This window comes from Euphorbia lathyris, chromosome 2, assembly GCF_963576675.1.
Source record: "Euphorbia lathyris chromosome 2, ddEupLath1.1, whole genome shotgun sequence".
Lineage (NCBI taxonomy): Eukaryota > Viridiplantae > Streptophyta > Magnoliopsida > Malpighiales > Euphorbiaceae > Euphorbia > Euphorbia lathyris.
The window spans coordinates 135,974,388-136,046,476 of NC_088911.1; the positions used below are offsets into that span (position 1 = coordinate 135,974,388).

Here is a 72,089-nt window from a genome sequence, read left to right on the forward strand (position 1 = left end):
AACAAGGATGATTAATTAAGAAATAAGTTAATTATAAGCATCTGGATTAGCCAAGAGATAAGCTTCAACAGCCTTGAATAATCCCATTGATTTGTCTTTTCCAGCCTTAATTTCCTCTTGTTTAATCTCATAATCACCAATTGTATAGTATTTACTGAGAGACTTGATGATGGATCCTCCATTTGGGGATGGTTCAAACTTAATCTCATTTGTAATTTTTTCAAGTATTCCCATTAACACATCTCCTTCAAACATTGTGTATGAATATGTTAACTTCTCTTTGTCTACAACATCTGTCCTTTCCTTCACATACTTCAATTGGCTACCTGAAAAATGAAGACCAATTTTGAATTTTAGAAAAACAATGGGTGAATAAACGAGTCTGCCCCATTTACCAATCTATTTACCGATCCGTCCGTAACCTGATCTGTTAGGGTTAGGTTTTTAGGTTTAGCCTATAAATACATAGCTATAGAGGCTAAACCTAACCCACTGAACACACTAGACATAACACAAGATACAGAAAATACTGCAAAAGACAATTCTCTCTCCCTACATCCATAGCTATCGGTGTACATTCTTAGTTTGTGGAACAACGGTGAGTGCTCATATGGTGTAGTAGTCTCCTAGATCGGTGATATGCAGCCAAGGTTAATTGCTTATGTTGTTATTCAATGGATCTGCGCTACAAGAGATAAGGCTAAATTTGTTGTTTGTTTATTGATTGTTCCGGGTTCATTACCGGTTCCTTTGAGGTTAGAGATAATATGTATTGGTTGTATTAGAGCCTTCAATATACTTCAAGCCGGGTCAAACCAAACCCGTATTCAATATGTCGGATTTGGATAAAAGAAAATAGCATGGGATAAGATGCAAAAATACTCTTAACGTTAAGAGTCCTGAGCAATTTTATCCATAGCGTCTAAAATTATGCAATTTCAGCCCTAATGTTGGTAGGAAAGAGCAAATTTACCTCTAACGTTGACAAGTTGGGTCAATTTAAGAAATAATTCATCAAACTGTTTTTTCAATCATAAATCGTGTCATCTATACTTCACATGTGCGTCATTTTATCACTCGTTAGTAATAGATTACAATCATATGAGTAGACATGATTTTTTTTAATTGAAAAATTATATTGTATTTTGTACGAGTTGGATAAAAAAATCTAAATATTTCATTGAATTTAAAAATATTAATATTCAATTCTATTATTAAATAAAAAAATGTGACTCTATTTAATTGTACTATTTTAAACGTTAGGGAATAAAATTATTCTAAAATATTAAATTTAGAGAAGCGTGTACTTATAGAATAAAAGACGACGACTTTTAATTATAAAAAAAAAATAAAATAAATAATAAAGATCACAAATTTCATTGACTAAAATTGGATCTAGAGTTCTGAATTATTCCTTTTTATCTTGAATTTGATATCCGGATGAATTGAGTCATTGATGGAGACTATCTACTGTACGGATGTGCATCGGTGCGGTTTAAACCGTATACCGAACCAAACCGATTGAATTCGGTTTTTTGGTTCGATTTTTACATTTCGGTTCGACGTTGGTTTTATATTTTGATGTATTATGGTATTTGGTTCGGTTTGGTTTGATAAAAAATATAAAAAAATCGAACCGCACCGAATTACACATAGTTGATATTATTTTATATATATACACACATATATTTGAATTTATAAATTTAATTTTATTGAGATAATAAGCTAATATGAATTTGTTCAACTAAATGTTATTATTGGGGATTGCCGGTCTCCACTAAAAAACATAGGAAATTGTATTATCAATTTTGTTCGTCGATCAGCAAATCGTCTTGCCCATGTGTTTGCTCGGACAGTGGCTTTTGTGTCTGATCGTGGGGCTTGGGATAACATCCTTCCCGCCTTTTCTTGTAACGAATTCGCCTCAGGCTATTAATCAATTTCATTCTTCCTTGTCAAAAAAAAAAAAAAGCTAATATGAATATATTTTGGAAATATTTTAAATTTTTGATTGTTGAGGTAAATTTAATGATGAAAAATTGTGATTTTTATTTATTGTCTTTATTTTTTAATTAAATTCGGTTTGTTCGGTTTAAAACCGAACCACACCGAATATTTCGATTCGGTTATATTTCGGTTTTATATGTTATTCGGTTCGTTATCGGTGTGAATTATTTTAATAATTTCGGTATTTGATTTTTTCGGTTCGGTTCTGAACCGATGCACACCCCTAATCTACAGCATACACTGAAAGGAATACATTCGATCAATTAAAAGAAAGAGATATATCAGACGATTGATAAATATTAAGAATTAAATGTGAATATGTATTGATGACTTATGCATAAGTTAAATATTTAGTTACTAACTTTATATATAAAATATATTTAGTTACAAAATGATAACGTGAAACTGATCAATAATACACATAGATCAATTAATATTCCATTCTCAGTATTAACCGTCTGAGTCACGTAAACTAATACTACGCCGATAACTGCTTCAGACAACAGTTCAAAATCGTCGTTCCGAAAAAATTGAAATTGTCATAGGACTCGCTGCTGTTTGATGATATTTCAGAAGACAGCCGCGTTCCATCATCTCTAATAGCTTCACATGACACACATGTATTTATGTTCTGTCATTTTCCTTATGTTACGATGACGGAATTATTAATAGCAACCGTCACATATTTTAATGATAGTTCTTTTATTTAATCCGTCACTGAATGAGTGAAACATTGGCTTTTACATATATGATATGACATATGTTATGTTTGAATCTGTCATTCCTATATAGACGTGACAACAATTTATTTATTTATTTCTGCCAACTGTGAACATTGAGATGATAATATATTTATTTATATGTCAAATTATATTTTTATTAAATAAGTTGTCAAGACAATTAGTTCTATGTGACTACTTAGATTATCAGATGACAGTCGTTATTTTCTTTTCTGTCATTGTAACATATTCATATGACAATATTACATAAATTTGTTGTCGTGTTACACATTTTAAAATGACATTCTTTTTATATTGACACTCATTTGATATCATATTAGACGACTTATTTTTGATTTTATTGTATCACATATAACCTGTACATATAACCTCTTTCATGAATTTGTACATACAACCAGTACCAATTAATATGCATAAAAAGATAGCCATTATTCACAAAATAGACCCCCATAATAATATTCATTGTACGAAAAAGTAATTACATACACTCTCCATTGTCACTTGAATCGCTTGAATATCAATACTTGCTCTGCGCATTCTTTACGGACATCATCAATATCAGTCTCTGTGTAACTTAATCCACATTTGTTTTGCCACTACAAAATATAAATGTTTTAGTATTATGATACATGTAATGTAGATTATATATACGTACAATCTGACTTGGTCTAAAAGATGGTAAATTCTAGACAAACTTTAAGTTCTTATCCATGATGTATCGCATGTACCACATGATCCAAAATCCACATGTTCTTCCATCCCTTTGCTCAGGGATGCCCTATGCACAAAATATACTAGTTAAACCAATAAAGAATTGCAATATCCACAACAACTATGTACTTCATGCTAACTTACAATGAATAAAACTTCTATATCAATTCACATACAAAAGTATAAAAATTGTAAAACTCACTAGAAGCGATATTGTTATCTTGCATTTTCATATAGTTTTTAATATATTTTAATTATAATAATTATACATTTTAAGATAGTTTTTAATATTTTATAATTGTTTTATGTTTAGTTTTGTGTTTTAAGAAATAATGCTTCTTCCATATGTTTTTAGGTATTATTTGAGGCAAAAATGCAATTATGGAATCATTATTGAAGTAAATAAAGTTGTCCGGTCAGAACTCCCTCTAGTCGGTGACATCGTAACAGTTCAAGAATGAAGAATCCATGGCTCTTTAAATAAATCTTTATTGTCATAAATCCTTCAATAACCATCAAGTTTTTGGCGCCGTTGCCGGGGATTGTTTGCTTTATAATTTTGATTTAGTTGAAGTTCTATTAATTTAAGCGTTTTTTTTATATATTTTGTTCCTTTTTACTTTTTTTCTTTTATGTTTATTTTTCTAGGTGATGGACCAAAATAGTTATCCATAGTGGTTGAATGCTCCAACATTCAACAACCACTTAGAGATGCAAACTCAAGCCAATGAGGATAAATTTTTGATGTTTATGAAGGATAACTTTCCAGATGTATCTCTTCGCGATGCGGCATGTATACATTGCGGGGGTTTACATTTTGAACTGGATTGTCAATATCAAAATTCAAATCTTTATACTAATTCTTGCTATATGGATGATCAATATGAGCTGCCTATAGAAGAAATTTCAAGCACGTTTTCCCCATATTGGGAGAATGGTTATGGGTGTAATCAAGATTCTCAAGCCTTATCACCAAATTTTGAGTATGAGGAGGATCCACAATGGAAAGAAATAATCGATATTATTGAGCAGATAAATAATAAATTCTCTTCATTGGAGACTTTTTTCAAAAATATCGATGCTTCTCAGAGAAATATAATGAAAACTTTAGAAGATATGATTGCAATTACGTCAACTGATGAACCATATTCAGAATTTTCGAGTGAAGCATACAACTTGATTGAACCTCAACCTGCAGAAGTCCTTGAGGAATGTTCAGATATATGTTTGGTGATAAGTTGTGAAGATAAATCAATAGAGAAAAAAGAGTTTGAAATTTCAAATGAAGTTGAAAGTACCATCACCCGAATAGATGAGACCACCACACCTGAACTTGTGGTGCAAAAGTCCATGACTGAAGAGTTTGAAACAACCCTAACTGAAGAATTTTATGTGTTATATGACTTACCAAAAGAGTCAAAAAAGGAGACATCTAAACTCTTACATAACTTTTACAAATTTATGTCATGGATTTTGTTTATTTATTTTGAATCTCGTAATCCAATTTGCATTCATAGAATATTTATTAAAGAATTTGGATTCCTTATAATGCTTCATTCATTTACATAAAATGGAGGTTTGTAGTCAAGCTAAACGACTATAATCTTAGCGCTTCCGGGAGGCAACCCGAGTTTTTATTTCTCTTAGTTTATCTTTTATTTACAATATTTCTTTAAGTAAGTTTTATTTTTTTTATTTATTTTTTGTTTATTTATTTTGCAGGTAAACCAAAAAAAAAAACAAAAAAAAAAAAAAAGAAAAACAAACAAATTGGTCCAACAGTTGAATTGAAATATCCCATCTCCTCTACCACATTCGATTTAAGGGAGTTTTTCTTTAACCCTTTTTATTGTTCCACTTTACCTTTTATCGCATTTTTGGGAGTAAATGCATGCTCTAAAGTGCGAGGAAGGGTAAAAAGGGTTTTATCTATCTTAGTTTAAGTTTTTATTATTTATTGTTTATGTTTGTGTTTATTGTTTTTTTAGGATAATTTCATTTAGTTGCATGCTTCCTTACATGTTAAAATCATTGTCTTCGCTTTTTCAAAAATTTGAGATGGACTTAGGAAGAAAACTCGTAAACAATTGACCCTTAATAGGATGAAACTTCACCATGGCAGTCATAAATTTTGAAATTACATTTTTTTTAGAATTACGAAACTGGGGAACTTTGGATTAAAATGGGAGTTCCGGAGACTACATTTTGTGGACTGAAAATAAGCATTAAACTTGTCATTTGGTTGTACTTTTTGGTACAAATATTAACCCGAACATATGTGAGATTTTGAGACCAACAATTTGAACATTTTATTACACATTGCTCGGTTTATTTTTTGCTTGAGTGTGCTCATACTTGCTATTGTCTATAGAATTTGCATCAAATGCTAGTCGACACCTCGTGCATCTAGTTGGAACTTGGCGTGATCAAGGCAATTAAGTGTAGCCATTTGTTAATGTTAAAACTTATTTTTCCTTGTTTAAACCTAAAACCCTTTTACATCGTGTTTAGTTAAGCCCCGTTGAAGCCTACGTATACCATTTTCTTTGTTTCACCGCATTACAAATCCCTAACGTCTTAAATACCCTTTTCTCACTCGTGAATTTATAATTATTGTGCACAAATAAGAGTATTCTAGGGAGCTCAAAATTTGTGGAAAATAGAAAGCCAGTAATTATTTTGCTACTTTATGTGCTTTTGAAAAGAAAAAAATAAAAAAAATAAAAAAAATAAAAAAATAAAAAAAATAAAAAAATAAAAAAAGCTCAAAAGAAAAAAAGAAGAAAAAAATAAAAAAAAAGTAAAAAGAAAAAAAAAGAAAAGAAGAAAAAAAAGAGAAAGTATTAGTTGAGTCATTTAGTTCGAGGTGGAGATTCATGCACAATCGATCTAAAAAAACATTCATTTGAAGGAAGGAACTGTAATCATAAGTTAAGAATAAGGATAAACAGATGAATACTCAACATTGTGAGACTTGTTGCAGTCTTGGAGATAGAAGTTAGTAAGAAAAGAAAAAAAAATTGTTTTCTCATCAGTAGCACATTTTATGTTTCTCGGTTAATCTTTGAAGAGCTCTAAGTCCTATTATATCTATTTTGCACAACTAGTTGTTTATTCACTTTCCACATATTTTCCTTATCCAAACCTGTCCCTAAACCAACATTACAACCCGTAAAAGACCTTGGGATCATGTTTCTGACTAGATAAGCACAATGGTAACGACTGGATGACAATGCAAATTCACCGTAGCCAAAGCTAGTATAAGGCTTGAGAGACAAAGTTTACACCTAAACACATGAGTGAAATGAGTGACCACTAGTGAGGTACCAAAATAGTTTGCCTTTTGATTTAGTAACATGATTGAAGATACGTCTGCTTGTGTTGGTTTGCGGAGAAACGATTAGAATCTTTTAGCATCCAAGCCTTTTGTTTTTCATGCAAACTTGTGAAATTGAGATCTATGAATGCCAAGTGAAGTAAATCGTGTTATTGTGTGAATTATTTATAGTGAGTATTCTAGAGTTTGTTTTGAGTCCAAGGCTTGCTTGAGGTCAAGCAAGGTTCAAAGTGTGAGGAAGTTGTTATCTTGCATTTTCATATAGTTTTTAATATATTTTAATTATAATAATCATACATTTTAAGATAGTTTTTAATATTTTATAATTGTTTTATGTTTAGTTTTGTGTTTTAAGAAATAATACTTCTTCCATATGTTTTTAGGTATTATTTGAGGCAAAAATGCAATTATGGAATCATTATTGAAGTAAATAAAGTTGTCCGGTCAGAACTCCCTCTAATCGATGACATCGTAACAGTTCAAGAATGAAGAATCCATGACTCTTTAAATAAATCTTTATTGTCATAAATCCTTCAATAACCATCAGATATCATTTTAATTTTGGGTTTTGTCACTTTCTCTAGGTCTTTCTGAGCATAGTAGAACCTGATCCCACTGAAAACATGTATACACGTGAGAATAATTTGAAACTTACTTGCTTACAACATATGTCCATTCAGTCGAATTTGGCAATCGTCTTTTCAATGGATCTAACTAATAGGCCCTTTTTGTTCTCTATATCAACCACTGTCAAAATCCAATATGATCTATAAGTAATAATAATAATAATAATTTTAGTTGTATCTAAATTAGAGAATTAATCGTAAATAAACACATAGCATAAATTATTCATACGTACCCTGAATTGTAAGACAGAAGAAAGACAAATTTATCACTACCCATTTTGAATCGATCCATCAAGTTCGTGGACCGGTCAGTTGGTGTTTTCTTAGTTCCAAGTGCATTAGTGATACCTAGATCAACAAAATAGACCTTTTCGTGCATTTGTTCCATTTTTAATACCTGATAGAGGTGACTGGACAAGTGCCCGTATAAACAACTATGAAATAGATATCCAACTAATACTATACATGCTATTCAATCAATATTCATTTACCTAATATAAAATACAATCGTGCTTCTAGTCAGCTCATGCATGTGTGCCATTGCATAGATGTCTGTAGGCATTATTGCTGCAATAGTTGGATGGACGAATAGCTCAGGTCCAAAAGTATTGACGACACATTTTCCATCGGTTAAGTTGTTTTTATCCCAACTGCACAACCTCATCAATGGGCATGGTAGATTGGCCGACAGATTTATCAAATCAACATCTTCATCAGATTGAGCTCATTTCTTCTTTCCCTTTTCAAAATTTGCCGCTGTCGTGTTCTTTTCCTGTATGCATTTGTAAATAATTAGATACAATTTGACATAAATCGAATGCTAGTATTCAATCAATTACATGATTCATTTTACCTCAACAGATTGCAGACTACACAGTACTTTTGGCCATTGTACAACTGACCCCAATGCATCCTTAACAAAATCAAATTCACCTTTAACCGGGCATGGCAAATGTGCGTCAACATCAATATATGGCATAACTTCAACTCCATGGTTTCCTTTGCCCAATGGTCGGCCGTGGATTGTCTGCTTCTCCAGATCAAGGTATGATTGCATTAATCTTCCATACACCATAATTTTTTCAATTGAAGAAGCGGTCTTGAATTGACTGAAAATTTTTCAATCGAACGTGAATGTTGTTGTTCCCAACCAATTCGAGAGGACCACCTCACAAGTTTTTGGGTTTAATTTCTCCACAATCTTGAAAGGGCCATTTTGTTGATGTCGAAGATTGCTACTCGGTGTGCTTGAAAACCTCTCGTGCTTGAGTATAAAATAACTTCATCCCCAACCTTAAATTGTAAGCTTCTTTAGTGCACATCTTCCTTGGCATTCATCTTGGAATCCTTTTTCCACTCATTCCCAACATCAAATATAATGTCTCACCAATATTTGTCAATCCACTCCATAGCTACCCCATGAACACTCTTCATAACCCCCACATTTCTTTGAGTAGACCGACAAGAGACTTCCCTATCCCTCTTTTCACTGTCCCAAACATCATTCCAGCATCCGTGAATTTTCTTCACATTCTCTTCATCCACCTGAGAAATATTCTCACTTAAAACATATTTCGAAAACACAAAACCTCTTCAAGGTCTTTTTCTCCTTCTTAACCTAATATTTCTTACCAAGATCTACCTCTTTAACCACATCATTACCCTCCATTGACATTAATCCATCCGTCATATAACCTTCGAAAGACTAAACTCTTATGTGATTCTCTTCATTGACCCAAATTGATTTCTACTTTCCAATTTTTCCAGTCCAATTAACTTGCAACACCCTAACACATTTTATCTACCAACATCTCTCCCATCACCATATCTTTTAACCTCCAGATATAAATAGATTTTTTCCTTCTCCTAATAGAAAATATCAAGCCCATGTCACTCTTTTTTTCTTGAAGATCAAAATGCTCATTTTTTAAGCATACGAGTGAAATCATCTCCAATGGGAATTTTCTCAAACACACAGGGGCATCCTTTTCAACATAAGCTTCCCTGATCTTACCATACATAAAATCAATCTCTCTAATGTCCTCACATCCTAAAACTCATTCCTCATTCATACGAAGATGCAAATTCTAATTTACAATTTCATTACCTATAAAATCGAAATGAGAATTTAAATATCATCAATAACACAAAAATTCAACTCCTCATAATCAATTTCCATACCGATAGCTTTAACATAAGAAATTAAAAAATTAGGGTTTGACTCTTGAGCTTTAGGATATGTTTGAAGACCTTTAGAGGAGTGAACATATCATCATAGCATGATGAGATGGTCAAATATTTTTTTATCCATTTCTATGCTTCACGGATTGTTGGAGCATTTGTTGAAAGTCTCTCCTCATCTCTTGTGTAAAACTTTGAAGATCATTTCTCATCTCTTCCGTTCTTCTCTTCATCTTCAATTTTTCTTCCAAAGAACTGCATTGATGTGCTTCAAAAATTTGATGGAATCAAGTGCTGAAAGAATTCTCGTCTTAGGAGAATATCAAAGCTTTGATGCCAAATTATGTAGAGGGATTGAGAGGAAGAATTGGTGTTGGTTTTGACCCTAATCTAACAAAAAAGATTCAAAAGCTAAAACTTGTAGGGATTAAAGTTAGATATGAACCATAATTTCTATCCAAAGAGGAATTTCAAAATTTAATTGATAAAGGTTTTTTATTAAAATAAAAAAGGGATGAACTTATACCCTCTAAATAAAGGTAAAATAAGCTCAAAGTCAAAATGCATAAAACCCAATATAATACAAAGACAAGTGTTAAAAGTAAAATTTTAAAACTAACTAAACCTATTGGAAAATTTATAATTAAATAAAAGAAAAAAAAAAGACCAATTAAGATTGACTTAATTGGTTAATGGCCTCAAGTCGCGCTTAAGCTAGATATCGAGTTTGAGTTTTAGCGTACGCAGAAAGCTTTAATTGGAAGAGGATCCACCTAAGGAATGTCTGACGAGCCATTCAATTTTAACCAACAATCCTTGGTAGTTGTCGAACCATGTCTGGGTCGGCTGTCTAGGGCCCAAAAGCTCACTTTGACCTTTTTTTTTTATTTTTAATCTTTCGATACCTTCCATTGCGATCCGCGCTTCATGATTTCCTCTCATGGCTTCGAGTTATCCTTTTGAACACTATCTCATGGATTAATATCATCTTTATAGTCTTTGATGTTGCTTCATTTTGAGCATTTGTTAGACTCGATTTCTTCCAATCATCCATTTTTATCATTTTTTTTATCATTGTCTGTCAGCTATTAATATATAGTGGACATTTAACTATCAGTTTGAGCTTTTAGTTCAAACGGTTCCATGACATGGTACCAGAGCCAGGGTGATCAAGTGGTCCAGGGTTCGATTCCTGGCAGCCCCATTTGTTGAGTTATTTGCAGGACATGGTAATATGGACCTGTGTTGTCACACTTCAAGCTCAAGTGTGCTTTCACGTGTGGGGTATGTCCACTATTAATATGGAGTGGACGGTTCCATGTCATTGTCAACTGTAATTATGTGCTCACATAAAGTCAAGTTTTATGAAATCTGAAATATTATTTTTATGTTAACTTATATAGACTTTCTTTAATACTTTAAAGATATATTTGTACCTCATCATCAATTAAATATAACCTTAAATATGAAATCCTAATAGTTGGGCAAGAACATGTTGAGTTAAGTAGATGCGACTTTTGAACCTTGTTTAATTTAAGAAGCAACCTTCTTTGATAAATAATTAGATTAAAAAATTAAAATTGGTGATGAATTCTTTATTATAATGTAATTAATTAAGCTCCATCTATATCTATAAATGGCACCTCTTGTTTTCAAATAATTTCTCCATATTAATTCCCAATTGCAAAATCCAATTTTATTGATTGATTGAAAATGGGGATTTTGAATTTTGAAACAGAGATTGTGTGCAAACATCCACCATCTACAATGTTCAAAACTCTAATCTTCAATTTTACTGAACTTGTTACCAAAGCTATTCCTCAGGTTTACAAGAGCCTTGAAGTCCTTGGAGACGGAGGAGTTGGAACTATCCGGAAAGTCCACTTTGGAGAAGGTTTTTTTTTTCTTATCAAACTCATATTTACCTATTAACTTGCTTAAAGTGAATAATTGATTCGCACCTATTATCTCCTGGACTTTCTTAAAGTAATCTATTGACATACTTAAATTGCTTAAAATGTACACATTTCAACTTTTTCAGAACATCTTCTTACTCCGCCATAAGACCACTTTAAACAAGTTAAAAAGATAAATTGAAGATTTTAAAAGTATAGAAGAAAAATTGATTTATAGGATGCATATGCATTAAGCCAATTGTTTTTATTTACTAACTATTTTAATGAAATATCTCTCTTCGCAAATGGAGAAAATTTTAAATTTGTGTTTGTAAGTTTTTAAATCACATCATATTTAATAAAAACACAAGATTTATATATAAAAAAAAGCACTTGAAAAATTGAAGTTAAACGATAGTTTTAATGTGTTAAAGGGATAGTCTCTTTAAATCATGTTGTCATATCAGAATTTGCCAGGCCTAGTTGTTAAGATTTGAATTATTGATCATTTGTTTAGGGGTCTATTTGTTTTGGGGTTATAAGATGTTAATTAAAGGGAGGTTATTTTTCTAACCTTATTTGGAAATGAGTTTAAATGGAGGTGAGAGTTAAATGAAGGTTAAAAAACCTTGAAATAACCTAAATTTCAGTCCAACCAAATTGGTGAGATGTGGAGGTTCACTAAATAACCTCCCATCCCAATCCCTTAATAAACCTTGTGAAACCTTCATCCAAACAGATCCTAAGAGGTTACCTCTGATTCTACATCGAGAAGTCAATTGATATGAAAGCTTAATGTGATAGGTAAAATCCAAGTGTTAAGAAACGATAGTTAAAGCCTAATACTAATATTTATTATAATTCTGACACACACCCACACCTACACGCTCATATTGTCTCGACATCCATATCATCATGTGTTAAAATTTTACTTATAAATAGAATTGTCTGGATTCAAACCTCGATCAATTAATATATAAGAGGATGTACTACTATTTGAACCAAAAACTTAAATTAAATTAAATTAAATTAAATTAAATGGTAGTTCAAATCTAATAATAACTCTTATTATAAACTTGATACCAATAATATTTTTACGGTATACAATTATACCAATAATATTTCTACATCATGTGTTTTTGTTATGTATTAATTAACAATTAATTTTAAATAATTATATAATAATAATAATAATAAAAGTCAAACAAACATAGAAATGTTTTTTTTGAACCTACAAAAATAGAAATGTTAAAATTTGAATGTGTTGTATATGTTACTGTCCAAATTTGATTAAGTTGAATATTTATACTATAAATAGAAATTAGTTTTGCAGAGGAAACTGAGAGAGGAAATATGAATAAAGAAATAGAGAGAAATTCTCTTAATAAAAAAAGATCGTTATATATTGAGAGAAAAATAGAGAAATAATGTAGAGCGTTTTGGAAAACTATTTTGTTGTAGAATTTTTTTAAGAAATTTTTTTTTTTTGGGTTCGAGGTTCTATAATTTCTTTTGTAATTGTTTTTTTGTTGTTCCAATAATAAAATTTCTCTTCGTGCATAAATTGGTTTAACTATGTAAATATTAGTCTATAATTTCATTTCCGCATATCATGCTTATCTAATCAATATCCGATCCAATCCTAATTTCTAACAGTTTTTACATTATATACTAGTTAGTTCTTGTATTTTTAGAAATAATTATATAGTCTCTCAATTTTTGTTTGCGTCAACTTTTTAGTATTTTTTTTGAGCCAATGGTTAAATTTCACTAAATAAATTTAAAATACCAAAATTATCTTTTACTCTATGTTTTAATAATAAAATCTTTCTTTTAATTTTTTTTCTCTTTTTTTTTCTTCCTTTTCACTTAATCTTAATGTCTTCAATATTAACTAATCGATTTATCAATTTTTATATAATTATAAAACTTTAATTTAGTAGTGTAGAACTTATTCATTAAAAAATAAATAAAAAATATTTTAAATTTTTTCAAAATAGGAGTAGAACAATATAAAATTGTAAACGTGAGTTTTTTTTATTACCTATTCTATTCTTTTATGAAAATGAATAAAATATATGCTCTTTTGAAAAGAATATTAAAATTCGTAATAATATTTAATGTTTCTTTAAAGGTTTTATATTAAAGAATAAAGTGAAATCATTATATAATAAATATAATGATAAAATTTTATTAAGACTATTTTGATTAAATTTGAAAATTAATGATAATTTTTTCTTATTTATATAAGGGTAAATTTCAAATAAAATCCATATGGTTTCACTAATTTTCAGATAAAGGACTGTGATTTACTTTTTTTCAAAGTAAGGACTGAGGTTTTCAACTTTAGCAAAATAAGGACTTTTTCGATTGATACTATTAAAATCACCATTGACGACTTCAAAAATGACATATTTTAAGAACTACTAATATTCTAAGCAACTTTAATTCTTCAACTTTTTTATTTTGAGATTATTTAGATGATGTTTGGTAGAGAGAGAAAGTTAATGTTTAGAGAGAGAAAGTTCTAAAACAGATGATTTTCGAAAATCGAAAATGTAGTTCCATAGCAAATATGACATTAAACAACTTTAATTGTCACGTCCGTGTCCAAAATTTTCAAATTTTGATCAGTTGATATTAGATTATATAAAATCTCGAATTCATATTTTGAAATTTATACCCGAGATAACATCTTTGGTTATATATGATGCATTTTTGTAGTCGGAATAATAAATAAAGGTTCAATTTGGATACCGATTAGTAGTGACGTTTAGATAAAGGAACAGAAAATGATACACAATATAAATAATGAAAATTTAAGTATCGAAATTGTTAACGGTGCATGTAAATATCGTAATTAATTTACAATATGAGTTAAATTAATAATTGGAGGTATTTAGACTTATAAATAATGGAGACTTAGTATACATCAATATCAATATGAAATGAATTAATACTTCCTAAATAATGTTGGTATGAACCAATTCTAAAGTTTCATGGAAGTAAATAAAAAAAAATATAAAAACAAAACTAAGTGCATTTAGTTATGACCATCTGATACGAGGTGTGCCACGTGGAAAGTCAAGACTCTCTCCCTCGCTGGCCGTCTGACTTTAATTCAATCTGTGAATTCCGCTGCTCCCAACCACATCATGCAGGCTTGTCAGCTTCCGAATCTTGTGCTTAATGATCTTGATAAGATTAACCGAAGGTTCCTGTGGGGGGAAGCTGCGGAGGGAAGAAAGATCCACCTGGTGCCTTGGAGTGAGGTTTGTCAGCCCAAAGATTCAGGGGGTTTGGGCATTAGGAGAGCTAAGGATAATAATAAAGTTTTATTAATGAAACTCCTTTGGCGTATGTGGCAATGCCCCTCCTCTCTCTGGGTTCGCCTTCTTTGTGGTAAGTATCGAAAAGATAAGATCTTTGGGGGGCCGAAAGAGAGAGTTATCAATTGTTCCTTCCTCTAGAAAGGGCTTAGCGCCGTTTTTGCTGAGTTTTGCTCGGGGGTTGATCTGGATGTGGGTAATGGTAAGTCCATAAGCTTCTGGTTTGATACCTGGATTGGGGATAAACCTTTAGTGGATGTGTGCACTTCCCTCCCGCCTAGTGATATCCAAAACTGGAGGTTAACCGATGTGGTGGACTCTGAAGGGGATTGGGTTTGGCCTAAATTTGATTCTTTCTTTAGCCTTGAGACTCTCCTTAGAATTAGAGGAGTGAAGGTGAGTAATCAAGAGGAAGACATGGATAAGCATTGCTGGGCGCTGACTAACAATGGAGTCTATTCTTGCAAATCTGCCTTTGAAGCTTTTTCCCTTAACAGGACTGATAATCCCTCGGATATTTGGAAGACCATTTGGTCCCTTAAAATCCCCTACCGCATGAGGAGCTTCCTGTGGCTGGGCGTTAAAGACAGATTACTTACTAACTCAGATAGATACAAAAGGCATTTGGCGACCTTTGGAGCTTGCGGTAGATGTAGAGGCCATGTTGAATCGTTGTGCCACGCTCTTAGGGATTGCCCTAAGAGTGAAGAGGTTTGGAAGAAAATTCTCCCTCATCATACTTTCTCTTCCTTCATGTCCCATTCTGTGAATGACTGGTTCTCAGATGGTATTAGGGGAAAGTTATTGTCTTATATGGAGCATGGGGACATTTTCTTTGCCATTATCTGTCATCAAGTGTGGAAATGGAGGAACGAGGAGATTTTTGATAATAAAGCTGTGCTTTTGCCTAACTTAGCTGAGTTCTTCTTGAAGAAACTCTCCTCTATTATTGATAGTTTCAAAGGTGAGTCCCTTGCCAGATCTTCCCCGAGTAGTGATGTCCACCTCGTGAGCTGGAGCAGGCCGAGAGAGGGGGTTGTGAAGCTGAATACTGATGGTTCCTGCCTCAGTAATGGTAAGATTGCTGCCGGAGGTGTTCTTAGGGATGCGGGAGGCGCCTGGCTTTCTGGGTTTACCCAGAATTTGGGTTTGGGTTCTTCCTTCTCTGTGGAGCTCTGGGGCATTCTCTCTGGGATCCAGCTGGCGATTAGGCTGGGTGTTAAGAGGCTTTCTGTGGAGTCAGATAACTTGGAGGCCATCAATATGATTTTGGGTAGTCATGCCATGGGTCTTCATAGCCGCAACCTTATTAAAGCTATTAAGAGGCTTAGCCCCTCATTTGATATCCTTGAGTTCAGCCACATTTTCCGGGAGCAGAACCATGTTGCAGATCACTTGGCGGCGGCAGCCCATGAGGGGGTGTTAGGTGTTTCTACCCTTACCGTTCCCCTATCGCTCTTTCTCCTTTTCTTTTAGAGGATAGGATTGGAGTTAGCTTTCCTAGGCTAATCTCGGTGTAGTTAAAAAATGTTATGACCATCTGATGAGTTTGGGTAAACAAAAACCCTTGATTAAAGCTGATCACTCAAAACCTTATCATCTTGAGCATATACCTAAGTTTTAATTAACCAGCTTGGGCTTTTATTCATTTTCTTTTTGGCGGTGAAACAAATCCTATTAGCCGTCTCTCTCTTTCTCTCTCTCTCTTCCATATAATCCTTCCTTTTCTCTCTTTCTCGGTTCGAAAATAGAAAAGCTCCCATGGGTTTACTTATTTCGTTCTTATCCTCGATCACCGGAGAGACGAGCTCCCTATCTTTGTTTTCGGATAGTGGTTCGTATTCTATCTCTTCCAGTAAATCGCATTGTCGGTACGTTTCTGTGCATTGATTTCTGCTTTTACGAATTTTTGCTTATAGTTCCGTATGGATGTTGTTATTTTCTGGAATTTTTACCTGAGAGTGCAGGTCAGTGACTGTTCCGTTTGGGGTTCGGATCAAAATAGGAAGGAGGAAGATGACCTCCTATACGGGTTTGCTGAGTGTGGTTTTAACGATAGTATTTTCTCTAATTGGTTATGTTTGGTAGGAGGAGTCAACGGGTTCTGAATCTGATTTGTTCAGTAGAAAGAATCGTTTCAGAAGTAGACTTTGAGCGAGTTTTTAATTTGACTTTTCGGTAGCGATAGTCGTTTCAGATGTTTAAATCGGTTTGTTTGGTAAAAGACTCGTGTTAGACTTTGGGTTCATTTGTTGGTAAAAATGACTCGAGTAATCAAAATCGTCGGGTTTTGACTTATAGTTTGACTCGTTTGCCATTCGTTTTTAAGACTTACGAAAATCATCGGGTTTGTTCGGTAAAACGAGCAGTTTAGACTTAAATTTCTCTTTGTGTTAAAGAGATGTTTGGACTTGAATTGAATGGAATTAAGTTATGGAGATTCAAGTATATATGAAAAATAGGTTACTCTAAACTTGTTAGAACTACGTGGCTTTGATTCCCGATTTAAAGATTGCAAGATGACTCGGGATACGTAGGAAGCTTGATAGAATTATCGAGTCCAAGCCAAATAATTAAATAAACTTTGGATAGTACAAATAATTTTTATTCTCTTACTGGTAGACGTTCGTTATCCTCTTTACCGTTCATATCCGATGCCGTTTAGGGTTGGGTGTGACATTAATTCTTGAAAATTTTCATTTTCAGGTCGTTAAAGATGGTTTTAATAGCATTAATCCAAAAAGTCCTTGTTTTATTAAAAGTGCGAAACCTCAATCCTCGTTTTGACGAAAAGTAAATCACAGTTCTTTATCTGAAAATTAGTGAAACCATAGGGGTTTTATTTGAAATTTACCCTTTATATAATTAGGGTTAATTTAGTACTTTCATATACAAAATTTTATAATAACATGATGAGCTTACTAGTGTTAAAATCACAAGAATTTTCATAATTCTTTATCTTTTTATAAATATCTCTACGAATCTCCATCCGAACTATTAAATAGCTTCAAACTCAACAATTATCAAATTTGTCATATCGGTTGTCCATTTCGTGTTTATGCCTTGTTTTTGTTTGAAGGCTATTTTATGAATGTTATCATTTAGAAATAATGTTCCCCTGTGTCGGTTTTCGTATCTGTGTCATAATAACTAACAATTGTAAGCACTTATTATTTAGGTATACTATTGAAGTATATGGAGGAGAGGGTAGATTCCATAGACGAAGAGAATCTAACTTATTCCTCAACAATATTAGAAGGAGATGAGAAGGGAATTGAAAAAATAGTAAATGATTTTAAGTTTGAGGAATCCCCAGATGGAGGAACCATCATAAAAAAACAGAACCGTTACTATACTGTTGGTGATTATAAGCTTGATGAAGAAGAAATTAACAAAGTTAAACAAACATCTCTGGGATTATTCATAATACTTGAAGACTACATGTTGGCTAATCCAGATATTTGCCTCAATTAATTAATTGTTGATTTTCCATTTTAATGTTCTAATACGTTTGGTATGTTGTAATGTAATGTAATCAATGTTGTAATGTAATTAAATGTGTAATGTAATAGAATGGAATAATGATTGCATTATCATGTTTGGTTGGCAAATTTTATAAAATTGATAAAATGAAATTATCAGTACAATACGTATGTTTATATTAGTTAAATACAATTTCATGTTTTTTTTTTTCATTTTTCTCGTTTTTCGTATTTTCATGTTTTTTTCCATTTTCCGTTGTTTCCTCATTTTTGTTTTTTCCGTTTATTTCATTTTCGTATTTTTTCGTGTTTTTTCTCGTTTTATCATTTTCGTATTTTTCATATTTTTTTTCGTTTTCATGTTTTTTCGCCTTTTTCCTTTTTTTGCACTTTTTTCTCGTTTTCGGTTTTTTCACCTTTTGTATTTTTTCGGTTTTTATGTTTTCATGTTTTTTCCGTGTTTCACTATTAGTAAATAAAAATACAAGGACTAATAATGGGGATTCATACCTATTTTGTTCGTAATGTCCATTACATAAATTTGTGAAGAAAAATTGAATGATGTAATGATGATTCCATTACGACGAAAATGATATAATTAACCAAACATGGTAATAAGCCTCAATTGTAATGTGCATTTCATTACAACCCATTACAGCGTATCAAATAGGACCTAATTGTGTGATAAATAAGCCAAATTATGAGGAATCTGGCACAATAAAAGAGTTGATTTTATGGATTATGAAAGTTTGAAAGGTACTTGTATGTATTCATTGAATATGTTAATTATATATAGGATGGTTTAATTTACAAATAATTAGTTTTGAAATATTCTTTTGTTTTGTTTTGTTTTTTTTAAGGTTATGGGTTGTAAGAAAATGTTATTTATCTTTAACACATCCGAAATCATGTTTCAACAAGGCAGCCTTGATTTTTATCACCTTTATTCCTTTAATCTTCTTATGCTCGGCAAACATGTGTGGAAATTTATTATGAACCCTAATACCTTATCTAATAGATTTCTCAAACGCAAATATTTCCCTAGAGGGTAGCTTTTAACAACGTCTTTGGGTTCGAACAAGCCAAACTTGGAGAGGCATTTGGAATGGTATTCAGTCTTTAAAAGCCAAGTATTGTTGGTTTATTAGTTGAGATGACTCTATCATGGTTTGTGGTGACCATTGGCTCCATAGTCATATTTGACTAATTTTCTACCTCTAAGAGAATGCCTTTATCTTAAAAGTTTGGACATTGTCATTGTTGTACTGCTTGTGGTGTATTTAGTGAATATGCAACTCACCTCTTCATGGACTATCCGTTTGCTCTTAATTGTTGGAGCTTTGCCAACTTTCCAACGTTTAAAATGGTACAAAAATATTTCTAATATTGACAGTTAATGGTGAAAAAGTAGAGTTACCAACACGAGCAATAGAAAGTTTAGACCCATTACCAGTTTAAACTTCATTAGGACCAGAATATTGTAAGTGTAGATTGTGGTTTCCCAAGTCAGAGGTGAGATGATGAGTCGCACCGGAGACAGTGACCCAAGGTTGATTAACCGCAGAGCTAGTGGAAACATTGGATTGGGGTTGGAAATTATTATATTCGTTGAATCGAGGAGAAGAGCTGCTATAATTTACATAACCCAGACCTCTGCAATTATGGCAGGTGTTCCCGAGTATTGGATTGTCCAAACTGATTAGATTGGGTGAAGCTCGGATTGTAGGAATTGGACTGTGTAGCATTGTTTCCACAATTAGTATTGTATCGGCCTCCACAAGAGTACCTGCCTCGTTCTCTACCTCACTCGACTGACTGTCCATAATTGTTGCGGTTTTTATATAGAGTAGTGGGCGAAATAGGATATTTGGTCGTTGAGTAGGTAAAGGGATTCACAAAGACAAAACCAGTGTTTGAGGAAGCAGCCAAATTAGCTTTCAAAGCAGGAGCAATGGTAAGACTGGTAAGCTCCATCAATATGGTGGCTGAGGCAGTAGAGGTGGCGGCTGTGGAAACGGTGGACATGGTGGTTGGCAGCTGGAAAAATCTAGGGATTATAGGTTAGCTCTGATACCATAAAGATAGTAGGGCAACTTAAGTATTTCATTAATAAAGTAGTGTATATATGATAAGCATATTTGACTTAGTATTTAATTATTTGTTATTATCAGATTGTCCATATCTGATTTGATTCACTTCAGAATATTTTCAAATGTAATCAGTTGTAACCATATCTCTGTACAACTATAAGTATAGGTTTTCACAATCAATATACAATAAGTTGAGCAAATCGTTTTATGGTATCAGAGCCCTAGTGGTTTCAAAACTCTACAATTCTTTCTCTCTTTTTTTTTTCACGATTTGCTCATGGCCACCGCTGCAAACACCAGTGAAGCCTCATTCTCTTCTGTTTCAACAACTGTTCCTGGGGTTTCTTCCTCCATGAGCCATCCTTTCTCCTTAAAATTAACACCAACCAACTTTGTTCTATGGCAAACACAACTTCTACCCATGCTAAAAGGCCATGATTTGGCCGATCATATTGATCCTGAAGCAGTTATCCCTGCCAAGAAATTAATCAATGGAACTGATAACCCAGCGTTCAAACCCTGGGAACAGAAAGACCAACAAGTGCTTAGCACGATCATCTCGTCTCTTTCAATTGGTGTATTACCATAAGTCGTCGGAGCAAAAACGGCTTGTGCGGCATACCAAAAATTGGTAAATGCCTATTATGCTGGTTCTCGGTCCTAAATTAGGGATCTGAAATTTCGGTTACACAACCTCAAGCGAGAGAATGACAGTATCTCGGACTATCTTCAATCCGCTAAGCTAATTAATTAGCGATCAATTAGCAGCACTTCAACAACCAATTTCAGATGATGACCTTGTTGAAGCAGTGCTTGATGGACTCGGACCAATTTATCATCCTTTTGTTCGTGCCCTTGAAGCCCGATTGGCTTCTGTTTCTTATGATGATCTTGTTGGCTTGTTGCTCAGTGAAGAGCGCCAACTGTCAAAGGAAAATGTTACTGTCAATTTTTCCCCTTCTGTGAATTTTGCAAGTCACAATCTCAATCGAGGGAGAGGACGTGGCCGAGGTGGATTTTCCGGCCAATCTTCTGCCCGTCCTGCATACACACAATCAGCCCCATTAGATGTCAGTTCCTTGACGTGTCACAATTGCAAAGGCTACGAACATATATCTCGACAGTGTCCTTCACCAAAACTAAACCGCAACACTAGAAACAACATTAGACCTTCTTCTAATTTTGCTGCCGCATCCAATCCACCTGCACATGACTGGCTTGTTGATTCGGGTGCGACTCATCACTTAACTGCGGATTTAGGGAACCTCCATGTTTACTCAGAGTATGACGGCCCAGAACAAGTTGTTGTAGGAAATGGTAAATCTATTCCCATCTCTCACATTGGAACTTCTAAATTTCCTATTGCTAATACTTCATTGAAATTTACTGATGTTCTTCGTGTCCCTCAATCTGTTCACAATCTTTTGTCTATATCATCTCTGATAAACTCCAATCCTATTTCCATTGAATTTTTTGCTAACTATTTTGTTTTGAAGGATTTGGAGACGAAAAAGGAGATCCTTCGGGGCAAGCACAATAATGGACTCTACAGCTTGTCTCTTCCACCTCAAGTTCCTCACAAAGCTTAAGCATTTCATGTTTCTTTACCGTTATGGCATGCCAGACTAGGGCATGCAAATTTTTCGATTGTTAAACGCACTTTATCATTGAATAATCTTTCGTTCAATAATAATAATAAAGTCTCAGCTTTGTGTGAATATTGTTGTTTAAGTAAATCTCATCGTTTACCGTTTCCACAATCAAACTTTGTTGCTAATGGTGCATTAGATTTGGTATGTTCTGATGTTTGGGGCCCTGCCCCTGTTGCTTCTCTTGATAATTTTTGCTATTATGTATTGTTCTATGATCATTATAGCAAATTTTCATGGTTATACTTTGTCCGTTTCAAATCAGAAATTTACAGTGTCTTCGTTAAATTTAGAACTTTGGTTGAGAAATTCTTTAATCGTCCCATTAAAGCCTTTCAAAGTGATTGGGGGGTGAATATCAAGCCCTGACAGAATATTTAAGTTCCAATGGTATTGTCCAACGTGTCTCTTGTCCACATACACCTGAGCAAAATGGGTGTGCTGAGCGGAAACACATACATGTAGTAGAAACAGGATTATCTCTTTTACAACATTCTAAGTTACCACAAAAAATTTGTGTTGAAACACCTTTCCACATGATTTTGATTTGACAAAATTATTTATGTAGATGATAAAAATATTCTAACACATTAAGTTTAAATGTTTTGATTTATTCACACTAATGTGTTTGTTCAATGTTGAGTTAATTGATTTATAAGACATTAAGATAAAAAGCCTAAAGGCCCATAAGAGGAAGTCAAGCCCAAGTCAACAGATCAAGACCTCACGGCCCAGGAAGACAAAACGCAGTCGTATCAAGTAAAACTCCAGCCCAGCATGAAGAAGGATCGAGAAGCCTTCGACCAAATAGCTTCAAGATGAAGCTGCTGAGTTGAGCGACAAGGTAGTCAGGTCAGTGGCAGAACAGAACCAACTTAGAGACAAAGTATTTCTACTTTGAGTAAAGCTCAGAAGACGCAGTAAGCTGTCTGGAAGACTTTACTATAAATGTCGAAACATTCTGTTCATCTGACGAAAAGCTGTTGAGCACTGCCGTAGACAAAAGATACAAGAATCTCATTGGCCAACGACACTGAGCACATCCTGAGTGAAAGCGACAGGAAGCCGTTAGCCTCCAACGGTTATTTCGAAACTCGAAATCACAGGTGCTTGAAGTGTCACTATAAATAGGCCTTTCAAACGCTTCATTCGATGCAGATCTTCAATCAAGTCGAAACGCTGACCAAATTCATACTTGAAGTTCTGTGAGAAAAGCAAAGCAAATCTTACACCAATTCCAATCATTGTGTAAAAGTCTAGAGTGATTTCATTCATCTAAGGTGTCTTAGCAATTGTTGTTTAGGACAAACACTTATCATTTCTAGAAGAATAGAAAGGAGAAGCTGAGTACTCGGTTATAGTACTCAGCGGTAGTTATAGGAGTGGGTAGAGGAATAAAGGAAGGTACTTTTGTATACTCAGCTTCTGTTGTAAAAGGTTTCGTGCTCTACCTTTAAAGAGCTCAGTAGAGGATTCAAAAAGCTCGGAACGAGTTCCGGGGACTGGACGTAGGCGGAGAGGCCGAACCAGGATATGTCTGCTGAGTAACATATTTCTAACCTTTAAACTCCTTTATATATTGCTTGCTATAAAACTGACTAAGTAACGAACTCACGCTGAGTTGAGTGCACTAAGAAGCTGAGTTCAGGAATAGACTTAAGTGCTATCTCCTGACTCAAGGAAAGAAACAAACTTAGTCACCAGTTGACTAAGCTTGTGTCTTAAAACTACTTAGCGCCGCTGTGTAAACCTTTTCTTAAAGAAAGAAGTCAGCCTTAATGGACAAAATTTTAAATAGTTCCTATCCCCCCCTTTGGAACTAACCTTGTCACGTTATACGGGACCAACAAGTGGTATCAGAGCCTAAAAGCTCACTGAGCAAGATATAACTATCTTGAGCTGATCCCCACAATGGCTGAGAACAACACTCATTTCCTCCTAGGAAATCAGACAACTCAGATTCTTCCTGAGGGACTGTCCATTACTCGGCCTCCTCTGTTCTTCGGGTCTAACTACACCTTTTGGAAGAACAGAATGAAAAATTTCATTCAGGCAACAAATATGAGTGCATGGCTTTTGATAGCTCCCATTTATATAGTGTTTTTAGGATTAATTTAGATTATTTTAATTTGCTTTTAGTTAAGTTTATGTATTAATTTGATAGTTTTTAGTTAAATTACGTATTTTCCATTATTTATGGCGTTTTCTGTATTTTCAGGTGTTTTTAGGACTATTTGAGCATTCCCGAACCAGACCCGAGCCTTTTGGAGCAATTCCGGATAATTTAGGGACCGTCAGAGCACTTTTGGGACTCGCTAGGGACCATTAGAGCATATTTCGGAAGCCCATGGACCAAAACGGATAAAAACCAAAGTTCTGCCCCATTTTGGCACTTGTCTCGACGAGACACAAAAGTGTCTCGGCGAGACAAGGCCTGTCTCGACGAGACACATAAGTGTCTCGACGAGACAGGTCCTCGTCTCGGCGAGACACTGCCTGTCTCGGCGAGACGAGGCGGGGAAAGGCGCAAAAACGCCTTTCCCTTGCTGGAATCTCGAAATTAAGCCCTGGAAGCCTCTTTTTAATGTACGAAATGTCCATTGTACCCCCGGGGAGACACTAGGGTTTCGCCCTATCTCTATAAATAGGGAGCTACTCTTAGTTCTTCGGGGACGGATTCAATAGGGAGCCGTCATAATGTAGAATTTTAGCTTTTTATTTCCTTGCTTTCTAGATTAGGTTTATTTTCAGTATTTATTTCTTTTAAGAACAATTGATGGGAGAAGCGCTAGATCTTCTATTGTGTAATTGAATCAGACAAACGGGTTCTAGATTTCTTCTCTCTTACCCTTTTATCTTTTACTTTTATAATCTATTGAAGCTCTTTTTCCATTGTTCCTATTGTCCTTTCTCTATGATTGGTTTGTCTATGAACTGATCCCCATCCAATCTGGGATGGGGATGAGATTGATTGTATGATTATGCATGATTAGGGATCCAGGGTTTATATGATTGCTATTGATTGATTGATTTATGCATGCTTAATGCCTTGAGACCGACAGGAGATAGGATTATAGATAGATATGAGACCGACAGGAGATTATCTAGTCTGAATTTGTATGAATTGACCTCGCTAGGACACTAGGAGTGCGGCTTCGTTCATGGGCTACGGCTTTAGTCTTAATCACCATAGAACCTAATGCTTTGCATGACCTAGGTTATATTGCCTAACCAAGCTATTAACCAAATGCATGTAAATAGGTTATATGGATCTTGATCACGTTCATATTTCTTGTTAGGGTGATTACCGTCAAATAGATACTAAAAATATAAACCTGAACCCCCTAAAATCATACATAGGATTTAATCAAATGATTCCTCATCCTAGATTGTACCTTCCATTAATTCACACTCTACCCTGTCAATTGTTCACCTTATTTTGTTATCTTTATTGCTTTCAATTAGTTAGTTAATTATCAAAAACCCAAACATTTATCCAACCCTTTAAACAATTAGATCATTCTAGGTAGATTTGCTAGTTATAACAAATAGTCTTTGTGGTTCGATCTCGTGCTTAGCACAATATTACTTGTTGCGATAGGATACACTTGTCCTATTAAATGCTATATATTTTACGAGCATCAAGTTTTTGGCGCCGTTGCCGGGGACTATTTCGTTTATAATTAGATTAAATTTGCCGGGAACTATTTCGTTTATAAGTAGATTAAATCTATAAATACCTGACAACACCACCGTCAAGTTTTTGTTAGGTGGCTGTTGCCGGGTACTATTTCGATTTTAATCTGTGTAAATTGAATAGGTTGAAATAATTGTTTAGATTTGTATATATATAAATATAAAAAAAAAAAATCTTTTTCTCTTGTTATTTTCTTTTTATGCTTATTTCTTTTTTTTCTAATGGCAGGACCCTATAAGCAAAACACTCGCCAACGCTAAATTGATTTTCAAGACATTCATTTGGATTTCAAAGCTTAGCATCGGACATTTGGGGTTGGAGTGACAGCCACCCCTGATGGAGTTTTTCTATTATATTTCTTTTCTGCACTTTATGTTTTGCTTTTATGGATTTTATGAAGTAAATGCATGTGTAAGTGTGGGGAAGAGATAATAGGAAAGAATGGCTTTTGATTCTTGCCATTAATTTCTTATGTTTTTGTTTTAATTTTAGGATTTCGTTCTTTATGTTTTTTATTTGTTTTTTATTTTTCTAGGAATAAAAAGAATTCTAGGCAGTTGAATTTGATACATTTAGCTATCCCAACAATACAGTTGACAATGCGCTTAAAAATTTGCACATTCTAAATGAAATTGATGCATGCGAAAAATTATGAACAACGTTTGAGTCTCCAAAGAGTATTATTTGCCTAAAATTGACATGGAACGGAACGTTAGTTGAGGCTAGGATTGATACAAATAACCCTTAAATTGTGAGCTAGAGCCATAAAGATCATATTTTTAGACTCATATTTAGGAACAATTGATCTCTTAGGTGTGGATTACATTTATTGTCTTTGTGCTCATAGGAATTGCATCCAATACTGGTTGAATTTTGTGTTTTTATTAAACTTGAAGTGATTAGGCAACCTAGGTATAGCCCTTTGTGAATTTAGCCTATTCTTTGTTTAACCAAAATCCCTTAACAAATCCACTAGATAAGCCCCTTTGAGCCTATATTTACCCATTTCTTTCATCAACCCTGTTACAAACCTTAGCCTTCTTAAATACCCTTTCTCACCCAAGTTAATTGACTCAATTTAGTTTTGATAAATCCTTAGACACACCTATCAAATTCCCGCTAACAATCATTTAAAGGTTGTAATTTTAATAGAAGAAGCAACCTTTACCCATTTGATTTTCACTCTTTTCCCCCTCTATTAAAAAAAAAAAAATTGGTTAACAACCAAGTAAAAAAAAAACAATAAAATAGAGGAAATGATAAAAGACGTGTTTATATTTTTAGTTGCTTCCCGAATACAACCTTGAGCTTCAACCTTCTTATACATAGCGGATTACGTGTCCCTTTTGGATTCTGACTTGCTTGAGGACAAGCAAGATTTAAGTGTGGGGAGGTGGTTGATATCTCCCTAATGCGAAAAATGTGTCCTTTTTGCAAAAAAAAAAATATTAACTATTTGAGTCATTTAACTTTTTGCCTATAAATTCCCTTTTTCCTACCCTAACCTTTAGCCCACGTTACAACCCTTAAAGACCTATGATTTTGTTTAATTTTAATGTATTAATTTTGACCGGATGGATGATGCAATCCCAACGTGACCACTTTGTACAATTAAATGTAGAGAGCTTACAAATAAAAAAATTTTACCCAAACACTTGAGCGTTAGAGTGACCACTTATGAGCTATCAATTTTAGTTCTCTTTTTTCGTTTTCATGAAGTGTTGAGTGATAAAACCAATTAATCAGTTTTGGAGACTCGTCTGAGGTTCATTATGTTTTTAATTGCAAAATGAGTAGTCTGAACTGTTGTGAATAATAAAGTGTAGTAGATTCTTGTTTTTGTAAGGAAGCTATTTGTTAATTTTTCTCTACTTTGGATTCTGTCTTGCTTGAGGACAAGCAAGATTCAAGTGTGGGGAGGTTGATAGCTCCCATTTATATAGTGTTTTTAGGATTAATTTAGATTATTTTAATTTGCTTTTAGTTAAGTTTATGTATTAATTTGATAGTTTTTAGTTAAATTACGTATTTTCCATTATTTATGGCGTTTTCTGTATTTTCAGGTGTTTTTAGGACTATTTGAGCATTCCCGAACCAGACCCGAGCCTTTTGGAGCAATTCCAGACAATTTAGGGACCGTCAGAGCACTTTTGGGACTCGCCAAGGACCATTAGAGCATATTTCGAAAGCCCAGGGACCAAAACGGATAAAAACTAGAGTTCTGCCCCATTTTGGCACTTGTCTCGACGAGACACAAAAGTGTCTCGGCGAGACAAGGCCTGTCTCGATGAGACACATAAGTGTCTCGACGAGACAGGTCCTCGTCTCGGCGAGACACTGCCTGTCTCGGCGAGACGAGGCGGGGAAAGGCGCAAAAACGCCTTTCCCTTGCTGGAATCTCGAAATTAAGCCCTGGAAGCCTCTTTTTAATGTACGAAATGTCCATTGTACCCCCGGGGAGACACTAGGGTTTCACCCTATCTCTATAAATAGGGAGCTACTCTTAGTTCTTCGGGGACGGATTCAATAGGGAGCCGTCATAATGTAGAATTTTAGCTTTTTATTTCCTTGCTTTCTAGATTAGGTTTATTTTCAGTATTTATTTCTTTTAAGAACAATTGATGGGAGAAGCGCTAGATCTTCTATTGTGTAATTGAATCAGACAAACGGGTTCTAGATTTCTTCTCTTTTACCCTTTTATCTTTTACTTTTATAATCTATTGAAGCTCTTTTTCCATTGTTCCTATTGTCCTTTCTCTATGATTGGTTTGTCTATGAACTGATCCCCATCCAATCTGGGATGGGGATGAGATTGATTGTATGATTATGCATGATTAGGGATCCAGGGTTTATATGATTGCTATTGATTGATTGATTTATGCATGCTTAATGCCTTGAGACCGACAGGAGATAGGATTATAGATAGATATGAGACCGACAGGAGATTATCTAGTCTGAATTTGTATGTATTGACCTCGCTAGGACACTAGGAGTGCGGCTTCGTTCATGGGCTACGGCTTTAGTCTTAATCACCATAGAACCTAATGCTTTGCATGACCTAGGTTATATTGCCTAACCAAGCTATTAACCAAATGCATGTAAATAGGTTATATGGATCTTGATCACGTTCATATTTCTTGTTAGGGTGATTACCGTCAAATAGATACTAAAAATATAAACCTGAACCCCCTAAAATCATACATAGGATTTAATCAAATGATTCCTCATCCTAGATTGTACCTTCCATTAATTCACACTCTACCCTGTCAATTGTTCACCTTATTTTGTTATCTTTATTGCTTTCAATTAGTTAGTTAATTATCAAAAACCCAAACATTTATCCAACCCTTTAAACAATTAGATCATTCTAGGTAGATTTGCTAGTTATAACAAATAGTCTTTGTGGTTCGATCCCGTGCTTAGCACAATATTACTTGTTGCGATAGGATACACTTGTCCTATTAAATGCTATATATTTTACGAGCATCAAGTTTTTGGCGCCGTTGCCGGGGACTATTTCGTTTATAATTAGATTAAATTTGCCGGGAACTATTTCGTTTATAAGTAGATTAAATCTATAAATACCTGACAACACCACCGTCAAGTTTTTGTTAGGTGGCTGTTGCCGGGTACTATTTCGATTTTAATCTGTGTAAATTGAATAGGTTGAAATAATTGTTTAGATTTGTATATATATAAATATAAAAAAAAAAAATCTTTTTCTCTTGTTATTTTCTTTTTATGCTTATTTCTTTTTTTTCTAATGGCAGGACCCTATAAGCAAAACACTCGCCAACGCTAAATTGATTTTCAAGACATTCATTTGGATTTCAAAGCTTAGCATCGGACATTTGGGGTTGGAGTGACAGCCACCCCTGATGGAGTTTTTCTATTATATTTCTTTTCTGCACTTTATGTTTTGCTTTTATGGATTTTATGAAGTAAATGCATGTGTAAGTGTGGGGAAGAGATAATAGGAAAGAATGGCTTTTGATTCTTGCCATTAATTTCTTATGTTTTTGTTTTAATTTTAGGATTTCGTTCTTTATGTTTTTTATTTGTTTTTTATTTTTCTAGGAATAAAAAGAATTCTAGGCAGTTGAATTTGATACATTTAGCTATCCCAACAATACAGTTGACAATGCGCTTAAAAATTTGCACATTCTAAATGAAATTGATGCATGCGAAAAATTATGAACAACGTTTGAGTCTCCAAAGAGTATTATTTGCCTAAAATTGACATGGAACGGAACGTTAGTTGAGGCTAGGATTGATACAAATAACCCTTAAATTGTGAGCTAGAGCCATAAAGATCATATTTTTAGACTCATATTTAGGAACAATTGATCTCTTAGGTGTGGGATTACATTTATTGTCTTTGTGCTCATAGGAATTGCATCCAATACTGGTTGAATTTTGTGTTTTTATTAAACTTGAAGTGATTAGGCAACCTAGGTATAGCCCTTTGTGAATTTAGCCTATTCTTTGTTTAACCAAAATCCCTTAACAAATCCACTAGATAAGCCCCTTTGAGCCTATATTTACCCATTTCTTTCATCAACCCTGTTACAAACCTTAGCCTTCTTAAATACCCTTTCTCACCCAAGTTAATTGACTCAATTTAGTTTTGATAAATCCTTAGACACACCTATCAAATTCCCGCTAACAATCATTTAAAGGTTGTAATTTTAATAGAAGAAGCAACCTTTACCCATTTGATTTTCACTCTTTTCCCCCTCTATTAAAAAAAAAAATTGGTTAACAACCAAGTAAAAAAAAAACAATAAAATAGAGGAAATGATAAAAGACGTGTTTATATTTTTAGTTGCTTCCCGAATACAACCTTGAGCTTCAACCTTCTTATACATAGCGGATTACGTGTCCCTTTTGGATTCTGACTTGCTTGAGGACAAGCAAGATTTAAGTGTGGGGAGGTGGTTGATATCTCCCTAATGCGAAAAATGTGTCCTTTTTGCAAAAAAAAAATATTAACTATTTGAGTCATTTAACTTTTTGCCTATAAATTCCATTTTTCCTACCCTAACCTTTAGCCCACGTTACAACCCTTAAAGACCTATGATTTTGTTTAATTTTAATGTATTAATTTTGACCGGATGGATGATGCAATCCCAACGTGACCACTTTGTATAATTAAATGTAGAGAGCTTACAAATAAAAAAATTTTACCCAAACACTTGAGCGTTAGAGTGACCACTTATGAGCTATCAATTTTAGTTCTCTTTTTTCGTTTTCATGAAGTGTTGAGTGATAAAACCAATTAATCAGTTTTGGAGACTCGTCTGAGGTTCATTATGTTTTTAATTGCAAAATGAGTAGTCTGAACTGTTGTGAATAATAAAGTGTAGTAGATTCTTGTTTTTGTAAGGGAGCTATTTGTTAATTTTTCTCTACTTTGGATTCTGTCTTGCTTGAGGACAAGCAAGATTCAAGTGTGGGGAGGTTGATAGCTCCCATTTATATAGTGTTTTTAGGATTAATTTAGATTATTTTAATTTGCTTTTAGTTAAGTTTATGTATTAATTTGATAGTTTTTAGTTAAATTACGTATTTTCCATTATTTATGGCGTTTTCTGTATTTTCAGGTGTTTTTAGGACTATTTGAGCATTCCCGAACCAGACCCGAGCCTTTTGGAGCAATTCCAGACAATTTAGGGACCGTCAGAGCACTTTTGGGACTCGCCAAGGACCATTAGAGCATATTTCGGAAGCCCAGGGACCAAAACGGATAAAAACTAGAGTTCTGCCCCATTTTGGCACTTGTCTCGACGAGACACAAAAGTGTCTCGGCGAGACAAGGCCTGTCTCGATGAGACACATAAGTGTCTCGACGAGACAGGTCCTCGTCTCGGCGAGACACTGCCTGTCTCGGCGAGACGAGGCGGGGAAAGGCGCAAAAACGCCTTTCCCTTGCTGGAATCTCGAAATTAAGCCCTGGAAGCCTCTTTTTAATGTACGAAATGTCCATTGTACCCCCGGGGAGACACTAGGGTTTCGCCCTATCTCTATAAATAGGGAGCTACTCTTAGTTCTTCGGGGACGGATTCAATAGGGAGCCGTCATAATGTAGAATTTTAGCTTTTTATTTCCTTGCTTTCTAGATTAGGTTTATTTTCAGTATTTATTTCTTTTAAGAACAATTGATGGGAGAAGCGCTAGATCTTCTATTGTGTAATTGAATCAGACAAACGGGTTCTAGATTTCTTCTCTCTTAACCTTTTATCTTTTACTTTTATAATCTATTGAAGCTCTTTTTCCATTGTTCCTATTGTCCTTTCTCTATGATTGGTTTGTCTATGAACTGATCCCCATCCAATCTGGGATGGGGATGAGATTGATTGTATGATTATGCATGATTAGGGATCCAGGGTTTATATGATTGCTATTGATTGATTGATTTATGCATGCTTAATGCCTTGAGACCGACAGGAGATAGGATTATAGATAGATATGAGACCGACAGGAGATTATCTAGTCTGAATTTGTATGAATTGACCTCGCTAGGACACTAGGAGTGCGGCTTCGTGCATGGGCTACGACTTTAGTCTTAATCACCATAGAACCTAATGCTTTGCATGACCTAGGTTATATTGCCTAACCAAGCTATTAACCAAATGCATGTAAATAGGTTATATGGATCTTGATCACGTTCATATTTCTTGTTAGGGTGATTACCGTCAAATAGATACCAAAAATATAAACCTGAACCCCCTAAAATCATACATAGGATTTAATCAAATGATTCCTCATCCTAGATTGTACCTTCCATTAATTCACACTCTACCCTGTCAATTGTTCACCTTATTTTGTTATCTTTATTGCTTTCAATTAGTTAGTTAATTATCAAAAACCCAAACATTTATCCAACCCTTTAAACAATTAGATCATTCTAGGTAGATTTGCTAGTTATAACAAATAGTCTTTGTGGTTCGATCTCGTGCTTAGCACAATATTACTTGTTGCGATAGGATACACTTGTCCTATTAAATGCTATATATTTTACGAGCATCAGCTTTCTATAGTTCAAGGCCCATTTGTTCCTATTGAAACTGTTGACGGCCAAACGGTTGTCAAAGCTGAGGCTAAGTGGATAGAAGATGACCTCAAGAAGCTACAAAGTCATGCTTCGGCTATAAACATGCTTCACTGTGCGTTAGATGCTGCAGAGTACAACAAAATTTCAGGTTGTGAGTCAGCGTAGGAAATCTGGAAGAAACTGGAGGTCGCCTATGAAGGAACCAACAAAGTTAAGGAGTCCAAGGTGAACCAGCACATGAGGTTGTACGAGCTGTTTGAAATGAATGATGATGAAGGAATCTCTGAAATGAACTCAAGATTCACAAACATAATCAACGAGCTCAAAAGACTTGGCAAGATCTTTACTGAGGAAGAGCAAGTCAAGAAGATACTGAGGAGCCTTCCCAAAAGCTGGCAAGCCAAGAAAACTGTTGTTGAGGAAGATCAAGACTTGACCACCTACAAGTATGATGAACTCATTGGATCTCTGCTGACCCATGAGATCTCAATGAGTCCCTTCCGAATAAAAAACGAGCTCTTACGTTACGCGTTGTGTTGTTCTAAGGAGAAATTGACGTGTCCATAAAAGTGACTAAGAAAATAAAAGAAAATAAAAACGACCAAAATCATTCCGTATCTACGATATATGTTAGTCCCGAGGGTAGTTAAAGAAAATGAACCAATGTCGTTGAATACGTGCCTCAAACCGGTATATACGCCGCTTAAAATCATAAAGTCGAATTAAGCTAAACCGCGTAATTGCACCATATGGACGAGACTGTGGCTCTTGATTAATGGCTCGATCATTTCGACCGTTACCAAAACTACAAGAAATATGGCCCGATTTGCGTGTTTGTTTGAGGAGAAGTCTGAGGACAAGAAGCAAAAGTCTCTTGTCATGAAAGCTGACTCCACTGATGGGAGCTCAACAGACGATGAAGAGATGGCCATGTTCACTAGAAAAATGAAAAGGCTGTTCAGAAAGAATGATAAATATTCCAAGAAGCCTTACAAGAAGTTTGACAAGTACAAAGCTGAGTCTAGTGACAGCAAGTACAAGAAGGACAGCTCAAAGCCCATCACATGCTTTGAATTTCATCAAACTGGCTATATCAAATCAAGCTGTCCTACCTTGAGGAAGGAAAAGAAGAACAGCAAGAAGGCAATGGTGGCAACCTGGAGTGATAGTGATGAGTCATCATCATCAGGAGCTGATGCCACTGAGTCAGCAAAGATATGCTTCATGGCAGATGAGCTTGCTGAGCCTTGTGTTTCTGAGCATGCTGACCCCTCCATTGCATCTGACGATGAGGCACACTCAACTGAGGTAATATCACTACCCCTGCTCAGAAATGAAATGATAAATGCCCTGAGTGACCTCTACACACTTATCAAAAAGTGTAACAAGAAGGTTAGAGCACTCAGCAGGCGATGTGACGAGATTGAAGAGGTCAAACTGAGTGACCTTCGATATCTTCTCCAAGACAAATCAACTTTGCATAGCAACGTAGAAACTATGCACAAGTTTGTCTCAGAGGTCCAATCAGATTCTAAGAAACTGAGAAAGGACATCACATCTATTCAGAATCAACTCAAGATTCCGAATAAAAGAAATATTCCTATGAACACTCAGTGCCGAAGTACTGGTCAGCAGAGATGGAATCCTCAGCGGAATGTCCAGTGTGACTTCTGTGGGAAGAAAGGACACACCACAAAGGTGTGCTGGCATGCTCAGTACTGGGGTGCTGACCAGTTAGTGAGATATCCCAAACGGAAGGTCAGCTGTGACTTCTGTGGGAAAAATGGACACACTGTCCAAGTGTGTCGTCATAAGATTAAATATGATGCTTTACCTGCTGAGCCTAACAAACAAGGACCCAAAAAGACTTGGGTACCTAAAGATAACTAGCTATATTGCAGGTAAGCCTGAGGTGTGCTGAGAAGTAAAAAATGTGGTACATTGACAGCGCATGCTCGAGGCATATGATTGGTGTTAGACAAGGTGCCGAACGGCCTCGCCCGGACGGACCGGGGGGTGGACACCTCATGGCGACGTGAGCGGTGATTGGCGCCGAAAGCAACCAATCGTGGAATCAAGCTGCTCGGTAGGACCGGAGCTCGGAGTATGGAAGAGTCGCCACCCACGAATGAGAAAATGAACACCGATCCCTTGCGGGAGACCGGTGAGGGTTCGGGAAACTTAGGTACGAGCCGAGAAGGCTAGCTCCTTTCCGGAGAAAGGCTACTAGGCACCCCGACATCGCCCGGTTATGAACCACCGGCCTCCTACTCAGCGTGTTAGGCGATAACGGACTAATCGCATATTTCTTTAAGTTTAAAATTCGTTTGAAACCTTTTCTTTCTCGATTTGAAAACCGTTTTGAGCATGTCATTAAAATCCACTTTAATAAAGCATCACCCATTTACATGAATTAAAAATACATAGGAGAGAGAAGGGGGAGAAGAAAGAATTGATTTGTTTACAACGTGATCTATGCTTTATATTATACACTAACTCTAAGCTAATCTCATTCCCCAAAACGAGTTTATTTACATGGTTCGTACCTTAATCGTCGTTGGAACGATTTAGGTACGTTTTAAAACCCCGTTAATTTACATGACATCGACTCGAATCGCCGTTGGAACAACTCGAGTGTTTGAAAATGTGGAATAAAAACTTTAACTCCAAAAACGTGATTAGGCATACAAGTCCATTTATTTTGTACAAACCATTTAGTTAGGAAAACGATTCAAAACTCTATTATTTACAATGAAAACGATTTTAATTACAAGGTTCGCCTAATCCGTCGTTGGAACGGATTAAGGTTTCAACACGTGATATTTTGGAAATGGTTTAAAAAACGTCAAGAAAACGTTATTTACACTTTAGGAGTATCTAGAAAAAACTTTAATTTAAACAAACAAATTAAATTCTCTTTTTGTCTTTTATTTTCCCCTTTTTCACTCAATTATCCTCCACTTGAACATAATTACACTAATGAACCAATTAAACCAAAATTCACCGAGTAAAACTCATTTGGAATATATACATATACACAAAAATAAAATAGAAATATATATATATATATATATATAATTTTATCTAAAAATAAGGATATACCTATAGATAAAAAGGAGTAAGAAATACTATATGATATAATAAAGAAAATGAAAAAGAGTACTACATATAATACCTATTCATTCTAATTCAAAACATGTAAAAACAATGAACCAAACTCCTAAATGGGAAGAATAACATTGAGTTCCAAATGGTTTTAAGTAATAAACATATAGAAAATAATTTTCACCTTAAATAATAGCTAATATAACTTCAATGTGCCAAAACTATATATATAGGAATATCATACCTTACAAAATCAAATCCAAATGAATTAAACCCAAATACGAAATATATAGCTACATGATACGTAATTAATAATTATAGGACTCAAAAATAATTTTTACAAATACATAACATAATTAAATACGTGTATATACAAGTAGAAATGTAAAAAAAGAAGAGAAAAGAGGGTTAAAAATGGAATTTTCGGATTCCAGCAGATTACTGATGGAAAATCCGTCGCCAATCTGCTGTTAGCGACAGAAAAGGCAGAATTACAGAAACAGTCCAGAAGTTTCTAGATTTATTCAAAAGCTTTAGATTAGATCTATTCTATCGTTTTGGGTCCTCGAACTACCAAAATTGGATCATAGTCTATAACGGAGATCCGTAAAACGACGTTTTATTTTTAAAACATTATTTAGAAATATTTTCAAAAACTTATAATTACAACGTTTTTTAATTCCCGAACTACCTTTGAATCGGATCGCGGTTCATATTGGGATATTAAAACGAGGTTTTTATTTCAAAACAAAACCGAACGTTTATTTAACACGTGACGAAAATTAAATAAATACGGAATAATAAATAAAACGTGATAAATAAAAGACGAATAAATAAAAAACTATAACATAAAAATAAATAAAGAAAAATAATTTAAATAAAATAAAATGAGTCTAGTCCTCGGATAATACCTTAAGATCGGTATCTGACAGTCGAAGTCGTTTGATTCCACGAGTTATGATTTTTCGGCGTTTTTTGTGTTTTCGATAAAATATTCAACTTTGGAAAATTTGGATTTTTTTGGGAAAAAAGATATTTTCTCCAAAAAATTAACTTTCTCTCTCTAAAAATGTCTAGAGTGAGAAAGCTCCAAAAATTTTCCTTTTTTCCTTTCTTCAATGCATGGGGATCCGTGCCTTTTATAGGCACGGATCCCCGGAGACTTTGGGCGACGCCCGATTAAGATTGGGCGTCGCCCAAAGCAGATTGGGCGAACGCCCAACCTAGTTGGGCGGACGCCCAACTTGCGTTGGGCGAACGCCCAACCTGGTTGGGCGAACGCCCAACTCTCGTTGGGCGCGCCCCCAACGGGCGTTGGGCGTTCGCCCAACGGATGTTGGGCGTCCGCCCAACGGACGTCGGGTGCTCGCCCCACCTACGTTGGGCGTTTGCCCCACATCGTTGGGCGCTCGCCTAACGGCCGTCGGGCGCGCGCGCCCAGCGGACGTCAAGCGTGCGCCCCGCGCCGCCGGGCATGCGTCCAACTGTCGTCGGACGCGCGTCAGCTGCCGCTAGACGTTCGCACCACGTCGCTGAGCACTCGCGAGCCGTCCACTCGACAACCGCGACTCCCACTAACTTCTTCCTTTTTTATTATATATTTTTGTTTTAAAACTTCCGGAATCAACCGCTTCGACCGTCTTGTTACAAGTTTTCATCACAGGTCCTCCGACTCGGTGTCTACAGTTGCCCCTACTTTCCTATTTTGACAGTGATGTGTGTGTTTTGAAAACGTTTTTTGCTAACGCAACACATGCAATGTAAATATATTAAAGTAAAAGACACGTAAAGAGTGGGAGGAAGAATACCTGATCTCTGCATTGCGCGCTCCCGCTTCGTCTTCGATCCTTTCCGTCCTTGCCTTCGAATCGGCTGCCGGCAGACATTTTTTTTTCTTAAGGATCCTAGCCTAAATCGACTGCAGGTAAACAGCTCTTTCTAGCGACCCTGGTCTCTAAGTCGATCGTGGGTAAAAATGGCTCAATAGCAACCTCGGTCCACGACCGCGGGTAAAATGGCTCAGAAGTAACCCTGGTAAAATGGCTCAAAAGCAACCCTGGTCCACGACCGCGGGTAAAATGGCTCAAAAGCAACCCTGGTCCACGACCGCGGGTAAAATGGCTCAAAAGCAGTCCTGGTCCACGACCGCGGGTAAAATGGCTCAAAAGCAACCCTGGTCCACGACCGCGGGAAAAATGGCTCAAAAGCAACCCTGGTCCACGACCGTGGGTAAAATGGCTCAAAAGCAACCTTGGTCCACGACCGCGGGTAAAATGGCTCAAAAGCAAAAAGTTCTTTCTAACAATTCTGAATTCTGAAACACTGTCGTTCGTATTTTTTACTGGAGCTATCATCTCGGGTATTTGAGTTGTTTGATAGGAGCGTCCTTATCTTTTCATCTGGAATGCTTCAGACTAACAATTATTTTTCCGTTGACTGTTGTCTGTATTTTAACTAGCACCACTGTTTTGTAAAATTTTGGCTGTCGTCTGGAGTCATATCCTCGTGGTATTGGTCACCGTCTGGCAGAAGCGCAGGCTGAAACGGACTGCAAATCGGAGGTTTGTGCACCTGGTAATTAATTATTTACTTTTTACCTTTATGTCATATCGTACTTTTTCGCTATTTACGGGAATGCCATTCTCTTTTCCTATATAAGATGGTGGGGTTTCATTTCAACCCCACATCTTCTCTCTCTTCTCTCTCTCTCTAACTTCTAATTTGGATCATTCTCGTGATGGATTTGGATAAATACGATGGTACGAAGGGCATGGATGCGGGTTTTGAGAACCTGACTACAGTGGCCCCTTTTCAGGATCCTGCTTCACATCTGAGCCGGACCCACTCTAACCAGGTAAGTACTCTCCTACTCTCTTGTCCTTTTGACTAGACTTCTAGGCTTTAGTAGCCCTACTTTGAACACGATTTGCATGCTAACCTCTAAGTTGCTTTAGAAGACTTTAGCTAGAGAACACGAATTTCTACGCCCATAAGCAACGTTTTATTTATCTTTTGAAAGAATGTGAATTATATGCATGTGAATAGTAAAAACACGAACAATGCATGTCAACAGTAGAAACGTGAATAGCACATGAATAGTGAAAACGTGAATAGTGCATGTGAATAGTAAAAACGTGAATAGTAAAAACGTGAATAGTGCACGTGAATAGTAAAACGTGAATAGTAGGAAAAGCCTAAACGACCAAATTAAATGTTAAAATTGGATCAATCTCTTTGCCAACACGCGGGAGGGTGGAACACCAAAGAATAATGAACTAGTCAAATCTTATACAAACGACCCTAAGAACAAAATTTCACCAAATGACGGTCCTAATTGACAAAGAGTCTCTAGGTTAGACTTAAGCATGACCGAAAGAACAACTAGGTTAACAAACCTTTATTAGACACAAGCCTAGGAGCGAGATTTAAACTTACCCGTTTTGTTCCTTCCAGGTCATTGGTATTTCCGGGACCACTGAGGAGATTCATGTCTGGTATGCCATGCTTAGCCCGGCGACTAAAGCCCGGGTGCGAGAGTTGGGCTTCGAGCCCTTTATCTTGGCGTTACCTCACGCTAACCGAGTGTGTGACCGATTCGGCCTTCGCGCCTTATGTGAGAGATGGGTAGACTCGACCCACACCTTCCACTTCTCGTTTGGGGAGATGACGATCTCGCCCCGTGACTTCTCCTTGCTGATTGGATTACGAGGGAGCAGTATCCTGGTTCCCCTCTTCTTCGACATGGTGCGTCCCCAGGTCGACCGCGCCGAGTTATCTACTTTGATTGGGCCCGGAGTCTACACGGGTGTCAAGTCCTCCCCGGCGAAGTTCATTACCACCTCCGGACTATTGAGTCGCAGGGACTCCTGCGGGCTAGACTACACTGATCAGGCTGTTCGCAACTTTCTTCTATACGCCTTGGGCGAGATGATCTTCCGCACTAAGAGCGGGACGATACATGCGGGTCTTATTCAGGCCTTCCGTGATTTGGACGCAGTGTCATCTTATGATTGGGCAGGAGCTGGCTTGGCTTTCCTGTACAAGTTTTTGGATTTGACTTGCCGGAAGCGCAAGGATTTCGGTGGTTACACCTTTGCTCTCCTAGTACGTCGTTCATCCTTGGCTTGTTTCTTTATTCTTTTCGCGATTTCTGTTAGTAACCTTTGTTTCTACGAGCAGGTTTGGGCCTATGAGAGGCGGATTCTTCCATGCACGCGTCGGCGCAGGCCGCGGGTGGTTAGGCCTCCACTTATGGCTCGGTGGAGTGAGTTTGATCTAGGCGCCGAGGAGAGGCGGACAGTGGCGTGATTCCTAGCGTGGATCGACTCGCGGACCTTGGGGCAGGTGAACATCTTCTCTTTATGTTAGATTTCCGTTTAATTAGACCTGACTTTTTTCTTTTTTTGTTTTCAGATTCGATTCGGATGGGATGACCTCGACTTTGGTCCTGACTACACGTATGTTACCCGCATCCAGGGGCAGCGGTGCGTACTTATAGGCCCCTGCGTGCGGGCATGGTACTTGGGCGATCGGGGCATTATCGGGGTTAGCGCCTCGCATTGGACACCTGGCGAGATTCCAGTGTCCATGTTTGCAGTGAGGACCATGCCTCTGTCGGACATTCGTCGCGACCTGACCCGCCAGTTTGCCCCTCGAGACGTGTGGGACCACGCGGGGGGTCGTGCTCACTATTTATCGACCTTGTTGACTCCGGCGGACGCCCCCGAGGTTGCGATGGAGGTGGATCCTAGGACGGACGTGTTTTCAGCCGAGGCTGTCGCGGCGGTTTTTGGTAGGGAGGAGCTCCCGGTGAGTGCTTGACCCTTTTTCATTCTTTATTTGCGAGGTGGTTAGGGATACTCATTGTGTCTTCATATGCAGGAGGGTTCTTTGAGGAGTGCTCGGATGTCCGACTTCTTTGATGGTGCTCAGGCTCGAACGCCCGCGGGCGAGCCCTACTATTATGCGGGCGAGTCTTCGGGCACCGCCCGACCGGAGTGGCCCCCTTTAGGGGTACCTATCCCCGACTTTGGGAGGGACTTCTTGACAGTTCACTATGACGAGTCCGGAGTGGCTTATGCCGGTGTCGAGATAGCTCCTCCTGCTTTCACATCGAGGATACCGTTTGATCCCCCGGACACCCTCCACACTTCGAGGGAGACATGCACTGATTATGTGGGGTTGTTGGGTTATCTCAGAGAGCGGCTCAGCCTGCGTTGCACCAGCCACCTGGTGAGTATTCTTATTTTATTTTAGTGTAGTGGAATGTATGCACATATGTATGTATGACTTCTGTTGTTGTCTGTTCTTCTTCCTTTTTCTTATACATATATATTTTTTACAGAGCGATCTCCATGCAAATAAGCTGAGGCGGAGCGAGTCACTGCAGGATGCCGATGCCAGGGTCGGCTAGGTCTATCGGGAGAGGAACGCTCATTGGTCGGGGATGATGCGAGCGGAGACCGAGGGGCATCTTGCTGCCGAGGAGAGGACGCGAGTGGAGATCGCGGGGCGCCTTGCCGCCGAGGAGGGTCGTCGGATCACTGAGGAGGCCTTATCTGCGGAGCGGGCTTCTCGTCTGAGGGACTTCGAGGATTACTGGGATCTTCCCCCTTATTAGTCTTATTATTTGTAGGTTTTTCATTAGTATTACCCCGATGTATAGCTTGTATATAGGGAGAGGGGTGGATAGGACGTAGGTTTTTTATGTGAAAGAGGTAGGAAATGTATAACTCATGATCCATAATACAATGCATTCAGTGGATTGTAATGATTCCAATCATCCTCTTCAAATATATTCATGCCTTTATTTATTTACAAATAATAGAAATACTTAGCCGCTTATACATTATTCTCATAATTGCTCAAAATATAACTACTGTTACCAGGATCCGCCTTTTTTCGGTTTTCAGATCCCAGCGATTTTTCATCTCTCCTTTTACTATCCCGGAATTTTCAAATGAGTGCCCTTTCGGGTTTTCACCCATTGGGATGTCCCTTATTGTTGCATAGGTCGCCCTTTGCGGGTTTTCAACCTATCGGGAATTTTCATTTTTTTTTTTTTTTTTTTACGAAAAGTATTTCTTAAGCCTATCCAGATTGGTAGGTTCGGAGAACTCCATGCCGTCCATAGTAGTAAGCTTCACCGCCCCTTTGCTTAGGATTTTCTTCACGAGGAATGGTCCTTCCCAGTTTGGCTTGAACTTGCCCCTAGGGTCGGTGTGCGTCACTCGGATCTGTTTCAGCACCAGGTCCCCTTCTTTGATAGGGCTGGCCTTGACCTTTTTATTGAAGGCTCGGGCCATCCTTCTCTGATATAACTGCACATGGTAAAGGGCCTCCATTCTTTTCTCGTCTACCAATGCTAACTGTTCATATCGCTTCTTCACCCATTCCGTCTCGGGAATCTCTGCTTCTACTGCGATTCTCAACGATCGCTTTTCAACCTCGATTGGGAGAACGGCTTCCGCACCATATACCAAGGAGAACGGCGTTGCCCCAGTTGACGTTCTAACTGTCGTGCGATAAGCCCATAAAGCGAGCGGAAGCTGTTCGTGCCAGTTCTGGTGCGATTCTACTGTCTTTACGAGAATCCTTTTAAGGTTCTTATTAGCCGCCTCTACTGCCCCATTAGCTTGTGGGCGATACGGAGAAGACCTATGATGCTCAATACCGTACTCTTGGAAGAGACTTCTCACCTCTCCCTGAAACTGGACCCCATTATCCGTAATCATGTGATGAGGCACTCCGAACCTGGTGATTAAGTGCTTTTCAATGAACTTCCTCATCTGCTTAGACCCCAACTTGCTAAATGATTCCGCCTCTACCCACTTGGTGAAGTAATCAATGGCGACTGCAATGAATTTGTGCCCGTTTGACGCATTAGGCCTCACCTCCCCGATGATGTCAATGCCCCAATCCGCAAACGGCCAAATGGGTGCTAACACGTGCAATTCCATAGCTGGTAAGTGATTATAATCTCCATGGATTTGACAATCATGGCATTTCTTCGCATACTCGTTACAATCCCTTTCCATGGTGAGCCAATAGAAGCCTTGCCTTATGATTTTCTTTGCCAATACTGCTCCTCCCATATGGGCCCCACAAATTCCCGAGTGTACTGACTCCATTGCCTCACGGGCTTCTCCCGCATCCAAGCACCTTAGTTGTAAACCATCGGCGTGCCTTTTGTAAAGCAAGTCGTTGTGGATGACGAACTGCTGAGCTAACCTTCTAATCACAGCCTGATCCCTAAGTTCCGATTCCGCCGGGTATGTTCCACTCTTCATGAAGTTCACGATATCGAAATACCAAGGCTTTTCATCTGCCCCCAACAGCATTACATCTTCGTAGCACGGCTTGTGGGACCTTCTCAACACTAAAGGCTTCGAGGCAAGGTTCCGAGGATTATCCCATACTGACACCAAAGTGGCCAAAGCATCCGCTGCCTGGTTCTGTGCTCGAGGAATGTGATAAAAACGACACTAGTTGAATCTCTACGCCAGTCCCTCCAATTGGTCTAGGTATGGACGCAACCTTTCTTCCCTTACTTCCCAGTTTCCCTGCGCTTGTTCGATAATCAGTTTTGAGTCGCCCCAGATTTCAACATATGATGCTCCCAGTGCTGCTAACGACTCCAACCCATAGATGCACGCTTCATATTCGGCCATATTATTGGTGAGAGGGAAGGATAACTTCTTTGCCATTGGGACCCTTTCTCCTTCTGGTGAGATAAGTAGCACTCCTACTCCGGCTCCATTTGAGTTAACCGCTCCATCGAAGAACATTTTCCATGGTATAACTTCTATCGCGTTCAAGTGCTCATCGGGGAAATCATAGTTTATCTCTTCCTCTTCCGCATTTAGAGGCTGATTGGCCAGAAATTCCGCCACGGCTCTCCCCTTAATAACCTTCTTCGTTACATATTCGATATCAAATTCGGACAAGAGCAACAACCATCGGGCTAGCTTCCCTGTTAGAGACGGAGTTTGGTATAGATACTTCACGGGATCCATCCGGGAAATAATGATCAATTTGTAAGATTGAAAATAGTGCCGCAGTTTCTTTGTTAGCCATACTACTGCTACGCACGTCTTTTCGATCATGTTCTACTTAAGCTCGTATTCTAGGAACTTCTTACTCAGATAATACACCGCGTGCTCCACACCGGTGTCCCCTTCTTGGGCCAGCATTGCCCCAATAGATCGCTCCTCGATTGCTACATAGAGGAGCAGCGGTTTTCCAAGTTTAGGTGGTCTTAAAACCGGTGGATTAGACAGGTAGTTCCGGACACTCTCCAATGCTTGCTGGCACTTATCATCCCAAACCGTTGGTTGATCTTTCCGTAGCAGCTTAAAGATCGGCTCGCAGATCGCAGTGAGTCGTGCTATGAACCGACTGATATACTGAACCTGCCCCAGAAATCCTCTCACTTCTTTCTCATTCTTGGGTGCTGGCATTTCCTGTATGGCCTTTACCTTGTCGGGATCCACCTCAATCCTCTTGTTACTGATCACATAGCCTAAGATCTTTCCCGATGAAACGCCAAAGAAGCACTTCTTCGGGTTCAACCTTAGCTTGAATTCTGCAATTCGGGCTAAAAACTTCTCAAGTGCAGCGAAATGCCCCTCTCTCGTCTCCGACTTGACCATCATGTCGTCCACATAGACTTCCACTTCTTTATGTATCATATCATGGAACAGTGCCGTAGCCATTCGTTGATAAGTTGCCCCGGCATTTTTCAAACCAAACGGCATTACCCTATAGCAGTACGTTCCCCACTCAGTTGTGAACGAGGTCTTTGCCTTGTGCTTTTCTGCCATTTGAACCTGCATGTAGCCCATGAAGCCGTCAACGTTTGTGTGCAAGACGCTCGATGCAGCACTGTCGATTAATACGTCGATGTGAGGCAATACGAATTCATCTTTGGGGCACGCCTTGTTGAGATCTCTATAATCGACGCACATTCTCACTTTACTGTCCTTTTTCGCGATTGGCACTACATTTGCGACCCAAGGGGGATAGTCGATTACTTTGATTAACCCTGCTTCTAACTGTTTCTTCACTTCCTCTCGGATCTTATCTGCCCATTCCGGCCTCATGCGTCGGAGTTTCTGTTTCACGGGCTTAGCATCGGGGTATGTCGGAATACGGTGAGTTACGATTGATTGATCGATTCCTGGCATGTCTTCGTATGTCCAAGCAAACACTATTTCGTATTTTTTAATTATTCTCTCAAATTCTTTCCTCTCTTCAATAGTTAATTCTTGAGCAATTTGTATAAGTTTAGGATTTTCATCCGTGCCAAGATTGAAAGTTGACATTTCTATTGTATTGATTTCAAATGTAGGCATGTTATATGAATGAGAATGCATGGAATGATCAGAATCAACATCAAGCAAGTAAGCAAAATTAGAATTCATTTCATTGATAGTGTTGGCGAGTACATCATCGGATTCAAATAAAGCAGTAATACAATTGTTATCATCGGGGTTCTCGGGTTTCTCATAAGCCTTGGAGGTACTGGGCTCATCCACCGCTCCCATAGTTGCTTCAATAGTGATGACCTGCTCCTCAACATTCAGATCTAACATCATGATCTCCTCGACGAAACAGCTTGCCTCTCCTTTGCCCCAGCTGATGATATCATTGAAGATCTCAAAACCTGGCAGAATCTTTCCTTCGGCGCTAGTCCATGACTCGGGAGTCCCAGAATAAACCTTCCCGTGCCCCTCATTCACAAAATACTTCTTTAGGCCCATCTTTCCTTCACCACCTGTGTTAGACGGACCTCCCAGCTCATATCCCAAACCCCTCCGGGTTTTCTGACTCTTGAAGTTCGGAAACTCTGGCAACCCTTGATGGTGTGCTCCCAAGCCCATACCAGGGATGAAACCTCCTTTCATCATCTTCACCACATCGGTGGTCATGCTAGACTCGTAGATCCCAGAAACTTGGAATCCGGAGAAAAGCTGAGGCTCAATTCCCAATGCCACCACTGAACTTAATTTCTCAGCTCTGATCGTCACTATCTCCTCCCCGAAGGGAAATTTGATCATTTGGTGGAGCGTGGAGGGCACACCTCCCAACTTGTGGAACCATGGACGTCCCAATAACACGGCAAACGTCACCGGTATATCCAGCATAGTGAACTCTGTTTCTTCCTCGTGCGGCCCCACCTTCAGCTTGGCCTTAAAGACTCCTTCAATGTGCCTACGGCTATCATCATAAGCCCTGATCACGGTTTCCGAGGCCGTCAGATCTCCTCTTTCTACTCCCAACTTGGACAAGAGTTTCAGCGGGCAAACATTAATGGCCGATCCATCATCAACCATCACACAGCTAGTCTTCTTCCCGTTAATTTCAGCTCGGATGTATAAAGGCTTGTTGTGAGCCTTACCCTCCTCCGGGAGATCTTCGTCGGTAAAAGTGATTTCAGTCTTCTTCCGGGCCATAATTGCCCCTACTAACACTGCTGGCTCAGTGTCGGTAGAAATGACCAAATTTTGCAGCTCCTTCATCAGATTCTCACGGTGGTACTTGGAATGGCATAGGACTTCCCACACCGTAGACTTAGCTTGTGTTTTCTTCAACTGCTCGAGGACTTGGTCATCTGGCTTGGGAGCCGATCCTTCCCCTATTTCTGTCTCCACCATAGGCGCCTTCCCTTCGGCCACTCGACCTGATCTTGTCATAACGGCGATTTCCGGCTCATCATCAGATTCATCCCAAATATTGATAGGAATTCTCCGATCAGCGTCCTCCTCGTCCGAGGAACTTTCCCAAATGTCCACAACCATTAGGTCCATCACGTGAGGGACATTTGGATTTAAATACAAGGGATCTGCCGATCCATACATAGCCCAACCTATCAATTCATCATAGTTCTGGAGAAACACCCTGCTCATTCTTCTTGCTGCTAACGGAATAGCACTTCTCTGTATGCACATGAGCTGCACCTTATCGCTCATCGTTTCATGACATAACTCCTAGTGGTACCTCCACCTCCTAACATAATCCACGAATGGTTCCTCGGGGAATTGCCTGATCCTATCCAGATCTTCTAGGGATCCCGTACATGGAACGTACATCTCATATCTCGACATAAAAGCGTCCCTAAGAGGTATCCAATGACCCATTTCTTCCTCTGATAGTCCTTGGTGCCACAACAAGGCTTCTCCTATGAGAGTTTCCGGGAAATGCTCATGTAATTCACATTGAGGGAACCCAGCATCATACATATGGTTGCGGAACAACCTTGCGTGCTCAATAGGATCCCGGTATCCACCATACCGGGGCATTGCCAATACCGCTTCGGGTGTTTCATAAGAGGGTGAGTCCGGGGTTTGCTCCGCAAGCATCCATACTGTATATTCCTTAATAAACCTCTTGGTCATCGCGGCCCAATCACACTTAATACGCATCAGGAGAGACATATACCACATCAGCGGCTCCCCCATCAGTGAATTGCAAAACAGACTGGTGATCTCTTCTTCCTTAAAACCCAAAGGCCCCATGGCCGATAAGTAGAAGTGAAGGTGTTCCATTGGATCCTTATTGCCATTATACTTACTGACCATCGGCAACGGGCGTTTGATAGGCCCAATCTGCAACGCGAAGTGCTCTGACATCCTGTTCTTAGTGTTCTTGTATTTTTCAAGGAATAGATCGGACAATTGTTCCCAATCATGCTTGCAAGAGTCGGGTAATGAGTGGAACCACCCCAAAGGCTCGCCTATCAGCGAATGGTGGAACCACTGAGCAATCTCGTCCACCCCGAAGGATTCAACAAACATATCATGCATATACTCGCGCAAGTGCACATCGGGATTCTCTCCTCCACTAAATAGGCTCAATTCTGGCACAATAGTTCGAGACGACCCTTCCCCGGTCTCGTCAGCACTATCTTCATCATACGGTGCTCCACCGTCTAACCCTTCGTCCATCGGTTCACCCTCCTGCTCCTTGCCAAGGAAAGACACATATAACCCATTTCCCACATTGCTCTTCTCATCGGAGTCCAACAACTCCTCTTCATTTTCCTCGAAGGATTCCATAACTATGCTTTCTTTCAGCCCGAATCCGATCATGCTCACCCTATGATTAGGCAGGGGATTACGCCTAGTGGAAGGGTTCGCTGACGAAGGATCAACTATCTTCTTCTCCTCAATCAAATCCTGAATCTCGTGTTTCAGTCTCTCGCAGTTCTCAATAGTGTGCCCATAATTACTGTGAAATTCGCAGTATCCCCTAGCCTGTATCTGCTGAGTGGGCGGAGCTTTGTTATAAGGGGTGAGAGCTTTCAACAATCCCTTTTTCTGCAACCGTTCGAAAACTTTTGCGTAGGTCTGATCAAACTTGGCGAATCGCCTCTTTTCGATAGCATTAAGATCAAGTACTTTCACTGTGGCCGATTCTATACTCGCGCTTGGCCCTCCGGCACTATATCCAGACTTTGTCCACTTAGTATAAGCTTTCTTCGGCTCTCCGTCTCCCTCAACTGTCAAGGCGCAGCTATACATCTGATTGAAATCGGTAAAAGGCATATACCGCAGCTCATTCTTAATATACGGCAATATGTTACCCACTACCATTCGGATCTGATCCTGCTCAAGCGGCTTCTGCTTCATAACTGCCGCCTTGGCTCTCCACCTCCTCACAAAATCGGAAAAAGACTCATTAGCTTATTGCTTAGTGCTTTCTAGTTCCTTTAGAGTAACCTCAAGCATAGTGTTGAAACTATACTGAGCGATGAATGATTTCGCCAACTCCTTCCAATCTCTCTTCGTCACCATCGGTAACACATTAAACCATATAAGGACAGCCCCCTCCAGATAAGTATTAAACAGCCCCAGGACTTGATCCTCAGTCAGGATCGTGTGCTTCATTACCGCAACATACTGATTCATGTGGGCCGTAGGATCCCCAATTCCATCGAACTTCTTCATGTCAGGGAGCCGAAACTTCAAAGGCAAAGCAGTTGCTGACAAGCAATTCTTCAAATTATAAAAGTCCTGACTCCCGGAACTTCCCCCACGCAAATCCTGCACCTCCTGAGTGATGTGCTGCTTCCACTCTTCTTCCTTAGCCTTCTCTTTCTCAAGCTGTTTCTGGATATAATCCTGATAGTCATCCTCGTTCCCGAAGCGGGGACCGGTGTTAACTTCATTCTCAGCGTGCTTACTACCACTCTTGTTATGCTTCAATGCCAGCTCAGCTAGCTGGGCCAAAATTGCGGCCAACTGATCGTTAATGTTGTTCACAGAGTTTTCCGATTCGGCCACCTTTTCCTCGGTTGCAGACATACTGACAGAAGACTGAGTATACTCGGACGAAGATGTTTCAGAAGCCACAACTGCCGATTCGGAATAGTCAATTTGTAGCTGATCAAACTGTCTGACTAGGTGGTTACTCTCGCGAAACCACAACCGCTTAATGATGAAGTCTGTACGAACGGCATCCATTAGTATGTATGCATGATTTTATATGCATGATTCATGGTGTGTGCGTTTATTTATTTACGGATACATAAGATAAGAAGAACAAACGTCAGTCTAATTACATGTATCATAGCATCTCTTTTCCACCCTTATTCCTCCACACACTCGATGGTCCAAGTCTCTTTCTTAGGATTTTGGTTTGAGGCTCACATTGCGGTCCAGGGGATACGTGATGCCGACGATTATTGCGAAAAAGTAAATCATCCATCAGACAATACAGTTCGTTTTGACATATCAACGTTCAGTGACTAAGATATCGACCAAATGGATTGTCCTTTCGAATAACTCGTCTTTCGTTATTTCGTGAGACGCTTTAGTTCAGGTTTTGACACCCTTTGAGCGCATCTCGGATTTTAGACGTGGTACGAGTTATTCCTCTGGTTCAATCGTTCGTTATTGACAATGACTCATTCCCTTTTATTCGCGTGGGTTCGTGTCTCGATTTTTGGATTACGATGGGATCTTTTGGATCTATCAAGAGACGTAACCACGTGTTTATTTAGTGATGAAATCACTTTTTATTTTTTAGGGAACGGACTCATCGCATAACGTGTTTGTTTTTAGCGTTAAGAATTCGTTTGCTCATTTTTGCTACGTGAAAAGACGGCGAGTCTTATTTGAGCGCATGGTAATCTTTCGGCTAGCAACAACTCTTTATTTCTTCCCATCTACGGGATATATCACCCTAGCGTGGTTATAGAAAATCAACGTTTCGTTGAATCGCATGCTTATTCGAAGCATGGATATTACCGTTCTTTTTCATTTAGGCACGAGTCCAGCAAACACGCAGATTGGGCCATACTTCTTGTAGTTTTGGTAATGGTCGAAATGATCGAGCCATTAGTCAAACCCACAGTCTCGTCCATATGGTGCAACTATGCGGTTTAGCTTAATTCGGCTTTACGATTTTAAACGGCGTATACACTGACTCGAGGCACGTATTTAACGGCATTGGTTCATTTTCTTTAACTACCCTCGGGATGGATATATATCGTAGATACAGAATGATTTTGGTCGTTTCATTTTCTTTTATTTTCTTTAGTCACTTTTGCGGATACATCCATTTCTCTTAAGAACAACACAAGGCGTAACGTAAGAGCTCGTTTTTCATTCGGAAGGGATGGGCCACGTTTATGAATCTCTTTACGTTACAACGGGGTCGTTCGAAACAGAAATGTTCTTTGTTTTCGTTTTGTCATAATCTCGTTTTATCCCAACTTATTTAAAGAATGTGAATAACGGCCACTGTTAATATAGTCTTTTGAATCGATATATAACTATCCTTAATACCAAATCGATTCATACTAATACGTGCTTACGTCATAACGCATTTCCTGAACATGTGCCTTCTTCGGGACACGGAAAAGGACCAGGCGGGTCACACAAGTTCATTCGTACGAGATGACTAAGTCGTCTTTAGTTCGAATCATTTCGATGTTTTGGGGTAGTTTATATATCGGTTTAAGAGTATATATTAACGCATCGTTTCATTTTCTTTACATATTTTAGGATTAGACACGTATCATGGCAATTTGAAAACACGAACTGATTCATTCATCACATCAAAAATAGTAACGGGTAATCCTATGGCAACTTCTAAGGCTACTATATGCTGACACGGCTGATCGCGGGACCTCACAGGACCGCACAAATTCGTCCCTAACGAATGGATGGGGACCCTTTGGCGCCTTACTATAAGGGGGAACTTACACTAGCCTCTTTCGAGCGACGAATGGACTCTCGCTAGAGGTTTCGTGGAAATTACCCAAAAGGTTTGCAATAATGCTTATGAATGCATACGAAAAGAAATAATACAATCCGTCCCCGTTAAGGGCTTAATACACGCCTTCCGGAATCAAATTTCTCGCTTCCCCAGCAGAGTCGCCACTTGTTAGATAAGGTGCCGAACGGCCTCGCCCGGGCGGACCGGGGGGTGGACACCTCATGGCAACGTGAGCGGTGATTGGCACCGAAAGCAACCAATCATGGAATCAAGCTGCTCGGCAGGACCGGAGCTCGGAGTATGGAAGAGTCGCCACCCACGAATGGGAAAATGAACACCGATCCCTTGCGGGAGACTGGTGAGGGTTCGGGAAACTTAGGTACGAGCCGAGAAGGCTAGCTCCTTTCCAGAGAAAGGCTACTAGGCACCCCGACATCGTCCGGTTATGAACCACCGGCCTCCTACTCAGCGTGTTAGGCGATAACGGACTAATCGCATATTTCTTTAAGTTTAAAATTCGTTTGAAACCTTTTCTTTCTCGCTTTGAAAACCGTTTTGAGCATGTCATTAAAAGCCACTTTAATAAAGAATCACCCATTTACATGAATTAAAAATACATAGGAGAGAGAAGGGGGAGAAGAAAGAATTGATTTGTTTACAACGTGGTTTATGCTTTATATTATACACTAACTCTAAGCTAATCTCATTCCCCAAAACGAGTTTATTTACATGGTTCGTACCTTAATCGCCGTTGGAACGATTTAGGTACGTTTTAAAACCCCGTTAATTTACATGACATCGACTCGAATCGCCGTTGGAACGACTCGAGTGTTTGAAAATGTGGAATAAAAACTTTAACTCCAAAAACATGATTAGGCATACAAGTCCATTTATTTTGTACAAACCATTTAGTTAGGAAAATGATTCAAAACTCTATTATTTACAATGAAAACGATTTTAATTACAAGGTTCGCCTAATCCGTCGTTGGAACGGATTAAGGTTTCAACACGTGATATTTTGGAAATGGTTTAAAAAACGTCAAGAAAACGTTATTTACACTTTAGGAATATCTAGAAAAAACTTTAATTTAAACAAACAAATTAAATTCTCTTTTTGTCTTTTATTTTCCTATTTTTCACTCAATTATCCTCCACTTGAACATAATTACACTAATGAACCAATTAAACCAAAATTCACCGAGTAAAACTCATTTGGAATATATACATATACACAAAAATAAAATAGAAATACATATATATATATATATAATTTTATCTAAAAATAAGGATATACCTATAGATAAAAAGGAGTAAGAAATACTAATAAAGAAAATGAAAAAGAGTACTACATATAATACCTATTCATTCTAATTCAAAACATGTAAAAACAATGAACCAAACTCCTAAATTGGAAGAATAACATTGAGTTCCAAATGGTTTTAAGTAATAAACATATAGAAAATAATTTTCACCCTAAATAATAGCTAATATAACTTGAATGTGCCAAAACTATATATATAGGAATATCATACCTTACAAAACCAAATCCAAATGAATTAAACCCAAATACGAAATATATAGCTACATGATATGTAATTAATAGTTATAGGACTCAAAAATAATTTTTACAAATACATAACATAATTAAATACGTGTATATACAAGTAGAAATGTAAAAAAAGAAGAGAAAAGAGGGTTAAAAATGGAATTTTCGGATTCCAGCAGATTACTAACGGAAAATCCGTCGCCAATCTGCTGTTAGCGACAGAAAAGGAAGAATTACAGAAACAGTCCAGAAGTTTCCAGATTTATTCAAAAGCTTTAGATTAGATCTATTCTATCGTTTTGGGTCCCCGAACTACCAAAATTGGATCATAGTCTATAACGGAGATCCCTAAAACGACGTTTTATTTTTAAAACATTATTTAGAAATATTTTCAAAAACTTATAATTACAACGTTTTTTAATTCTCGAACTACCTTTGAATCGGATTCCGGTTCGTATTGGGATATTAAAATGAGGTTTTTATTTCAAAATAAAACCGAACGTTTATTTAACACGTGACGAAAATTAAATAAATATGGAATAATAAATAAAACGTGATGAATAAAAGACGAAATAAATAAAAAACTATAACATAAAAATAAATAAAGAAAAATAATTTAAATAAAATAAAATGAGTCTAGTCCTCGGATAATACCTTAAGATCGGTATCTGACAGTCGAAGTCGTTTGATTCCACGAGTTATGATTTTCCGGCGTTTTTTGTGTTTTCGATAAAATATTCAACTTTGGAAAATTTGGATTTTTTTGGGAAAAAAAATATTTTCTCCAAAAAATTAACTCTCTCTCTAAAAATGTCTAGAGTGAGAAAGCTCCAAAAATTTTCCTTTTTTCCTTTCTTCAATGCATGGGGATCCGTGCCTTTTATAGGGACGGATCCACGGAGACTTTGGGCGACGCCCGATTAAGATTGGGCGTCGCCCAAAGCAGATTGGACGGACGCCCAACTTGCGTTGGGCGTTCGCCCAACGGATGTTGGGCGTCCGCCCAACGGACGTCGGGCGCTCGTCCCACCTACGTTGGACGTTTGCCCCACGTCGTTGGGCGCTCGTCCAACGGCCATCGGGCGCGCACGCCCAGTGGACGTCAAGCGTGCGCCCCGCGCTGCCGGGCATGCGTCCAACTGTCGTCGGACGCGCATCGGCTGCAGCTAGGCGTTCGCACCACGTCGCTGAGCACTCGCGAGCCGTCCACTCGACAACCGCGACTCCCACTAACTTCTTCCTTTTTTATTATATATTTTTGTTTTAAAACTTCCGGAATCAACCGCTTCGACCGTCTTGTTACAGGTTTTCATCACAGGTCCTCCGACTCGGTGTCTACAACTGGTGATGAAACTCAGTTCATCACACTTGTGCGTAAACAAGGTGGAAGCGTAAGTTTCGGAGACAACAAAAAGGGTAAGATAGTAGGCTCAAGAACCGTTGGTGGTAATCCTACTATTGAGTCAGTCTCCCTAGTTAGTGGACTTAAATATAACTTACTCAGCGTAGCTCAGCTATGTGATAACGGGAGAAAAGTTATATTTGATAACACTGGATGTAAAATACTCGAGGGAAAAACAAATGAATTGATTTTAACTGCCCCTCGTATTGACAATGTCTTTATGCTGAACTTGGAAAAGAAATTTTCGAAAAATGTATGCTTGGTCTTAAAGGAAGAAAATTCCTGGCTATGGCACATGAGACTTGGTCATGTAAGCATGGACCTCTTGGCCAAATTAGCAAGAAAGCAATTAGTTGAGGGATTTCCAGAACTTAAGTTCGAAAAGGATCAATTGTGCAATGCTTGTCAGGCTGGAAAACAAACTAAAACATCTTTTCATAGTAAAAACATTGTCTCAACCAAGCGTCCACTAGAGTTGCTACACTTGGATCTCTTCGGACCAGTCCAACCGCTGAGCTTGGGTGGTAGGAGATTTTCCTTGGTCATTGTAGATGACTTTTCTCGGTACACTTGGATCATCCTGCTGAGTAGCAAGGATGAAACCTTTGAGACGTTTTCAACATTAGTAAGAAAACTTGAAAATGATAAAGACCTAAAGTTGGCTCACATCCGAAGTGATAATGGTGGAGAATTCAAAAACCAACAGTTTGTTGAATTCTATGAAGCCAGCGGCATTGACCATAACTTTTCTGCTCCTAGAATGCCTCAACAGAATGGGGTGGTTGAAAGGAAAAACAGAACCTTGGTTGAAATAGTCAGGACAATGCTGAGTGAGCATAGGCTTCCAAAGTACTTTTGGGGAGAAGCTGTCAACACAGCGTGTTACATACTTAATAGGGCTCTAGTCAGACCCATATTAAAGAAAACTCCCTACGAACTTTGGAAAGGACGAAAACCCAACATTGGATACTTTCGTGCCTTCGGCTGTAAATGTTTTATTCTAAATACTAAAGACAGCCTTGCTAAGTTTGATTTAAAAGCTGATGAAGCTATCTTTTTAGGCTACTCAACAAACAGCAAAGCATATAGAGTTTTCAATAAACGAACTCAGGTCTTAGAAGAGTCAGTACACGTTGAGTTCGATGAAACTAACCCTGCAGGAAAAGACAAGCAGCTGACTAAGGATGATCCATACTCAGCACCTGCTGACCAAGAAACAGCCACTGAGTCACTACCTCAAGGGCTGACCAAAGGTAAAAGAGAAACTCAAATTGTTTTCACTGACCAATCTATACCTGCAGAGATTGTTGAAACACAACCAGCTCAAGACGTCACTCTACCAAAAGAGATCAGAATACCAAGAGGACACTCAGAGAGTGCCATTCTTGACGCTGCTGAAAACACCCTGATGACAAGAAATCAACTCAGGAGATACCTCAGCAACGTAGCATTCGTCTCAGTTCAGGAACCAAAGAACTTCTCTGAAGCTGAGCACGATGAGTTCTGGATGAGTGCAATGCAAGAAGAACTTGATCAGTTCAGAAGAAATAAAGTGTGGGACTTAGTGCCAAATCCAAGAAGCCAGAAGACCATAGGAACAAGATGGGTCTTTCGCAACAAGCTAGATGAACAAGGGAACGTGGTCAGGAACAAAGCAAGACTTGTAGCTCAGGGCTATAGTCAGCAAGAAGGTATTGACTACGGTGAGACCTTCGCCCCAGTGGCAAGGCTAGAGGCTATAAGAATTTTATGTGCATATGCAAGTTATATGAACTTTAAATTATTTCAAATGGATGTTAAGAGTGCATTCCTTAATGGAGTTATAAACGAGGAAGTCTATGTTAATCAGCCTCGAGTTTGAGGATCCCAAGTTCCCAAACCATGTTTATAAACACAAAAAGGCTCTGTATGGTCTCAAGCAAGCACCACGTGCTTGGTATGAGAGGTTGACCAGTTTCCTGCTGACTAGAAATTATGTCAGAGGTAAAGCTGATACAACCTTATTCATTAAGAGAAAGGGTAAAGATACCCTACTGGCTCAGATATATGTTGATGACATTATTTTTGGTGCCACTAATGAGTCCATGTGCAAGGAATTTAGTAAGCAGATGCAGACTGAGTTTGAAATGTCAATGATGGGAGAACTCAACTTCTTCCTTGGACTTCAAATCAAACAAGGGAAAAATGGCATCTTCATCAGTCAAACTAAGTATGCTAAGGAGATATTGAAGAAGTATGAACTTGAGAACTGCAAGTCAATATCTACCCCTATGGGCACTGACACTGTCCTCTGCGCTGACGAAAATGGTAAGTCAGTAGACAGCAAACTGTACCGAGGTATGATTGGCTCTCTACTCTACTTAACTGCTAGTAGGCCGGACATTCAGTTCTCAGTATGTTATTGTGCTAGATATCAATCTAACCCTAAGGAATCTCATTACATAGCTGTAAAAAGAATCCTTAGATATTTGCAAGGCTCAGTGAATGCAGGTTTATGGTATCCCAATACTTATGATTTCACACTCATTGGATACACTGACGCTGACTATGGACGAGACAAGCTTGAACGAAAAAGCACCTTAGGAGGATGTCACTTCCTTGGAAGCTGTCTTGTGTCTTGGTTCAGTAAGAAGCAATCGTCAGTAGCCCTGTCAACCACTGAAGCTGAGTACATTGCTGCTGGAAGCTGTGTTGCTCAAGTCCTCTGGATTAAGCAACAACTAGAAGACTATGGTGTTCAGACTAAAACAATTGAAGTCAAATGTGACAACAAGAGTGTCATTGACCTATCAAAGAACCCAATCCAGCACAACAGGATGAAGCACGTCAGCATAAGACATCACTTCATCAGAGATCATGTACTCAAAGGAGAGATCAAGCTGACCTATGTCCCAACGGATGAGCAGCTTGCTGATATCTTCACAAAGCCACTGGCTCGTGAGCAATTCAACATACTTAGAGAAGCCATTGGTATGTTTAATCCTCTTCAATAAATTCCAAGTATAATATGTGATATATGCATGCTGAGTTGATTACCATGCTGAGTGATTTGTGCTAAATCAATAACTATTACATACTGAGTAGATATATACGCCACCTAGGATGACGTAAGCGCAATAATTAGAAAATACATGCGCCGATTGTGTCATAAATGCCAGAATCATTGTTGGTTGAGTATCTCGAGGCCAAACCGCCACCTCAACGCTTCAGATCAACTCGACACCTCTATAAATAGTGGACGAATTCCCACTTGTACCTCTTTACGCTTAGAAATTTCTGGTATTCAAATCCTCTTTTTTCTAAAAATTCCCAAACCTCTCAAATTTCTCTGAAAATCATGTCGGATTCTCAGAATCTCTCCGGTGCCGGTTACGATGATAACCGCTTCGATGAAAACCCTCCATCTCCTGCTCAGCAGGAATATAGCGAGACACCCACCAAGTCTCAAGAACCAGGTCAGCATGACCATTCTAAGGTCACAACACCAAACAAGAAACCCCACGCTGACTAAGCTACCTCCTCGAAAAGGAAACAGAAGGATAAGGGAAGGAAACCGATGGAACATACCTACTCTATTGTTTACAACAGCGTAAGGGGATATAAGGTTGACCACTCTCGCTGGTTCTCGAAGGGATTTGTGGAAGCTGAGCAACCCTTCTGTGAGTGGATCTCAAAGAACGGCTGGACCGAGCTGTTCTCGACTCGAGAAGCCACCTACCCTGAGTTAGTAAAGGAGTTCTACACTAACCTAAGAGCCGCTGATGATAACCGAGACTATATGGTCACCAAGGTTCAAGGGAAAGATATCTTCATCAACCCTCCTTACCTTGCCAAACTGCTAAAACTGAAAACTGAAGGAGCTAAACTTCGAAAAACCGGTGACCACGAAAAAATTGACTATCCCGTTGAGTTTTGCAAACCTGCCGGTCATGTCGGGGAAATCTCGAGTACCTCCATGGGTCAGAATCAAAAGATGGCCCATTACATACTGACCAACTTCCTCTTTCCAAAGGTCAACTCCACTTCTTCAGCGTCGAACTTCGAGCAGTGCTTCATCTGGCACATGTTGACCTACCAGCTGATCAACATGCCAGTCTTTCTAATCGGTGGTTTTCAAAGAAGTACTGGAACCCTTAGGTTAGGCTACCTTATTACCAGAATCCTCAAAGATCACCAGGTGAATTTGGTTGAGGAAATTAATGTCTGGGGGACTGAAATTACCGCAACTGCATTGTTCGGCTTGGTCTATGACCAACCGATTGTGCCCAAGAAAGGAAAAGGGGCCGCTGTTCAGGAAACAGAGGGGATGCTGACCAGAGAAGGAAAGAAAGTGAGGAAAGCTCAAGCTGACAAGCAGGACAGAAAGAGGAAAGCTGTCAAACCTCTTCCAAAGACACTGATGCTCCATCGAAAAAGATTCGGTTTGTGTCTAAGGGAACTAAGCCTCAAATTCAACAAGGTCAGGTTGGGCCTAAGTCAGCAGAAAACCTCAAAAGGCAAGCTGAGCCTGAGGAAGAAGAAAAAGAGGACACTCCTGAGCAACCACTGAGAAAGAAGAAGAAGATCTCTTTTGGGTTAAGTCCTATCGATGTACCCCCACTTCGCGTCGTTATCTCTGAAGACTCTCATTTTGTGAGAAGTCAGGGCATTGATCTTGAGAAAAATCCCACTGACCAAGATGAAGAAGAATTGGGAGGTCAGTTTGATGCTGAGGAGACAGTAGATGTTGAGCAACATGAGACAGCAGATGTTGAGCAACATGAAACAACCAACACTGAGCTGGTTGAAGAACAAGCTGAGCCAACAGCAAAGGGCCATGCTGAGCAAGGGGTACCTTCACCTACTGACTCACTTGAGTCTATTCCAGCTGACCCCTCTCCTCCAAAGACTAAGAGATTACGGAGACTTAAAAAGAAGGCTCATAAATCCCCAATGATTGACCTTATGGATGACTCACCACTATGGGATCCGATCACTAATCTCTCTGATATGCAGTTCAAATTCTTCGCCAATCCCACTGAGTCTCCTCCAAGAGAGCACCAGGAAAAGCAAGCCTCTGTTTCTCAACCTAAGGAACATGCCGACTCAATTGCTACTCTAAGTCAAGTTGATACCGAGCAAGTGCTCGAAGTTCCTGCTCCTCAACATACTGAGATCGCTAAGGAAACACCTGCTCAGGTCAGTGCTGAAACTCCTTAACCTCCTCAAACCAGTCAGCTTCAGCCTGACTCTGAGCAAATAGATAATTCTGCCGATCACCCACTTCCACATCCTCAAGTGCAGAATATCAACCAGTCAGCTTCTGCTGGCAATCTGAACTCAAGTCTAGCCACTGATCATGCTGGCACTTCAAATAACGAAAGGAACCACACACCTCCACCTTCCGGTTCTACTCGCATTCAAGCAACTGGGCCAAACCATGATGGATCCTATACTTATCTGAATTCCACTGAGTCTGGTCGAAGAATCATTAACTCAGCTCAAGCTCTACTCCAGGACCTCCATCAAACCAATGCCGATGCCGCTGGGTCAGTTCCTATTGAGCCAACTCAACTTTCCTCTGTCACTCAGCTTCTCACAGAAATCAAAAGTCTTAAGGATCTTCTGAGTGTCATGACATCACTCCAGTCTCAACAGCCCAAGCAGGAATCAATAGTAAAGCTGGCCGAACTCCAGCTAACAATGGTCAATCACATGAACTCTCTCTAGGGTCAATTTCAAAACTTGTCAGCTGCGAATTCTATGTATGCAACTTCTGCTGAAGTTCATCAACTCTTTACCCAGCTTCACTCTGAGCAAGCCAGAACCAATGCTCAACTCTCTTCCTCCTCCCAATGCTCCATTGAGCAAATTAGTGAGGCTGTCCGTCTACTCAACTTGAGTAAGAAAGAGATGAAAACTGACCAACTCAAGACAAATGAGCTTCTGCAAAACTCCCAATCCATCTTCAAACATGTGCGTCACTCGAATGCTCAACGTCAGTATTATGACTCGGCTCTGCTTAAAATGTTTCATCAAGCCTATGCCATGCTGACTGACACTATCACCTGGGTTGGGAAGTCTCAAGAATACATTCTGAGTATGCTCAGTGCCTCGGTCAGGGTTCCCCGTTCTGTCTTGGATGATGGTGTTCCTGTTTTTGATGGTATAAATGAAAGCACGCGTAAGCTTAAGGCATTCTCTGTACGGTTAACTCGTGCTGCCCTCAACGACACCTTCATTCCTCCTCCACCTGATGCTGGCAAAACGGGAGAGAAAGGAGAAGATAGAACTCAGCATACAGGAGAAGCATCTGGCAGTCAGCAGAAACAGAAGGGAAAAGCCAAAGAGCATTTTGCCCAAATCAACTACAAAAAAAAAAAAAAAAAGCTTGACTAGAATTGCTAGATTTAGTTTTTAAAACTTGTATTCTTTTCCTGATGTATTTTGTTGTGCTGACCATTAATCCAAAAATATGCATCTACTCTTTTAAATTAACTAATCTTATGTGATGCTTACTTATGTTTTGTGCTAAACACTTAACGTATCTTCATTAAATCAACTGTGTTATTTGTTTACATTGCTTCATGATTGTCTGCTGTGTTGATCTATACGTTGATCTCTTTTATATGTCCTCTTAACTAAAACTCATTGAACAAAGATATATTCAGCGTACTCTGATATCTAAATCTTTCGCTCATCTTAACTGAGTTAAAAAGAATATGTTCCATGAGCTGACCTATTTCTGAAAACTGACCTTAGACTTACTTGATTAAACCTTGAAATGTTTAAAGTAAAACTAAGTCAGTAGCTCAACCCTTATAGGGGAGTATCTTGAGAAAAACAAGGTCAACTATTATGGTGGAGCTCAACACTGAGTTCCTTACTGAATATTTTTGCCAGCATCAAAATGGGGGAGTTTGTTGAAACACCTTTCCACATGATTTTGATTTGACAAAATTATTTATGTAGATGATAAAAATATTCTAACACATTAAGTTTAAATGTTTTGATTTATTCACACTAATGTGTTTGTTCAATGTTGAGTTAATTGATTTATAAGACATTAAGATAAAAAGCCTAAAGGCCCATAAGAGGAAGTCAAGCCCAAGTCAACAGATCAAGACCTCACGGCCCAGGAAGACAAAACGCAGTCGTATCAAGTAAAACTCCAGCCCAGCATGAAGAAGGATCGAGAAGCCTTCGACCAAATAGCTTCAAGATGAAGCTGCTGAGTTGAGCGACAAGGTAGTCAGGTTAGTGGCAGAACAGAACCAACTTAGAGACAAAGTATTTCTACTTTGAGTAAAGCTCAGAAGACGCAGTAAGCTGTCTGGAAGACTTTACTATAAATGTCGAAACATTCTGTTCATCTGACGAAAAGCTGCTGAGCACTGCCGTAGATAGAAGATAAAAGAATCTCATTGGCCAACGACACTGAGCACGTCCTGAGTGAAAGCGACAGGAAGCCGTTAGCCTCCAACGGTTATTTCGAAACTCGAAATCACCGGTGCTTGAAGTGTCACTATAAATAGGCCTTTCAAACGCTTCATTCGATGCAGATCTTCAATCAAGTCGAAACGCTGACCAACACTAGTACAAAAATGGCTTTTGGTGATGCCTCATTGGCAACGGTTTGTAAACAAAACCGAAGCCAATAGTCTTTGGGGTCGGTTTTTTCAATAAACCGACACTAGAAAAACATTATTGGCATCGGTTTTTTAAAAAAACCGATGCCAAAAAGCTTTGGAATCGGTTTTGGATAAAAAAACGTTGCCAATACTATTATTATTGGCAATGGTTTTTTAGAAAACCGACCCCAATGTTTTATCACTAGCAATGGTTTTTTAATTACCGACACCAAAGACATTTTAATTTTTTAGGAACAAATCATTAGAGTCGGTTTTTAATACCCATTGCAAATATAGTTTTTTCAAGAGACCAACCTAATAAACCAATGAAATTATTAGGGTCGGTTTTAAAACAAACCGACCCCAATTACTTTTTCACGTGGCATCGGTTTTCATAAAAAAAAACCGACTCCAATTGTAAATTAGTAACCTAATAAAACTATTTTAGTTTCACGCTATCATCTTCCCCAACAGTTCACGCAGTGGCTTTCGATTTCCCCTCAGTCGTCTCCATGTTCAAAAAGTCGCTTTCGATTTCTCCTAAGGCGTTATGAATTTCACGTAGTAGCTTTCGCTTCCTCACTTTCGATTTCCCCTAGTTCATCGAGGATAAATGCTCTAGATCTCACGGTATAAGCCAGACTTCGCAGAGAAATCAGGTACATCTCTCAATCTTTTAAGCTGCACTCGATTTTTGGTCTACTTAATTTGGTTTATATAAAGTTAATCTCTTGATGCACCAGCTTCTTCTACGATCGAGTTCATATCTATGGCGTTTTGGCAAGCGATTGTTAAAGGTCTGGTTAGTTTCCACAAATGTTGTAATTTCTTCTTTCTCTTTCGCCTCCTCACCGCAAATTGACTATCTGCAGTGTAGAATCTCGACGGCCGGAGATCCTTCAGTCTCCATGATATCAGTTATTGACCAATTAATGGTTCGAAGAAGGAAATTTTTTCAAGATATCTGAGCTGCAGAAATTCATCAAGCTACTTCGTAAGTACCGCCGCGGCAAGCTATGACATAGTCAAATCTTCCTTTTCCACCAATGATAGCGGTGAAATTGAAATTTAGCTCCTAAACTAGGATATTCAACTAATTATATGCTTTTATTTTGTTCAATCTCCAAAATTTTGTTTTCATATGCTTATTTGGTGTTTTTGGCTCTACTGATCTTTATTGTATCCATTAGAGTTGTCTGATCAAGAGATTGTGTGCTTTAAGCCTTCATACACAATAGTTGCTATCTTGACTTTGGCTACCTTCAATTTACTTATTGTAAACGAGTGGTTAGCATCCAAATTGAGAGGAGGCTTGATCTTATTATCCAAATTAAAAGTCAGACATATTGAATATCTATTGATTGTAGGAACTATGAACAAAACTTTTCCTCATTAGGGATTTTTATCAAACATATGGCGAGGATGCAAAGAGTTGATGATTATCAACCAAATTGACACATACAGCTACCAATTGAGTCAATTCAAACACAAATCAACTAGTATATATCATTGTTTGAAAATTTTGGCTAGTTTTGCATTTGCCTTCTCTTTTTTTTTTGATCGGAAATTCTCTCATTACTGTTGATGGAGTTCCCGCGTTTTTTTTCTTCTTCTTTTGGTTCTATGTTTGGAAAATTTCAATTCCAGTTCCAGATATACCTTGCGATTTTCTAGTCTATAATTCCTTCATTGTTTGTGTTTTCCTTTTCTAGTCTATAATCTCATTTCCGATTCTGGTCAACTTGGTGTTTTTTATTATATAGCTCAGAAATAATTGTTATTGAAGGTCTAGAAGTAACGTCTCGAAATTAGAAAAATCAATTTGAATATGGCTGGCTGTAAGGTTTACGTTTTGCCATAATCAGCAGAGGCCGTCATTTTAGGATTTCAACACTACCTAGTGATGCTTGGAACTACTATCATCATCCCGTCCATTCTCGTCTCTTTGATGGGTGGTGGCAATGTAATGCTTGGTGCGAAACTCGTAAAGAGCAGATTTATCAATTTGAAAGTAGTGTTTCTGTGACCTAATTTGAACTCTTTTTTTCCCGAGTATCAGGTGGAGAAAGCTGAGCTTATAAACACTATGCTATTTGTTGCAGGAATAAACACACTTTGGCAGACTTGGTTTGGTTGCCGGTTGCCTGTAGTGATTGGAGGATCCTATGCTTTCGTTATCCCTAGCATCTCTATTGCTTTGAGAAATAGCACTCGAGGCAAATTCCGACTCTTCAATTAATGCTGCAGTTTTTCTGCTTTTGTTTGTTTTCGGCAAACATGGAAAGGAAGGTTTAAGAAAATTGGTACTTTGAAAAGCATAAAGGAACCGAAACGTGTGTTTGTTTTTGCTGATAATGCCTTTCTTGTTGGTTTATAGAGGTTTGAACAATGGATGAGGGCTTTACAAGGAGCACTCATTATTGCATCACTCTTGCAAATGGTTATTGGCTTCTTTGGGTTTTGGAGAATATTTGCTAGGTAGATTCTGTACTAGCGGAAGAATGGATTGGCTTGTCTTCATTAATCATGTGCTTACTTTGAGGAGTGATTTTTGGATATTTTGTGATGCAGATTTCTTAGCCCTGTTGCAGCAGTTCCCCTCGTGAGACTCTGGCCGGAATTTGACTTTATGCACATGGATTCCCATAAGTAAGAGTGCAAACAAGGAAAAATCTTGTGTAGCAAGTGTTAATTGAGCATGCAAAAACAAAAACTACAATTTCAAATTTCTGATTTGACGTTCAATTGACACACTCAAACATAATTTTAAGAATCCACTCTAAATGTTGAATGAAGTCAAATTTTCACTTGTTGCTTGATTTATTATGCTTTCTTGTCTTCAAATACTTCAAAACAATTCTGGAAACAAATTGTGCTAGTTAGAAACTTGATTACATTTGTTTGATTTGTCAATTAATGATATGTTAACAGTTCCTGTGAGATGAAATGAAATGTTGTTCCTTATGTTCTACTTCATAGAATAAACATTTTCTACTAAAGTCATCCAATTCAATATTGAGGATACAAACTGAGTTTGTACGAATGCAGTAACTCCTTGCCTCTTCTTAGACCTCTTCTTTTCATCAATTCGACTTGTATTTGGACAATGGCGTTTCATGAGTTTGTATTGGTTTTACTTGCAAAGTCTTTCAGATTTACTGTGATTGACTTGATGAATTTGGATAACGTTGAAGCTGATAAAACTATTTTCGATATAGTTACTGTGTTCCAAATGGGTTGCATTTTGTTCTGACTAGACCTTTCTATTGATGCTTCTAGCTTACAAAATGTATTGAAATTGGACTTCCAGCATTGATAATGGTGGTTCTTTTATCCCAGGTGAGTGGCATCCCTTACTAATCATTCTTACACTGAAAGCTCTTGGGAAAAAGAAATGCCAGATGTAGTTGAGTTATGATCATATTTTAATGTAACTGATGCTTGCAGTTTCTTCCTCATATGATGAAATCAAATGGACCTATAATTGGCCGATATGCAGTCATATTCTCTATTGCAATTGGATGGGCTTTTGCTGAAACTTTGACAGCAGCTGGTGCATATGATAATAAATCCCCAAACACACAATTTAGTTGTCAAACTGATCGTTCTGGGCTCCTTAGTGCTGCTCCTTGGTGAGTTATCATCTAAAACTAAATGTCCACTTATTTGACTAATCATTTTGCTAATAGATGGATATGATGAAGCAGAGGAAGTAAAGAAACATCCTGGATATACTCTGATTGAGATAGATGGGAAAGTTCTTAGCTTTACCATAGGAGACAAAACACACCCGGAAATTGCGAAGATCGAACGGATGTGGGAAGAGATTCTTAGGAAGATAAAACCGGCAGGATATACAGTAAGTACTGCTGATGCATTGTTTGACATAGACCAAGCGGAAAAGGAAAATGCCCTGTATAGACACAGTGAGAAACTTGCTATAGCATATGGGATTATGAAGACAAAAGCTCATTCAAGTATTCGAATAGTGAAGAACTTAGAGAGTATGTGAGGATTGCCATGAGTTGATTGTGAGAGACCGGAATAGGTTCCATCATTTTAAACGAAGAATATGTTCTTGTGCAGATTATTAGTGAGTGAGAGGTGAAGTAATTTCAACTTATTCAAGGAAAGATGGATACACTGTAGAAAACATTTTGAATCACCTCTCAATCTTGATTTTTGTTTAAATGTACTTCCTGTAGACAAACTTGATTCAGTGTGAAATGTAATTTTTCATGTTTATAAAAAATATAGTTTTTAATGCAGTTGGGTTTATTTGAATATTCTGTATATGTTTTACCTATATATATATATATATACACAAATTTATATTACAAATTATAATTTAATAAAAAATTAATATTGAATAAAAAAATCATATCGGTTTTGAATGTAAACCGTTGCAAAAGGTACCTTTGGCATCAGTTTTAAAGGTAAACCGTTGCCAAAGATCTACTTTTGTCAACGGTTTTACAATAAAAACCGATGCCATTGATTTTTGGCAACAATTGTTAGTACAAAACCGTTGCCAAAAAGTTTACTTGTGGCGTCCCTTTTACAAGAAAAACTGACGTCATTGGTTGTTGGCAACGGTTGTTTGACAAAACCGTTGCCAAAGAGTTACCTTTGCCATTGGTTTTACAAGAAAAACCGACGCCATTGGCACTTCAGACACGCTTGTTAGCGTGGTTTTAGAACGGTTTTCGTAAAAAAACTGTTGCTAAAAGTCAGACCTTTGCCAACGGTTTTCAAAACCGTTGCCAAGCATTGGCATCGCTTACATTGGCCACGGTTTAAAAACCGTTGCCTGCGGCCAAAAAGACCCGTTGCCAATGGCCATTTTTGTACTAGTGCAAATTCATACTTGAAGTTCTGTGAGAAAAGCAAAGCAAATCTTACACCAATTCCAATCATTGTGTAAAAGTCTAGAGTGATTTCATTCATCTAAGGTGTCTTAGCAATTGTTGTTTAGGACAAACACTTATCATTTCTAGAAGAATAGAAAGGAGAAGCTGAGTACTCGGTTATAGTACTCAGCGGTAGTTATAGAAGTGAGTAGAGGAATAGAGGAAGGTACTCTTGTATACTCAGCTTCTGTTGTAAAAGGTTTCGTGCTCTACCTTTAAAGAGCTCAGTAGAGGATTTAAAAAGCTCGGAACGAGTTCCGGGGACTGGACGTAGGCGGAGAGGCCGAACCAGGATATGTCTGTTGAGTAACATATTTCTAACCTTTAAACTCCTTTATATATTGCTTACTATAAAACTGACTAAGTAACGAACTCACGCTGAGTTGAGTGCACTAAGAAGCTGAGTTCAGGAATAGACTTGAGTGTTATCTCCTGACGCAAGGAAAGAAACAAACTTAGTCACCAGTTGACTAAGCTTGTGTCTTAAAACTACTTAGCGCCGCCGTGTAAACCTTTTCTTAAAGAAAAGAAGTCAGCCTTAACGGACAAAATTTTAAATAGTTCCTATCCCCCTATTGGAACTAACCTTGTCACGTTATACGGGACCAACAATTTGGACCTACGCTTTTGAATGTGCTATTTATGTTATAAATCGATTACCTGTTCCTACATTAAACTATTGTACTCCGTTTCAAAAATTATTTGATACTAGTCCTGATTATAACATGCTCCGTGCCTTCGGGTGTTTATGTTATCATTGGCTTCGTCCGTATAGTCCTACAAAATTGCATCCTCGGTCACGCAAATGTATTTTCTTTGCTATAGCAAAATTCACAAGGGTTACCGATGCTATGACTTGTTAAATAACAAAATGTTTATCTCACGCCACGTACTTTTTGATGAACAAGTGTTTCCCTATCCAGAGTTAAATCATGAGTTGCAATCCTCCACAACAAGTCACTCACACACAAATCCGCTATCTGTCACTTTTCCTGCTGTTCGTGTGCCATTTACTGCTATTCCTCTTGGAGCACATTCTAACATCCCCCTACCTGCACCTACATCACAACATCTACCCCAACCAAATGTCCCCGCCAACACTATAATCACAACCTCCATGCCTACTTTAAAACCTCATCAATCAGCCCCCACATCACCTATACAATCAATATACAATAAGTTGAGCAAATCGTTTTAATATATACAAAAGTTAACTTTAATCCTAGATATATAATGATACTAATATTCCACTTATATAACACAATATCAATGTTCTTATCGGTTTCAGTGCTCACATAAATTAGTTAGTAGGGACAAGCTTTCTGTTGTTTGTACTTCTTTGTTCTTTGGGACGTGGTGTGTCAGACGTAGAGTCAACGCCAGCGTTTCTTGTTTTTCGGCTCAATTGCTTCTAGGCTAGAAACAAGGTTTTAGGCCTTTCTTCTACTTAAGACCTTTTTTTTTTATTTTCTTTCTCTTTTTAGTTTAGTCACAACAATTAACAAACTTATTAATACAAATAAATCAATACATAATTTTGTACTTAAGCAATTTTTGGGAATTAAATTTCATATTAAATATTTTTGTTATAATAAAAAATCTCCATGGAAATCGTGTTTCAACAAGGCAGCCTTGATTTTCATCACCTTTATTCCTTTAATCTAGTTATGCTCGGCAAACATGTGTGGAAATTTATTATGAACCTTAATGCCTTATCTAATAGACTTCTCAAACCCAAATATTTCCCTAGAGGGTAGCTTTTAACGTCTTTGGGTTCGAACAAGCCAAACTTGGAGAGGCATTTGGAATGGTATTCTGTCTTTAAAAGCGAAGTATTATTGATTTATTAGTTGAGATGACTCTATCATGGTTTGGGGTGACCATTGGCTCCATAGTCATATTTGACTAATTTTCTACCTCTAAATGTCTTTATCTTAAAAGTTTGGACCTTGTCATTGTTGTGCTACTTGTGGTGTATTTAGTGAACATGCAACTTACCTCTTCACGGACTATCCGTTTGCTCTTAATTATTGGAGCTTAGCCAACATTCTAACGTTTAAAATGGTATAAAAAATACTTCTAACAATATATTTAAAATGGTGCAATTTCACTTCTAACGTTGACAATCAAAAGCAATTTTATTCTTGATACATTTAATCAATTTTAGATAGGGTTAATTTCATATAAGTGCCTTGTGGTTTCACTTTTTTTTGTAGATAGGTTCTTGTGCTTTGTTTTTGAACAAATAAAGGATTGTACTTTTCTCTGTTTGCGGAAGTGAGGAAGAGACACAAATGGAATCAGAATCGATGACGTGTCCAAGGGCAGTTTTGCCATTTTAAAAAATTGGTATATATTAACCTTTCAAATTTATATACCGATTTTTCAAAATGACAAAATTGTCCTTGGACACATCATCGATTCTGACTCCGTTTGTGTCTCTTCCTTAATTCCGCAAACAGAGAAAAGTACAATCTTTTATTTGCTAAAAAACAAAGCATAAGAACCTACCTGTAAAAAAAAAAAAAAAAGTGAAACCACATGGCCCTTGCATGAAATTAACCCTTTTAGATATCATCAAATAACATATATTTGATTCTAAAATTAAATCTAAACAAATCCTACCAGGCAAGACCATGTGACTTTTCAACCTTGCTTATTTTATTAATTTATTGAAGAGGCATGTGTAACATTATGTACATTTCTTTAATACTTTAAAAATAAATTTATAACCCATCCTTAAATTAAATATAAACTAAATTTGAAATCCTAATAATAGGTATGGAAATGCGACTTTTCAACCTTTTTTGATAAATATTTAGATTAAAAAATTAAAATTGATGAAGAATTCTTTATTATAATGTAATTAATTAAGCTCCATCCATATCTACAAATAACACCTCTTGTTTTCATATAATTTCTCCATATTAATTTCCAATTGCAAAATCCAATTTTATTGATTGATTGAAAATGGGGATTTTGAATTTTGAAACAGAGATTGTGTGCAAACATCCACCATCTACAATGTTCAAAACTCTAATCTTCAATTTTACTGAACTTGTTACCAAAGCTATTTCTCAGGTTTACAAGAGCCTTGAAGTCCTTGGAGATAGAGGAGTTGGAACTATCAGAAAAGTTCACTTCGGAGAAGGTTTTTATTTCTTATCAAACTCAACACTTATCATTTCTGAACTTTCAAAACATCGTGTATTATGGAACAAAAAAAATTAAAGTGAGTGGGTTGAATCAAAACATCGTGTATTATGGAATTTTTTTTTTTAATCTATTATAATAGCCTATGAAGCACGGAAACTTCAACATAGCTGCGTATCAGGTTTCCAATACGTTTTTTGATACGGAAACTCCTGCAAACTTCTCGGATACGTTTCGAGGCCGTTTTCGTAATATTCAGAAGTTGGAATATCCAAAGGAGTATGTCCATCTTTATGTGTAGCAAAAATAAAATTTGAGATAAACCAAAAGACTCAGAGGAAAGCTTTCATTGTACAGTAAAACCTCCATATAGGAATACTCTATATAAGAATAACCTCCAATTTGTTATAAAAAATTTCGGTCCCAACTTGGGCCGGTTATAAATAAGAATAACCTCCCAAATGTTAATTGTTATACATAATCCAAGTCCCACCTTTAGAAACTATACCTCTATATAGGAATAATTATGTAAATAATGTATATATGTATTAAGGATTTAAACAAAATTTATTAAAAAATTTAAAAATTATTGAGATTAAATATGAGTTGGCACACAAATTCCAACTTTAACTATAAATTCTTACCATTTTCCCATAAAACTCTTTTCTTTATGTATTGGAAACTAAACTCAAAACTCTTCCAATTCTTTAGGTATTGGAAATAAAACTCGTAGACTTGATATGCTAAACATTAAATTTATAAACTTTAAGTCTTGATTTTTTTTTTGGGTACCAAACTCTATATAAGAATAACCTCCCAATTGTTATACAAATTGTCCGGTCCCAAACGTATTCCTATATAGAGGTTTTACTGTATTATCGTTTTTTTCTCACAACATTTTTTGACATTATTTATATTTCATGTATTTAATAATTATATTTAGATAAGAGTTATAATTTCTTTTATATGTATTTATTTAGTTATATTATAAAAATTCAAATATAAAAACATATTTTTAATATTTATAAATGTGCCCCAATATTTTTAATATTTACACGTTTCCCCTAAGTTTCCGTATCTTATGTTTTATAGAAAAGACGTTTCTCGTGTCCGTTTCCGTGTCGGATACCGTATCCGGGCAACCTAAATAATAGCGGGATTATTAAATAGCTTCAAACTCAACAGGTAACAAATTTGTCATGTCGATTCTGTGTTTTGCGTCTGTGTCTGTGTCGGTGTCAGTTTCGTGTCTGTATCAGTTTCGTGTTCTATTTCAAGGCTATTTTAGGAATGTTATGTTTTAGACATGATTTTTAAAACCGGACCGGTGTCAGTGTCCGTTTCTATGCAAGATAATAACTAACTATTGTAAGTAATTATTATTCAGGAATATTACTGAAGTATATGGAGGAGAGGATAGATTCCATAGACGAAGAGAATCTAACTTATTCTTCTACAATCATAGGAGATGAAAAAGGAATTGAAAAGATAGTAAATGATTTTAAGTTTGAGGCATCACCAGATGGAGGAACCATCTTCAAGAAACAGAATTATTATTATATTGTTGGTGATTATAAGCTCGATGAAGATGAAATTAACAAAGTTAAAGAAACTTCTGGGGCATTATTCAAAATTCTTGAAGACTACATGTTGGCTAATTCAGATATTTGCCTCAATTAATTAATTGTTAATTTTCCATTTTAATGTTCTAATTGTGTGATAAATAAGCCAAATTGTGAGGAATCAGGGACAATAAAAGAGTTGATTTTATGGGTTATGAAAGTTTGAATGGTACTTGTATGTATTCATTAAAGTTTGAGGTGCAGTGAAAACATTTTTTTTTTTACTTTATTATAATTTTTTTTTAACATTGTCGTATTGTTTTGGATAAATTGTGTTTATTATTTTAAGATAATTTTGATGAATTGTGTTTTCTAATTGTTTTCTAAATATTGTTTCACACTTTAAAGACATTCTATCATAGTTTTCAGTGAATTATATTAGTTATGTATAATATATTTTACTGGGTTGAATTGTTTCAATTATATTATTGTTTAAATGTTGTTGTTGGTATATTTTTAAGGATATACGTCACAAATATACCTGTTTTTCTATATTAGAATTATTTTACATTATTATTTTCACATAGTATAGTACATATTTTTTGATTGCATTTATATAATAATTTTTTTATTAATAAATATAAAAATATAAAAATATAAATCTGATTAATCCTCGAAGCCCATATCCGCCCTACTAACGTCTAACGTTTTTTAAAGACTTCTTCATAACTGAAACTGAAAATATCATAAAATATTAATAGAAACTAATCGAAAATATAAG

General features: G+C 37.7%; 1 protein-coding gene, 1 long non-coding RNA gene and 1 pseudogene across 2 annotated transcripts; all 3 read left to right on the forward strand.

Moving 5' to 3' along the window:
• The first annotated feature begins 11,253 nt into the window (after positions 1-11,253).
• On the forward strand, positions 11,254-18,470 carry LOC136216973 (major allergen Pru ar 1-like). Its single transcript, XM_066003522.1, has 2 exons — positions 11,254-11,496; positions 18,005-18,470. The coding sequence occupies exons 1-2, from the start codon at positions 11,316-11,318 to the stop codon at positions 18,298-18,300; spliced, it is 477 nt and encodes a 158-aa protein (XP_065859594.1). The 5' UTR covers positions 11,254-11,315; the 3' UTR covers positions 18,301-18,470.
• A 43,659-nt stretch (positions 18,471-62,129) lies between these two features.
• On the forward strand, positions 62,130-62,678 carry LOC136220042 (uncharacterized). The gene is made up of 3 exons (XR_010684366.1): positions 62,130-62,342; positions 62,427-62,480; positions 62,556-62,678. It is a non-coding gene; the product is annotated as an uncharacterized lncRNA (long non-coding RNA).
• Positions 62,679-63,586: 908 nt separating this feature from the next.
• Positions 63,587-65,319, forward strand: LOC136217515 (nucleobase-ascorbate transporter 4-like; annotated as a pseudogene).
• Positions 65,320-72,089: the final 6,770 nt, after the last annotated feature.

Coding starts and splice junctions, on each gene's coding strand:
- LOC136216973 (XM_066003522.1), top strand. CDS start 11,316: ATGGGGATTTTGAATTTTGAAACAGAGATTGTGTGCAAACATCCACCA. Junction 11,497..18,004: donor GAAAGTCCACTTTGGAGAAG/GTTTTTTTTTTC, acceptor CTTATTATTTAG/GTATACTATTGAAGTATATG.